The 72,089-nt window shown below is 34.7% G+C and overlaps 1 pseudogene; it reads right to left on the bottom strand.

Annotated features, from left to right (window-relative positions):
• Nucleotides 1–15,703: 15,703 nt before the first annotated feature.
• On the bottom strand, nucleotides 15,704–30,464 carry LOC149569880 (cytochrome P450 98A2 pseudogene; annotated as a pseudogene).
• Nucleotides 30,465–72,089: the final 41,625 nt, after the last annotated feature.

The following is a 72,089-nucleotide window of genomic DNA, read 5'->3' as shown; positions in this document are numbered from 1 at the left end:
TTTCTTTATCCTATACCAATTCTTGACAAAGTGATATTTTATAGTAATGTGCTTAGTTTTAGAATGCATCATTGGGTTCTTTGACATGTTAATTGTAGTAGTGTTATCACAAAATATGACAACTAGTTCTTTGATATCAACCTTCACACCTTCCAAAAATTGTTAAAACCAAACAATGTTAGAACAATTTACTACCGCTACTACATACTCTACTTCTACTATAGATTGGGATGTGCAAGTTTGCTTCTTGCTTTTCTAAGATACCAACCTTTTACCAAGAAAGAATGCTCCACCACTTGTGCTTTTTCTATCATCAAGATTTCCTGCCCAATCAACATTAATGAATACCTTTAGATCTAACTTTCCTCTAAGTTTGTACCATAAACCATAGTCTTTAGTAACTTTAGATATGTCAAGATTCTCTTGATTTCCATCATATGATTTTCTCTAGGTTTTTCCAAGAATCTTGCCACTATTCCAACTGCTAAGGCAATATCAGGCCTTGTGTGAACTACATACTATAATTTTCCAATCATTGATCTATATAAGGTTTGATCTACCTCTTTGGAGTTATCATCTTTTGTAAGCTTTAGTCTAGTACACATGGGGTTTCCAACTGATTTAGAATATTCCATACCAAACTTTTTGAGTATCTCCTTGATATACTTAGATTGAGTTATGTAGATACCATTCTTGTTCTATTGTATGTGCAATCCAACAAATAATTTTATTTCACCAAACATGGATATCTCAAAATCTTTGTTCATTTTTTCTAAAAATTCTTTGTATAGATCATCATTTCCTATAAATAGAGTGTCATCCAAAAATATCTTTGCCAATTCAATCTTGTTACTTGGTCCTTGCTTAATATACAAACTATTGTTATCATTAGTTCTCTAAAAACCAATCTATATAAGGCAGTTATGTAACCTTTCATACCATGCTCTGGAGATTGTTTCAGACCATGTCCCTTTTGTCTAGATCAATGAAACCTTTTGGTTGTTCAATGTAGACTTCTTCATCAAGAATACCATTGAGAAATGCATATTTAACATCCATCTGATAAACTTTGAATCCCTTGTATGCTACATATGCAAGTAGCGTTCTAACACCTTTTGATCTTGCAACAAGAGAAAAAGTCTTACCATAATCAATTCCTTCTTCTTGAGAATAGCCTTTGCACACTAGTCTAGCTTTGTTTCTAGATACTTGTCCATCTTCATTCAGCTTATTTCTAAATACCCATTTTGTTTCAATCACATTTTTATCATTAGGTCTAGGTACAAGGGTCCAAGCTTTGTTCTTCTCTATTTGTTCTATTTATTCATTCATAGCCTCAATCCAACTTTCATTTTGCAAGGCATCTTTAACACTTCTATATTCAAAATCAGCAAGTAAACATGTACGTTTCAATTTTCTTCTTGTCATAGTACCTTCTAATTTATCTCCAATAATTTGATCAGGTGCATGATGCCTACTAACATACTTGGCCAATACAGGTTCTTTGCCTTTTGAATCAATTGTACTATCTTCATTTTGAATCTCAACTTCTGGCTTGGGTCATTCAGACTTAGTAGGCATTGGCTTGGTATTTTTAGACTATAACGTGGGTCCCTGTGACTCAGTTTGAACTTCTTGCAACTCAGTAGCTGAGGAAAAATTGGGAGGTGAAGTCTCCTTATTGTTAGATGTTCCTAGGAATGTATTAGGTTTGAAGTAAACAAATCTTTTGTAATCTGTTGGTTCCCTTTTGCTTTCTTCTTCAGTCTTTTTTGCAAACTCATCAATTCTCACATCTGCACTTTCTATGATTTTATGAGTAGACAAATTCAATCATCTATATGCCTTACTTCTACAAGAATGTCCTAAGAATATACCTTCATCACCTTTCACATCAAAATTTCCTTTTCTAGATACTTTCAGGTAACTTACTTTGGGTTTGTAGCCATACCATAGTTCATAGGGAGTCTTGTGTGAATCCTTCTTCAACTGTACTTAGTTTAAAGTATGAACAATAGCGTTGATGGCTTCCTTCTAGTATTTGATAGCAACATTCTTTTCAATCATTAAAGTCCTTGCACAATCCATGATGGATCTGTTTCTTCTTTCAGCTATTGCATTATGCTCAAGAGTACTAGAGATTGATACCTGTCTTTAAATTCCTCTTTCAATGCAAAAGTTATTGAATTAATTGGAGATGAATTATCCACCTCTGCCTAATCTTAAGAATTTCAATCTTTTCGCTATTTCCTTCTCTACTCTTGCCAAATACAATTTAAATTTCTCAGATGCTTTTGACTTTTCTCTAAGATACATAAGAGTCATCATTCTAGAGTAGTTGTCAACAAAAAGAATAAATAATTTTTCTCCACCATAACTTTCTATTCCAATCGGTCCACATAGGTTAGTATGCAAAATTTCCAAGACATCTTTAGATTGATAGCTTTTGCTCTTAAAACTAGTCTTTCCCATTTTGCCAATCTAACAATTTTTGCATAAACCAACATCTAGTTTCTTCAAACTAGGGATACCTCTTACTTTTCTGAATTTTCTTATCTTGACCATATTATCAAAGTTTACATGAAATATTCTTATGTGCCATAACCAAATTTCTTCCATTTGGGCAATAAAACATGAGCAATCACCAAGATCAAGATAAAATAGGTTACCTCTTGTTTGTTTGCCTGATCCAATCATATCCATTTGTCATCCAATAGTCTTGCCTTTCCATGCATGAATTCTACCTTGAATCAAATGTTGATTAGCTATGTTACACTTAATAGATTATGTTTTAGTTCTTCAACCCAATAGGCATTGTCACATACAATTTCATTGGTTAAAGAGATTTAACCTTTCCCTTTTATGCAACAAGGTTCATTGTTTCCAAACCTTGCACTACCTCCATCATAATGTTCAAAGTGTTCAAACTTTGTTTTGTCTCTAGTCATATGATGTGAACATCCAGTATCTATGGTCCATGTTTCATTTTTACTAACATGAGAGATAAGTTTCATCTTATCTTCTTCTTCATTAGATTCATCTTTTACAACAATGTATACTATCTCTTTTTCACTATTATCATAATCTTTATCCATGAAACAAGTCTTCTTACCATTTTCCTTGTATGATTTGTGATTTTTGAAATCCTTTTTGCCTTTGTACTTGTGACTCTTCTTCTCATCCTTGCTCTCTTTATTTGGGAACTTCGCAGCAATATGACAAATCTCTTTACATGAAAATAGATTAAAGGAACTTTACCTTCATACTTTCTTCTACCTCTAGAATATTTTGTTGCAAGTAAAGCTTCAAAAACTTCAAGATCATTGTCAGAACTTTCCTCTGTTTCCTCTTCACTTTCTGACTGAATGTCCTTTATCTTTTTGCCTTTTTCTTTGAGTGAAAGTTTAGCTTCAAATACAGACTCAACATTTTTGGAAGCTGGAACATAATTCTCAAAGTTGTCTAGCTCAAAGCTATCAATCTTCCTACTAATGCATCCAAACTTAACTTTTGATTTGGGTCACATCTCTTTTCTTGAATAGTAGATACTCTAATTGCATATATAGCAAGCAATGCTTTGAGAACTTTACTTACAACAGTTTCTTCCTTGATTTCTCCTCTAGAAGCTCTAATTGCATTGACACTAGCTTTGATTATTTCCACATATTTGGTAACATTTTCATATTCTCTCTGTTGGTGTTTTAAGAAGTGCTAAAACTACTAAGCGACAAAATGCTTAATACCAAAATGACAGTACATACACAATCTAAAGACTAGCCTATTCTTATTAACAATTGCATATGTAAGGTATTTGGACCCAACTTCAACAAAACCACAGATGGCTTTCTACTCTTTTGGCTCTGCAAAACCAAGGTGGGTGTACCCAGGGAAGGTTCAAAATTGAAACAAATGTATGAGGATTGTTCTTAGTTTCATTTTGATTCTCATTTCAAGATCCTTGAACATATACATAATTCTTACTAACTTGATAAAACACATCCCATAAACAGATATGGCCAAGAATTTTTCTATAGATCTGTAGATGTTTTCAACAACAATGGCTAACTGAAGTAAAAACATTCCATGTAGACAAGTGCTGGCCAACTTTGAAGATCTATAGGGAATAAAAGTAAAATTTGATTTGATTATGCATTTGAAAAACCATTTGTAAGATATTTCTCCTTCAACTGAAATAACTTGATCAGTGCCTAATCCATTGGGGTTCAGAGTCTATAGAAAATTCTTAGATCTAATTTGTTGCCTTACAACAAATTCTATCAGCAATTCTTATTAGAACTTATCATATAAAAATCCTTTTCAATACTTAAGGAATCTTATCAAATTCATCAAAGCCTTTATTTGATCCATTGAATTAACAACAATGATAAATGGATATACAACTTAATTTGATTGCATTCAATTTCACAATCTTTTACTCATACAACATCAAGGTAGCTAAGTATTTAAAAGGAGACAAAATTCAAAAAGAACTGATATGGGGACAGTTCATAATTTGTATTCATTTCCTTTGAAAATAGTATATCCTTTATAGTAGACTGGGAATGGCCTTCAGAAAGAAACACAGGTCATTCTATATTCATGTATTCTCAGAGAATTTGACAGCAAAATACATTACAAACTTGCTTTCAAAATTTGGACCAAAAACTAGACTAAGCAAAATACTTAGAAGAAATAGAATTCGGACCATTATTTAGCCTTGGAATCTCACTGAAATAATATGAGATGCAACAAGATTTGGGCTAAAGAGAGTGACATGTGTCCCCTTGAAAGATACTGATGAATGTCTGTAGTAAAAGACAAAAATAAATAACAGAAAAGCTAACACATCAAACCATCCTGGGTGGGTCCCTTTTTGTTATACTTCTCATTTGTTTTAACAAGAAGATAAGATCTGATTCTCCAATTATTCTTCATCCTTAGAGTAAGTATCCATGAGGTTTGAAAGTGATGTATCATCTTCAGTTACCTGTAAATTTACTTCAACCTAGGGATTTTCCATGTCCTCATTATTAACTTCAGGGGTGACTTTTACTTTTACATTTTCCTCCTCATCATCTTCTGAAATTTTTTCTAGAAACTAATTTTTCCATTTATTAAAAGCATCATCATCTAGCCAATAAAATCTTAGAGCTTCTCTTTGTATCATTATTAAAGAATTTGCATTTTCTTCTAAAACATCAAATTCTTTCCTCATAGTAGTATAAAACAACTGTATTTTTACTAGCTCTTCATTTGTCTTTGCCCAGAACCAGTGGCTAGTTTCACTTATGATGTTTATTATTCTTTCATTTAATAACTCATCCATCTCCCTTTTCAACTTTTCTTTTTCTTTTATTGTATCAACAGATTCTAAAGCATAGGGAAATAGGGTGAAATTTTCAGCAATGTATTGGAAAAAATAGAGTGTTAATCTTCTCTATAAAGAATCTCTTTCATCATCAAAATTCTCTAGCTTATTTAATAAATCAAAAATCTTCTCAACTTGATGATAAGGCATTTGGATTGTAGATATACATATGATTGTAATATCATTATTTCTCTCCCTCCATTTCTCTGCAAGAAGAGTCAGTTTATCCTTATCCCTATTCAACTCATCCATGCGGGCTGCAATTCTTGTCAATTGATCAAAAAAAGTTGACCATTAAATTTTATCCCTTAGATATATTACACCTTTCTTTAATTTTTCTTCATATTGATTTCTCAATTCTATCTGCAACTCATGCAATTTTGTTTTTTCTTCTTCAAATTCCTTTGCAGTATAGAATTGGGGCCTTTTAGGGGTGTCAGGTATTTCAATAATAGGGGTTGATCCAAATCCAACCAATGGCTGTGAAGGGTATGCAATTGTAGGTGCACTAGATTCTCCCATTTTTCTTTTCCCCAGTATCCTCTCCATTTGAGACATTTTGTTTTCCAATGATTGTATCCGTATACCCCTTTCCTCATATGCCTTTAAAAATTCTTCAAACCTAGCATTGAGTTGGGTAAACTTATCTTCTTCTTGTCCAAATACAACACCACCCAGTTTTAGCATTTCTGAAGCCATTCTCATTACTTGTTTACTACTTACCTCACCAGCCCTATATACTGTCAATGTACCAGTATGTTCTGCAGTGGGAAACTCATGCATCCTGGTACTTTCTCTCTTATCTATGGACCACAAAACAAGGACTTGGTGGTCATCACTAAATTTGATCCCTCTATGAGCCTGTAAGACTTCTTCAGCAATTGTCAATTGAACATCCTTCTGCTTCCTTACTAAATCAAAAATAATAGCATTCGCTATATCCAATTCTAGTAGAAGGAGGACTCCTGATTGTCTAACTATTTGCCTTCCAGCTTTAGGAGTGAATTGGGAAAAATCATTCAAAAACTTTGATTTTACCTCTTCCTTAATAACCGAGTCAGATTTATTTGGTTGCTCAGCCTTGATCTTCTCACAAGCTTTCTCAAAATTATTTATATTTAATCTCCATAAAAACTGAACAAAAGCCCTAGATCTTACAAAATTTTCATCATTAATAAATCTTTCAGAAGCCTGGGCAACAATTGGGTCAATTTCCTTACCTTGGTAATCAGCAATGGTCAGGTCCAAGGAAGGTGTAGGAGGTTCTTGTGGCTCTCCAATATTTAGGTCTATAGAAGTGACAATCACATCCCCATCTCCTCCTATTTGTCTAAGCTATTCCTTTAGAGATGCCTCATCATCTATTTGGATTGGAGACTGGCTTGGGGAGTATTGTTCTTTTTGAGAAGAAGAAGACCCCTGCTCCAATTTTTGTCTTTTTGGAGAGCTGGCTACAGATGGACTTCTTGGCCTTGGCTTCTCATGAGTGGGTACCTATTGCACACTCTGAACCATGACATAACCTGCCCTTTTTTGCAATGTATATTGGCCAGGAGTTACTACATTTCTACCACTCATTCTTCTTTGTATTTCTACTGCCTTGTCTAGGTGTACCTTAATAAATATATCTTTCTTTTCATTCATAGTCTGAATTATTATAGCAAAATTATTCATTAATGCCTATATTTTATCTCCCTAGTATTTCTTATCTTTCAATGGGTCGTACTGGGGGTCAAAAGCATTAATGAATTCCAAGTTTTTACTAAAAACTATCCATTTCTCTTTCCTTAATTCTTGCTCTTGCAATGTGAAAATATTTTTGATTATATCCTCTGGATAGTAAACCCTATGTACCATATGGGAAGCTCTCACCCTTTCTCTTAATAGATCATAGAATCCTTCAGGGTCAATGAATTTGGTGTGAGATTCTGCCATGTTATATTTATTCAAAAACAAATTTAAATGCTTCCACCCCTTTTTAACAAAAACAAATTCATGCACTACAGTAACCATTGGAAAGAAAGTGCCCTTCTTGACCAATTCCCTCTCATCTATAGTACCTATCTGCCACAAGAGCTTGGCTATCCCTATCTTCAAAGGTACATGAAAAGGTAACACATGAGGTTTTCCTAAGAAACCATAAACTCTTATTACTATTGAAACATTGTAGGGAATTATATCCCCCCAGTTGTGACTGACAAGTAACCCTTTAGCGTGGTCCTTGGGTCTGATTAATTCTAATAATGCTTGTGGGATTCTAGGGCTATCTCCTCTTAAAAGAAGTCTAAGCTTTGATGCAAAATACCTGTCAAATCTTACATAACTAGCATCAGTGGCCTCTGAAGTCATATCCACACTCCATAATTGCACTGGATTTCTTTCTCCATCCTTTGTGGTTTCTAACTCTATACCTTTGGAGAAGAAAGAATATCCTTTATATAAACATACATGCATCACCAATGAATACCAACAGAATGGTTTGTTTACTTTCCCCTTTGCTATTCCAACCAACCCATTGTGAATCTCTTTTGGTAGGAAAGTGGCAAAATCCAGAATGGTACTCATTCCAAATTGAAGGGTTTGAGCAATTATAAGGACCACAGAACCTAGAATTTGATCACCCTCATCTATCCCCAAGATCTTGCAAAGAGAAAAATATAGTGCTTGATCTCTTAGATTGAAATGTCTTCTTAACAATGGCTTTGGAGTATTGGTTGTGATCACAGGCAAATTTCCAACCCTAGCAGCATGCTCCTGTAGTGGCCCTGTTCTCAAGTACACTCATTGTGCATCATATCTAGCTTGCAAATCATCCAGATCAATGATTTCATGCACAATGTGGTTAGGGTTCAGGTTGAAAACCTCACTGAACAATTCAGGGCAAACCCTAAAAAGGTTGACCCCTAAATGATTTTTTACCCACCTTGTGATAGGATCATACCTCTTTGCTAGGTCCATCAATAAATCACTATCAAAGAAAACACTGGGGACTACTAATTTTCCAATGTCAAATTCCCATACATTGCTCATAGGAGTGTCCAGTTTTCACTCTAAAAACCATTTCTTAAACAACTCAAAACCTCCCATGGAAACCTTGGCATCCCTTATCCAATTAGCTTTGCCATAAAATCCTTTTGCCACAACCAATCTAGGGTTTTTTGGAATGAGCTCCCTTCCCTTTGTTATTTCATGCACTAATAAAGGGAATTGTTCGAGAAAATCATCATGCACTAAATGTTTTAGATAATATTTTTGTCCAGTAAACTCTTTTCGAGGTGGCATTTCTAATAAAACTTTGGAAAATTAATAACAGCAGATGCTTCAAACTTTACTCAAAAAGTCACAGAGCACTTACCCACCAGAAATCAAACTTCTGCACTATATGATGTCTTCTGCAATTTTATTGGAATATTAATCGAGAAATTTTGTGCCTTAGCTCTGAAATCTTGAACGCCCTTTCCTTTCTATACTTTGGTGATTCATTAATGGTGAAATTGTGGGCTCTTTTTATGAATTAAAACTGCATGCACCAGGTCTGGATCACATTTACTCTCAGTAACTATTGCCTACAATTTGCACTCAAATTTGAATCCCATCCGTAGATTTTATTAGATTGCACGGTCCTGATTTAAAATAACAAGGCTTTACGGTTTTTTTTGAAAAATGCTACGTGTCATTATTGCGCTTCCCTGCATTACTTAATAACCTGCATCTTTATTATGCAGGGATACGTCAACCATCAATCAAGACAAGATTGACGATCGAAATAATCCATTTCGTATTAACGACCAGCTAGCTGTACTGACCAACAGGAAATTGCCATATTATCTTATACTTTCTGACAACACTTCACACCAGTGGATACCATATCTTCTTTTGAGCAAGCAAGTGTTTGACGTCATTATGAACACGTGTCATCATTGCGCTTCCTCGCATTACTTAATAACCTGCATCTTTGTTATGCAAGGATGCATCAACCGTTGATCAAGATAGGATCAACGGTGATACGGCTTGGTAAGTAATCTTCATAGCTCTGCCAATGAATCCAACAATGATATCATGGAAAAACAAAATGTGTGCAAACGTATTGACAAATCTGACATATAGGAGCTTTTGCAGCATACTGGATCTCACAAAACATCAGGGGCTATGTGTCATCATCGCGCCTCCCTGCATTATTTTAAAAATGTACAACTCTATAATGTGGGGATGCACTGACCCTTGATCTCCGATAGATCAATAGTGATTGAAAAACACTTCAACTTGGCATCCTTTCAAATGGAATATCGCAATTAAAGGTACACAAAGGGTTTTCAAAAGGCATTCTAATGTAAATAAAATATTTAAGATAAAAACCCCGCCAGAATATTTGAAGAAAATACCTCTTTTTAAAAAAAAGAAAACGAGGGCATCACAAAACAAAGATATAACTGATTTTTCACCCAAGTACCAAAATTTTTTCCTTTACTATGAAAAATCACACCAACACTCTCATTCTCATCTGATCAAACTATCCTCTAAGGCTTTCTACTTTGGCTCTCCTTACATTGTCATCACCACCATAGATGCCCTTTAGCTTGTTCCACGTATCAAAAGTAGTTTTGCAGCCTTTGGTCTCATCAAATTTATCATAGCTAAGATTAGATACAATATCAATCATCATGATGTTATGGTTCTTCTTCTCAACAAGATCTCCAACATATAATGTACTAGTAGGAGTTTTGTATTCTTCATCAAGGTATTTGAAGCCTGAATCACTAATGGTGGCCAAATGAAGTCTCATGAGTCCCTACCATGCTGGAAAGTTGTCTCTGTTTAGCTTTGGAATCTCTCTTTTGTAAGACATCCTAATCTTTAGCTTAGGTCCTTGAAAATTTTTCTACAAGCAACAAAAGCTCTGATACCAATTGTTGGAAATATAGGAGTAATTGAGAGGGGGGTGAATTAGTTACCACTAAAATAAATCCCAAATCCCTTAGATATTAACAATAAAATTTAGACTGAGAAAATTGATTGCTACTATTACTCGGTAAATGCATAGAAAATGTTGTAACTTGGTAAATGCTAAATGTGAATTACTTTTAGCAAATCTTAAAATATTGACAGTAATTAATTGTAAGCATAAGAGAGATAACATGAACACATGAGACACCAGGATTTAATGTGGAAACCTAACATGGGAAAAACTACCAATGTAACTTTTGAAGTGAGCCCTATTAGGAGCCAACCCTATAAAAGGTTACAAAACACATTGTTAGGTGTGACCCTATTAGAGGATTTAATCACACTATTATGAGTAGCCTTACAAGAGGTCTTAAAACAATTCAATGGAACTATCACCATGTTAGAGGATTTACAACTAGCAATTAAACCAACTCTCTTAAGAGATTTTAGATCACTGCTATAATGGTTAGAGAGTAACAACAAAATGACCTAATTGTGATGCAATTGAATTGTTGATTATAGATCTCTATTCTACTTTATACTTGATCCTTCTTAATCAAATAACACTTTTCTACTCCACAAGGATATCGGCTTATCCTTCAAGTTTGCTCCCACTCTTTCCTTCTTAATTCAATCAACGCATTTGCACACACACTAGAAATCTCAACTTCACCTTTTATTTATATCATCCAAATTGTCAAGTTGGCTCAATACAAATTAGAATAAACAAGAATCATTACCATAGTTAGCTAGAATCAATACTTAGGATAATTAAGCTTCTCATGCCAAAACAAAAAAATCCTTTATTAGCTGACCCTACTTAGTAAACATTGGTTCTGAGATGATTTCTTGTGTTAACCAACAAAAGCTCGATTAACACTGTGAACTTGCAAAAATCCTTAGGCAACTGAGTGAACTCAGTTGGCACTAACTCTATCCAACTTTACTTTGTTAACGATGTGAACTTAGTTAACACTACTTTCTACCATAATTTCCTATGATGCCAGAGTGATCTCAGTAGACACTATCTTCACAAAGTAAACTTCAAGAATGCTTGGTAGACAAGTAAAATCATGTTGCTAACCAAGTGAGCTCAGTAAGAACTGATTGAAAATAGATATTACATTTGTGTAACATCAAAAAAAATACACAATTAGACAATTGTATCCAACAGTTCTTGTTCTAATTACCTTTCCATATCTATCTCTAATTATGCATGTCTTTTCATTGAACTATAACTAATAACCTTTATCCACTAGTTGTCCAACACTCAAAAGATTGTGTTTCAAACCATCAAAAAAATATGCATCCTCAGTATTAGTCTTACCATCAAGAGCTGTACATCCAACATCTTTAACATGGCAAGCTTCATTATATCCAACTCTAACAATGCCTCCATCATGGCTTTTGAAGTCAAAAAACTTATTCATATCACCACAAATAATGTGAACAACCACTATCAATTATCTTGTTAGATTTCTTTTCAACCTATGATACCAAATCCATCTTCTCTTGAATTTCTTAGTTAATAGCTACAAATACTATTTCATCATCACTAGAACTTACTACTTGTTCATCAAAATCATCTTCTTCATTTGCATACAAACATTCTCTTTCTATTCTAGGTTTGAACTTTCCCTAAATACCTTTTCTCTCCTTTAGGACACTTAGATGCATAATGACCAAACTCATTACAAGTCCAACATTAAAAAAAATTCTTACCATCTTTTTCTCTTCTTACCAAAAGTGCTGCTCCTTTTTATATTCTTTTCTCATAATTAGATCTACTATTACTAGCAAAGTCTCTCTTCTATCACTTGTACTCCTTAATAGGTTAGGTTGAATATTTAGGGCATTGAAAGCTATTTCTATTTTGGTCATTTCTCCTGACTATTTAAGCTCATTCTCAACTACTTCAAGTCTCCCAAGTAATGTTTCCTTTGTGAAATCTTTGGTAAAAGAGATCAACAACTATATCATTTTAACTACTTTCTTAAATGGTGGCTTTAAGCTCTTCAATATCTTTCAGATGACCTCATCATCTTTCTTGGTTCCTCCTTAACATTTGATACATGTAGTAATTTATAATTTTGTCAAGATCCAATATACTAGACCCATACACAGTGGGTGTGTCTTCATCTTTTCCTTCCAGCTATCATAATTTGTTCCATCAAACTTTAGACTATCCTTTGTGAATATGTTTTCCATGGATCTCCCAAAATTGTCAAACTTTATCTTCAAGGACTTGATGCTCTAATACCAATTGCTAGAAATAATATGGGGAGGAGGGGGGCAGGGTGGGGGTTAATACCAATTGCTAGAAATAATAGTCCACCAATATAACATGGTGGGGGTGGGGTGGTTGAATCACTTATCTAATAATTATCGACCTTAAATAATCTAAACTATTCAATCAAAGTAAATAACATCCATAGAAAGATGCACATACACAATTACACCAAATATGTTATCTAGGGAAATGCTTGACCAGAGGGAAAACCTTGGTGGGAATCATGCCCACAAGATGATGTACCAATATAAATATCCCTTGTTAGAGCATGGACTCTATTAGGAATCTATTACAACATTTAGTTCATATGAGTCCCTATTAGGAGACTTTATGTTGGTGTTTTGAAACACTACAAGTTTCAAATTACCCCGATGAGTACAAGAAACATCTAGGGGCAACTAACTCCCATCCTCAACATGTCATTTTAGATAATAGGCCAAATTTAAGGCTATACCATTCTTCTACTTCAAGCTCTACAAAACCTAGGTGGGTGGACCTTAAATTCAATAAATATGGTACCAGTGCAAAAACATAGTCCTAAATCTATTAAGTAGATTTAACCCTTATGTCTCCTTATACTTATGCAATAACACAGATCTATAGTAGAAAATTGCAAATCTATTAAATTCATAAGCTGAGTGAGGGCATCCTTTTCATCTCTTCAACATGAAAAGGGAAAAAGCATTTGATTAATAATGTTGAGTTCAACACAAATCCAAATATGGAGCAATAAGAACAACTGATCCTATAGGTGATCAATTCCTTATCTATTGGGAAATTCCATGAATCTAATGCATGCATCTATGGTATCAATGACATATTTCATACACCAAGACATTAGATCTATCATATCACTTTGTGAATCATACATTGATGTTCATCAAGACCTCATTCTCATGTAATATCCTTCTCCAATAACCCACAACCTTGTCAAACACATCAACCATTTACTTGGTCCTTTTTTCCAACAAAAAAAACATATCTAACATAAAACCTTAAAGGGATGCAAATGGATCTTAGCTCTTTGTTCCTAGAACACATAAGACTATAGATTACTAAGATAGGAGATTAGAATCAGAATGAAAATAAGGAGATTTTTCCTCATTTGTGTTCATTTCTTTGAAACAATACATTCAAATGCATGAAATCAAAACATGAAAACTCCTAATAGATCAGAACTAGCTGTATTATCTTTCCTATTGCTATTCATAAAAGAGAATTATGTTGAAGAATTTTGTGTCACAGTAATGGGAACACATCAAGACTGGAACCCTAGTTTGATATATTTGAGTAAAATCTAGATTGGAACATAGATGATATCACAACAATAAGCCATTTTTTCTCCAAAACTAGAACCCTTACGATGGATGAAAAAGAAGAATATATAGACAAGGAGTGAATTCCTAGATCTAATCTAAAGATGACATGTGTCCACTTGAAATTCCCTCCTTTGCAATGAAAAGAATCTCTCTAATCTCTCTCTCCTTTGATCTGATTTGGTTTTCATTAATCTTTTGTAATTGACTTGAAACATCTCATGTTCAATGGTGAAAACCATTTTCTTTGCTCAAATCTAAAAACCTCATGAAATGATGGTAAAAATTTGGGTTTAAGCTAAATAAAGGTGATCAAAAGTGACCCCAACTACATTTTTACCATGTTTTACCAATCTTATAAGCGTGTTTTCAATTTTAGCCCATTTCACTGAGAAGGCCCCAAAATTACAAATTTGCCTGTAACTCAAATTAGTGAATTCTTGTGCAAAAACAAACTCCATAATCAGAAAGTTTGTCTTCTCTCAATTTTGATGATATATAATATGCCTATATTCACCTCTTAATAACCCCCTAAAAGTTGATTTGAAAAAATACCCAATGCTATAGATGTCGAGTCTATACTTTGAATTTCAAAAATTTAAACAATTCTAAAGTTTAAACTTTAGAAAATGACCCTTTTTTGATTTAAAAGTCCTTGAATGTGCCATTTTGTGAGTAAAATTAATTAAAAATTATTATTTTTTAAATATTTCACTTTCTGACTTTTCCCCATGTCTACTTGGGCCATGACAAGTGCCACATGGCATGCTATCATTGCCCACTCAATTGCTTTGTCATTACTTGCCTGCTCTAACTAGATCGCAACCTCACCATGTGTCCCAAGCCCAAGTTTACTTAGATCATGATGAGTGCCACATGGCATGCTATCATACGCTATCCAACTGCTCCATCACCACCTGCCTACTTTAACTAGATCACCACCTCACCATGAGTCTTGGGCCTATTTCCATGTGGTGTCTGGGTGCTTTCCTAAATTGTTTAAGTTTCAAGAAACTTTCCCAAGTGGGGAAGCACCCACCATAAGATGTGCCACATGGTGTAATCCTGTGCCTCTGGTACTAAACTCGCCACATCAACAAATGTCACCTCTAGCTCAAAATTTTACTATGGTCATAGTCTAGTCGGCTGGGTCCCATCATGAAACTTGCCTCTCAAAAGGCGACGTCTTTTAGACATTAAGAAATGTGAGTAAAATATTACTTAAACATTATAAAAACTCCCCATTTCATAAATGTGGGATAATGGTTTTCTCTCAACTTTTGTGGTTGCTTCCATCGTGAGCATTCCTTTCTCTTTCTCTGCACGTGGGCTTTTTTTGATAAAATTCTGCCTCCATGCTCTTGGGCAAGAGGACTCCTTATCTCCATTTTTTACATTCTCTTACCTTATTTTGTCCTTGTGGGAATGCTTGCACTATTGACACAAGATGACACAACCCTTTCATTTGGCTCCTTTTCTTAATATTGTAGGTTGCTCAAATCTTTGCATGGGGTTAAAGAATATGTAGCGAGTTCCTCTCTTGCATGTTTTTTCCCCTAGCACTTTCTACTTGATTTTGACAAGATTTCTCATTTCTTATTTAAGTTATGTGCAATTAAATTCTTGTCCCTCCTCATATTATGCCCTAAAATGTGCAAGTTCTAGGTCTCTCCTTTGACTACCTACATTTCCTACTTTCATGCATTGCAACTTTGGCCTTCTTAGGATCGACACCTTTCCCTTTTAACTGCTAGAGTAGGTCATGTCTTTATTGTCATCTTCTTTTCAAACAATTTTAATCACTATATTGTGCTGCTCTCCACATGTGATGGCTTGCTTTTCTCTATGCCTTCCAAATGCACCTTCTTCCAAAGGGAACATCCATCAGAGATAGGGAATGTGTTTGACCATAGTGACTAAAGCTCCTAGTTTCAATCCTATTCCAACAATTTCCTTGAACTCCACTCCTTGTGGATACATTTTACCTTCTTCACTTACAAACCATTTACCAAAAGCAACCTTGGTGATGTTGTTGAATGCTAGAACTGATAGATATTTCTTAACAACCAAAGCCTTTCCTAGACCTTAATCGTTAAAGAAAGATTCCACCATTATAACAACTTTTTCTTCCCTCACAGCCCTGAGGGACTCTAGCCTCTTCGGGTGAAAAGCTCTAGAGTGCATACCTTCTGCACCTTGATAGAATGGGTTCTATAATTTTCCCAAATCAAGTCCTAGCCATTTCTACTAAATTCTTTAGCTGATCTAGATTTGGATCTATCAACTAGCTTCTGATCATGCTCCTTAAGAATCTCCTTTGCTAGCTCTATGCTACTCACAATCACATTCAATGTTGATCCAAACCACATAGAAATGATAGGACCATATTGCTTGGACCAATCTCAAAAACACCTAAACCTAACTACCCCAATGTCTAGTATATTCCCCACTACAAGAAGTGGCCTGGGCCTTGGAGGAAGCTTGAATCTCTTCTATTGCACCAATTTGTACACTACCAACATCAACAATAATGCCCCAATCCAACCCCCTAGAAATCAATCTCCATGCTTAAGAATAATATCTAAATTCAACCCAAAGCTCTCCGATATAACTTACAAGAGATTTCACACACCAATCTCTTGGAGGATCCTTGATGCCTATTCATTCACATACTTAGCATCATTGCAAGCATATTTAGCAACATTAACATTTCCAACTTAGAGAACTTTGCACCATCATAAAGATCCTTGAAAATATCCTACCCATTTTATAAACTAATCAAACATTAGGCAAGAGACTTCTAACACAACATTAGCATGAGATTTAGATATTGATGGATGGTGAAGTAGGAGCCTCAACTTCCTGATTTTAGTGACTTCAAATTGCTTACTTGATTTCAGAAACATTTGGCAATTTTATTGTCTTACTAATCAAATGACATGTTTTTCTCTTTAATATGGATACAACTTCATATATTTAATTTCCCTCAGAAATGATACATCCCCACTTACACTTGATCCCCATGTTACTTCTTTATAAACCAATATCACTTTAAAGCTAAAGACATCTTTAGGATCTAGGGACATTTCATTCATTTGAATGGAATTAGTCGAGCCCTAGATGGGTCCGGCTAAAAAAAATTTCATTTTTAAACAACTGAATCCTCAAATTGATCTACTAAGATCTTCAAACTGACTGAAATCAAAATTGAGCATTGAATTATCCTTAAAAACACATTTTTACCCTTTACTACTAGCTGTCATTTTAATGCCAGAATGTTCTTTGACTAGCCCTAAAAATTGATTTGAACCTCTGACTGGGCTCTGAAATCAACAATATTGATTCTCTACTCTGTATACTCCTACCCTATCAAATCTCATCTCATGAAAAAAATTTAGTCAAAAGATATTAACTGTCAAAGATTCCCTCTTAGAATCCCCTGCAAGTAAATATGTCAAAAAACACTAATTTGAGTTCAAATTTGGCTTTGAAAACTAGGTAAATAGATACTTGGGAGGATGAAAATAGGGACATTAGTTCACTATCATGAGGAGAGTATATATATATGATTTTGGATCATGATGAATAATAGGACACACATGGAAAGTAGTCAAAGTGAGCTACTCAAATTTTTTAAATTGAAACAATGGCAAAAAAGCATTTTTTGCAAATGGAATTAACTTGGGAAAGTGTGTAGATGGATTTTTCAACACCTCAAAATTGGCACACATAAAGTATTTTTAGACTACAATACAATGGTACAATCCATTTGATCTCACCTATCATAGATTTCAAGCTATGACATCATGAATAGGGGTACTGACGAATTTGCACTTCTTGACACCAATAAAACATTACAAATTACATTTTATATTGCATTTGAAAACTAATCAAACAAATTCATCATAAGCTCAAACTTGAAACATAACAAGTCTTTGACCTCTAAAATGAAATAAAAAATTAATTTCATCATTTTGGTCAGCTAGGTCAAAAATATAACAAGTCAAATAGGACCTTCCAGAATTCTGAATGTTTTGCATCAGCATGACAACAATAAATGACTAAATTTGAGGGATTCAAAACCTAGTCAAACGGATTCAAAATGACTTGAAATCTGTAAAATAGGCTCTCTGGTATGGACACTGAACACTTCCAAAGTGAAAATTCATGAAACATTATTGGGTATGAGATATTCAGTTGCAAATAGAGCCTCTTGTCACTGTTTGACACTCAGGTGAAAATGCAGATTTGATAATTGCTCAATATTGGACTTCATGAAATGGGTCAGAATAATGATTTAACTTCATGGAAAAGTAGGCATACTGAATGGAAGGTTTGAGAAACATTAAACACCTCTTATGCTTCAAATGGGCAATCAACTACATATGCATTAAAGAGCACTTATAAGGCTTAATTTTTTCAACAGTACTCAAAATCAAGGCTTCAATTTTGAGTCCCAACAGTGGCTCTATCTAGGGATGCATGTCCCTTGTGGGAATGGAAAGGATTTATATCACTAGAAGAAGAAAACCACATGCCTAATAGAAAAAAGCTTCTCTCAAACAACTTTATTGAAATCAAGAAACAACTACTCCTACTATATACAAATGATGACCACGAGCCATCAGACTTCAACAACATTTTGTACCTTTGTCATAAATCTAATTCTCATATGAATTCTTATGAGGTAAGCTAGAAATATTATTCATATCAGTCTATTATTTATATCAGTCTCACCAATTAGATCAACATCTTGAAACACACCACTTAGCCAAACTGAATCTACATCTTCACTTTCATAAAGCATATAGAAACTAGCTTCACTTTCAACCATTTTCTCATTATGAAAGTTCTGATCAGAATGCTTACAAATATTAGACTCAAACTGAAAATATTCTTCAACAAATGAATCATGCATGCTATCGGTTTCAAATATGAATGCCTCATACTCAACTTGGCGGAAGGGATCACACATACCTTGAAAATGTGCATCCTTTTGCATAACCGAAGAGTATTCATATGAATAATAAGATTTTGACTCACACATGTCCTCAATTTTAGAATTTGACAATAATCTAGGATCCTCCAATGGTTCTTTAAAATCAACAAATGGATTAACCATCACATTAGAGTATTCATCATAAAACTAAGTACAAGGTGCATGCTGATTTTCACTAACACCTTCATCAAACACCTTGTCATCCATATTATGAGATGCAACATCATTATCAATTTCATTGTCATACCCAAAAGAAGAATAATCTGATTTATCACAGCAGTATGACAATTCATCATCATTTATATCCAACTCAACTAAATCTGAAAGCTTGAAGTTCTCCTCAAATAGTGGATTGATAACTCCATGCAATGGTCCTCTTTGGAAATTATGATAGAAAAGGGGCTAAAAATCATCAACATCATCATCATATGAAATGGTATCAAACACCTTGAAGCCATTACCCAATGTATTGTCACAAAAACTTGCAGCACATGATGAAAACTCAAAATCATATGAAGATTTGCTTTCTTCTTCATCTACCACATATATAGTATCAATGATTCCATCACCTTCATTACCATGTTTAGGATGACCTCTATGGATAGAGCATGAATCATCACTAAAACCATTACCATATGCTGCAACCTCATTATCTAACATAAAACTTTTTAATAATCTTTCACTCAAAACTCCATGTTCAAACCCATTAGCATCAAATTGATCTACCATTTCTTTATCTTCAAACTTTGAGGACAAATCACTCTCAAGCTCTTCATATCTAAACCAATTTGTATAACATAAAAATTGAGATGAATTATCATTTTTAGACTTAGAACATGAAATCATATTGTTACTTGCATAAGAGCACTCACTTTCATCATTGCTCTCTTCTTCCCAATCAGCATCAGACTCGTATGAAGATGAACATGTAATATCATTTTCCTCACTTTGATTTGAGTAACCAATCTCATCATCTAAAATGTCCCTTTTCTGATTTTGTATGATATTTCCAACCTCTAATCAGATTTTTAAGATCAAAAAACTAATATCAAAAAGATCCACCAAATTCACCAAGAAACCCCAAATCGGGTATGCCAGAAATTGTGCCAAAAGCTTCACGGCTTCACCTATTATTAATAAATATGAAAGTGGACATTTTTACAGAAATTTCAGTAGCATAACAGCCTAAAAAATGACATTTTCAGATCCGTATAACCTTTACACAACAGTTCTCAAATGTAGGACAAAAACTATGCTCATCGGGCTCCCAAAATTAACACAAAAATACCCGGAAACACCACAAAAACACTAATAATCTATCTCAAAAGTTTAATCACATCCCAATACATATATTCAGCTCTATTTTAACACATTAAATTCTGAAATACAGCAGCAAACCAAATTGATATGAAATACTCAACTGAAAACACCAAACTCATACAAAAAACACACCCGAAAACCCACAAATCTGCACTGTTCAACACAAAGGCAAACTCTGTATGAGCATGCACATGGAATGGCTTCAAACTCCCATCCTTAGCCTTTCTGGAAACCTGCAAAATCCCATTCTTGGGTCTCCCTGGAAACCTGTAAACTCCCGTTCTTGGGTCTCCTTCTCCACAGGTTTGGCAGCCTCTGAAGAATAACAAAGAAATGAGCAAAATCAAGTTCTGGAATCAGCCCAAAATGCCTCCAAACCCCTTAAAAGAGGGCATAACTGTAACTCACATCCAAGAGAGGTTAATGAAACATATTTTAATAATAATTTTCATTTATTAGTCCAACAGTTTCCAAAGATTAACCCCCTTTTTCCAAAACTTCAGTTTCTTGGGCCTGCCCGCCTTAGCAAAGATTATTATTTTTCAATTATTTGAAAAGGGGACATGACAAGTCCTCCCCTCCCAAACATTGCTTGTCCTCAAGCAATGGCTGAACAATAAGCCAATCAATCCACCTGGATCCCAAATGTAGTCATGAACTATACTACTACCAATTAACACAAGCTCCTGCAATATCCTTTGCAATATGACCAAGAGGAATCCATAATCAAACTAACAATTACAGCTCAACCAAACTCCAAAATCACAACTTCCACAGTTAGAAACCCATGAGACACAAACTCTTAGAACATCAAAACCCAAGTAAAGTGGACTACCAACACAGTAAATACTATCAATGCATTCCACTAGCCTACACGAAATGTACAATCCAACTCTGCAACAATGGTGAATGCTCCCGAATGAAACTGTACCAAGTATGGATAATCCACACACTATACAATGCCTGTAGTCAACACAACTCTGTAGATCACCGACCACTATCTCATAACCATAACTACCATGCACCCCTAATGGTGAAAAGCCATCACAAGATAAAAAAACAAGAATTGGAACCCAAACCAAATTTGCCTGCCATCAAGTTCTCAACACAATGATCAAATGCTAATTGATGTACATACCTTGCAATATAATGTTGATAAAGAAAACCAACCTCAGTCAACAAATCACCATGAACAAGTGATACAACCCACTGTGACTGATCACCAGCTAAGTCAAGAGATGTCATAGCCAAAGGAGTAGAATCAATAACAACACCCGCTGAAGCATCACTCCAAAACTCCTGCTCTAAGTCATGTATTATCAAGTTGTAAACTGTAGAACCTATCACCATGTCATGCCCATCATGACTCTCATCCCAAGGTGTCAAACTATCCCATAACTGATGATAAGCACTAGGAACTAAAGTACATCTCTGTATCATCATCTCATCAACATGGTCATCAAAGGTAAATTGATGAGCATACCTCACAATGTAATGCTGATAGAATGCGCCAATCTCGGTCAATGGCTCAGAGTGCAATCTAGATGTAACTAACTGCAATCGATCACTAACCAAGTTGGAACTGACTACTACCTCTGAAGTCATCACCAAGGGAGTAGTATTACTAGCAAGAACCATGCCAACTATCGGCTCACCAACATCACACGTGGTCTTTGATACAACATCTCTAGTCTTCGTGCTATTAGTGCTAGAGGTCACCACCATGTCAGGCATATCACAAAAATCTGCTACAACACCCAACTCAATTGAACCTGACTCTAATGGGAATGAACCTGATATGCCAATGTTAGTATCAAGGATGGATGCATCCCCATTTCCACTGTCTTTGACAATCTCGGCCATGGACATCCTCAGATCACCAAACACCACAGCTTGTGACTGTATAGAATCAGGTAAAGACTATAGTTGCTCTAACTCCATGGTCACCTTAGCCAAATGAAACTGTGACTCCTTGAAAGCCAACTGTGTACTCTCAAGAATCTCAGAAGTCACCTCAAGCTGCTCAGTAAGCTCACTCACCTCATCTTCCTTGGCCAAAAATGCATCATATGCTGTACTACCCCACTCCATAAGATAATCTCTATCGGCTACCAACTGCATATAATTCTGTCTCAAAATCCGAATAGCCTCCCATAAAGAGTGGATCTCTGTCAAGGAAAGATAATTTCCTTCCTTCTCATCACTAGTAGGAGAACCCCATCCATAAACTACTAACAACTGACGAGCAGCATCAAAATGGTGGCAAGTGATAGCAATGTCTCGATCACTAACTCTCAACTGATTAGACACATGATGACACTGGCTTGACTGTCTCCTACAAACCTCCTCTGATGCACTGTCTAAAGGAGTATCCTCAAAGTTACTAGTCTCTAGAGTATTACCATCCATATCCTATGAATCAAATCTAAAGCTCATATCAAGATACAAAGTATCAAAAACATTAGCACTTCTGTCCAACTCCTTTGTACCCAAGGAAACTAAGTCTTCAAAACTGCCCATTGCATCCTCCTGGATGTCATCAATGCCAATATGATCCTGGGACTCATCTGTACACACTACCAAATATGAAATATCATCAACACATTCCATCAAGTATGGTCGACTGGATATATAAACAAAGCCCAACACTAGTGTATAAAAAATAATACCAACATCGGATAAGCTCCTAGCACAAGAAAAGACAACATCGTGCAATCTGCTAATCAAATCCATGATAGCACCCAAACAATCACTGCTACCAAAAAGTATTAAATATTTTCAGTCAACTGAATCCCAAATGCCAATATAACAATCTTGAGTCCATATCCGTAAACTATAATCAACTGGTAACTCAAGCAAACTCCTCACCTGAGTAATATGACCAATACCAACTAACTCCACATACCTGTCATGATGAGATAATGAAGTCACAATACTATCTTTGTTCACCTTCAGCTGGCTGGACAAATCATGTGAAGTACTACCAGCCTCAACCTTATGTGATGAAACATCTAACTGTGCCTTGTACTCTTTCTCAGCAAAATCATGAATGCTCAATGTCTGCTCATCTCTACCAGGTATCTCACCATCCTACACAACAACATCCTCATAATCATCATCTGAACCCACTACACTATAGTCACTACCTGTTGTAACTATACCATCCTAAATACCTGTGGCATCACCCTTTGACAACCTGTAAACAATTGTCTCAATTTGAGTATCAAGTTGATCGTTACTATCAATCTGTGTAATATCCTTTCCCACCACCTGCTGTGGTAGAGTAGAATCTGAGACCTCTACCTGGCTATTAGCTAGTTTCTCAAACTCCTCATGCAAGTTCTTGGGAATTGTGTCATCTGTCCTGTGAGAAAATCTGCCAAATAGAAATCTAGTCAACTTATCCACCTTATCTGGGTCAGACAACATGTCATTCATTATACGGTTGTGCTCAATCAACTGTTCAGACATGTCATGGCTTATTTTCATAAGTTTATCTCGAATGTCTAAATAACCATCCTTTCTACTATTTTGACTTTAGATATCAATTGTCCAAGATCGTGTCCTCTGAGACTTTGTACTATACCTATCCATTCTGAATAAATTAGAGTGTAACCCCAATAGGATATAACTTCTTCAAACACCAAGAACTAACATGCAAATGATTAGAAGTAGCATGCAACCATAGATTTTGACATGCAACTGATTAGAAGCAACATGCAACCACCAAGTTCACCAAGAACTAACATGCAAATGATTGGAAGTAGCATGCAACCATAAATTTTGACATGCAGCTGATTAGAAGCAACATGCAATCATAAATTATGACATGCAAGATCTGGGTAGTTGTCAAAACTAACATGCAAGATCTGGTTAGTTGTCAAAACTGTCATGCAAACTTCTACAACCACCAAATTCACTAAGAACTAACATGAAAATGATTAGAAGTAGCATGAAACCATAAATCTTGACATGCAGTTGATTAGAAGAAACATGCAATTATAAATTATGACATGCAAGATCTGGGTAGTCGTCAAAACTGACATGCAAGATCTAGGTAGTTGTCAAAACTGACATGCAAGCTTCTACAAACCCTCAGGCTGGCAAGATCATGGCTCTGATACCACTGAAATGTACCTTTTCTGATTTTGTATGATATTTCCAACCTCTAATCAGATTTATAAGATCAAACAACTAATATCACAAAGATCCACCAAATTCACCAAGAAACCCCAAATCGGGTATGCCAGAAATTGTGCCAAAAGCTTCACAGCTTCACCTATTATTAATAAATCTGAAAGTGGACATTTTTAAAGAAATTTCAGCAGCATAACATCCTACAAAATGAAATTTCTAGATCCGTATAACCTTTACACAACAGTTCTCAAATGTAGGACAAAAACTATGCTCATCGGGCTCTCGAAATTAACACAAAAATGCCCGAAAACACCACAAAAACACTAATAATCTATCTCAAAAGTTTAATCACGTCCCAATAAATATATTCAGCTCTATTTTAACACCTTAAAGTCTGAAATATAGCAGCAACCCAAACTGATATGAAATACTCAACTAAAAACACCAAACTCATACAAAAAACACACCCGAAAACTCACAAATCTGCACTGTTCAGCACAAAGGAAAACTCTGTATGAGCATGCACATGGAATGGATTCAAACTTCCATCCTTAGCCTTCCTAGAAATCTACAAAATCCCATTCTTGGGTCTCCCTGGAAACCTGTAAACTCCCGTTCTTGGGTCTCCTTCTCCACAGGTTTGGCAGCCTCTGAAGAATAACAAAGAAATGAGCAAAATCAAGTTCTGGAATCAGCCCAAAATGCCTCCAAACACCTTAAAAGAGGGCATAACCGTAACTCACATCCAAGAGAGGTTAATGAAACATATTTTAATAATAATTTTCATTTATTAGCCCAACGGTTTCCAAAGATTAACCCCCTTTTTCCGAAACTTTAGTTTCTTGGGCCTGCCTGCCTTAGCAAAGATTATTATTTTTCAATTATTTGAAAAGGGGACATGACATCATCTACTTCATATGATACCTCTTAATTATATACTACATCACCAACATTATTCACATCACTTGAAACACAATTTTTAGCTTCTTCATCCATATAAAACTAAGATGAATGCCTTGCAACTTCATGATTAATTACATTCTTAACACAAAGAAAATCATCAATTAGGGAAGGGACAACTAAAATTAAATTTTCTACATATAAATTATCAAGTGAATCAACCTTAACATCTACTACTAAAGTAGTGCAAACATATGTACTCTGTTTGGCCACAACAAGATCATCTCTCCTTTGAGACAAAGAGACTTTAACTTTGACATGACATTTTTTCTATTCTGAATTTTCAACAAAATCATCTACCATAGTAGGGGTACTTATTTACTGATCTGAATTTTCCACTTGATTAAAACTTACAGCAAGGGTATTGATAAGTTGTTTTGAAATTGAAGCATCAATATCACATTAATCCTTTCTTTCACATACATTATACTGGCACACATTTCTAGCAAAATGACTTCTACGTAATCCATTTTTTAGATTGTTTTCAATTTCTATAGAAATCATAAAAGCCTGATATAATGTGGTAGGTTCTTTATCGTTCAATAGATAACTCATTTTCTTGTCGAATTCATCAAGGTAAACCACTAAACAAATTTGATCATCCAACCTATAATTCTTAAGGATATCATTCAATTTTTTTGCAAATATGATATTAAATTGAGGCACAAGTTCATCACAATTAACATGAATCTTCAAGAACATATCCTAAGAATAAGATATTCTTACTCTTTCTCCAAATTACTCCATGAAGGTAGAATGGAACTCACCCCAAGATGAAATAGAACATGTTGGTAGAAAAGAAAACTAGTCTCTAGCATCACCTTCCAAAGTTTGAACAAATAATTTCATGTGCACATCCTCATGAGCAATCTCATAGTCACCTTTCAAATCACTAGAAACTTGAACATGATGATTAGCTGAAACAAGATGGTTCCCATTAAACTTAGGCAATTTATTTCTAACATCATTAGGAATGACATTTGGAAAACCATGAATGCCATTAAAATTTAATGACATATACCGCTTGGTAGAAATAGATCTAGAAATTTCACTGACAGGTTGCATACTAGATGAAAGGAAACTTGACATTCTTAAAAATTTGAAACTCATTCACCCATAATAATTCTTAGGTTCACAATTTTTAGTAGATCTATATAACCTTCTACCAATAACTCTATTCCAATACACTTCACAAACTTAAATACAACAAGCTAAAACTCAATCCAATGAAGTGTATGAAACTTGTCAAACTATTCTCCTCCTCTTAGTGCTAAAACTCATTTGATGGAGAACACTGCCTTTTAACAATCAATTTTCATGGAAAGATAATACATGAAAATAAAAATACCTCAAGATCTGGATGGATGAAAGTTCTATGTCCACTATTTACAACAGTAGACCGAAAATCTCATCAATTCTTTACTGAACTATTTGAACTAGCACATCAAAAATCTTACCAACCATTTGAATGTTTCAACCTCTGCAAATCTACTCTTCTCTTGTAGCAACTAATCAAAATTCATGTATAGAACTACATTGGTATAGAGATAACTTAAATTTTCCATTCACATTAAGTGAGACATGAATTGCATTAGTCTTAAAGATACCACAAACTAATTTGAAACAATAGCAGATAGAAGACACCTCTAAGATTTACCTTGAATTTGAAACCTCTATACAAAGCTGAAATATATCTTTCTTAACTATGAAATTACAATAGCAGCTCACACCAAATTGAACTAATTGAAGGCATACTCATTTCTCACCACAATTTACATCCAATTTAAAAACTACTATTGTAAGAGAATAAAGCTTACTGGGGAAGACAAAAATATAGCAAGGAAGTGGACTAAACACATCAACTTACTATTGTATAAAAACTTTCTCCATGTTGTTCCTCCTATTGTGTTGAATTCCTTTAAATTATCAAGGTTTTTCTATCATGATTCTCAACAAAATTCCCTAGCAAAGTCACCATTTTGTTGGTGTTTTGAAATGCTACAGGTTTCAAATTACCTCGATGAGAACGAGACACATCTAGGGGTAGCTAATCCCATCTTCAACATGTCATTTTAGACACTAGGACAACTATAAGGCTAGACCCTTCTTCTACTTTGAAGGCTCTTCAAAACCTAGGTGGGTGGACCTCAAATTCAATTAATATGGTACTAGTGCAAAAACATACTCCTAAATCTATTAAGTAGATTTAACCTTTATATCTCATAATACTTATGTAATAACAAAGATCTATAGTAGCAAATTGCAAATCTAGGAAATTCACAAGCTAAGTGAGGGCATCCTTTTTAGCTCTTCAACATGAAAAGGGAAAAATATTAATAATGTTGAGTTTAGCACAAATCGAAATATGCAGCAGTAAGAAAAAATGATCCTGTAGATGATCGGTGCCTTATCTATTGGGTAATTCCATTAATCTAATGCACGCATCTATGATATCAATGACATATTTCATACACCAAGACATCAGATCTATCTTGTTACTTTATGAATTAGACATCGATGTTCATCAAGACCTCATTCTCATGAGATATGCTTCTCCAATAACCCGCAACGCTATCAACCACATCAAGCATTTACTTGGCCCTTTGTTCCAACAACAAAACATATCTGACATACAACCTTAAAGGGATGCAAATGGATCTCAACTATTTTTTCCTAGACCACATAAGACTATATATTATTGAGACATGAGATGAGAATCAAAATGAAACTAAAGAGATTTTTGCTCATTTGTATTCATTTCTTTGAAACAATACATTGAAATGCATGAAATCAAAACATGAAAACAACTAATAGATCAAAATTAGTTGTATTATCTTTCCTATTGATGTTCATACAAGAGAGTTATCCTAAATAATGTGGTGTCACAGTAATGCGAATACATCAAGACTAAGACCCTAGTTTCAAAGATCAAAGTAAACTCCAATTTGGAACACAGATGGTATCACAACAATGAGTCATTTTATCTCCAAAACTAGAACCCTTACAATGGATGAGAAAGAAGAAGATATAGACAAGTAATGAATTCCTAGATTTGATTGAAAGATGACATGTGTCCACTTGAAATTCCCTCCTTTGCAGTGAAAAGAATCTCTCTAATCTCTCTCCCCTTTGATCTGATTTGGTTTTCATTAAACTTTTGTAACTGACTTGAAACATCTCATGTTCAATGATGAAAACTATTATGTTTGCCCAAAATTTGAAAATCTCATGAAATGTTGGTATAAATTTGGGTTTAAATTGAATAAATGTGATCTAAAGTAACCCCAATTGCATTTTTACCATGTTTTACCAATCCTATAACCATGTTTTCAATTTTAGCCCATATCACTAAGAAGGCCCATAAATTACAAATCTGCCTATAACTTGAATCAATGAATTCCTGTTTGAAAACAAACTCCATAATTGGAAAGTTCATCTTCTCCCAGTTTTGACAATATATAATATGCCTATATTCACCTCTCAGAAACCCCCTTAAAGTCGATTTGAAAAAATACCCCTTGCTATAGGTGTCTAGTCTCCACTTTGAATTTAAAAAAATTAAACAATTCTAAAGTTCAAACTTTAGAAAATGACAGTTTTTTAATTTAAAAGTCTTTGAACGAGCCATTTTGTGAGAAAAAATAATTTTAAATAATAATTTTTAAATATTTCACTTTTTGACTTTTCCCCAAGTCTGGTTAGGCCCTAATGACTGCCATGTGGTATGCTATCATTGGTCGCCCAACTACTCCATCATCACCTACCTGCTCTGACTAGATCAACACCTCACCATGTGTCTTGAGCCCTAATGAGTACCATGTGGCATGCTATCATTGGCTACCCAACTACTTCATCACCACTTGCCTGCTCTAACTAGATTGCCACCTCACCATGTGTCCTAGGCCCATTGCCACATGCTGCCTGGGCACATTCCTACAATATTTAAGTTTTGAAAAAATTTCCCAAGTAGGGAAGTTCCCACCATAGGATGCACCACATGGCATAATCTTGTGCCTCCACTTCTAAACTCACCGCATCAACAAACGTCACCTCCAGCTCAAAATTTTGCAATGGTCATAGTCTAATCAGCTGGATCCCATAATGCAACTTGCCTTCCAAAATGTGACATCTTTTAGACATCAAGTAATCTAAGTATAATATTTCTTAAACATTATAAAAGCTCCCCATTTCATAAATGTGTGATAATGGTTTCCTCTCAACTCTTGCGGTTCCTTCCATTATGGGCATTCCTTTCCATTTCTCTATGCATGGGCTATCTTTTTTGATGGAATTATACCTCCATGCTCCTGGGCAAGGGGACTCCTTGTCTCCATTTGTTTCATTCTCTTACCTTATGTGTTCCTCGTGGGAATGCTTGCACTATTAATGCAAGATGATACAACCCTTTCATTCATCTCCTCTGCTTAAAATTACGGGCTACTTGGATCTTTGTGTGGAGTTAAAGATTATGCAACAATTTCCTCTCTTATGTGGTCTTCCCCCTTGCATTTTCTCCTTTCTTTTGACAATATTTCTTTTTTCTTATTTAAGTTATGTAACATCAAATTCTCATCCGTACTCATATCATGCCCTGAAACATGTAAGCTGTGGGTCTCTCCTTTGACTACCTACATTTTTAGTTTTCTTGCATTACAACTTTGGCCTTCTTAGCATGGATTCCTTTCCCTTTTAACTACTAAAGTAGCTCCTATCTTTATTTTCTTCTTCTTTTCAAATAGCACTAATCATTGTACTATGGTTCCCTCCACATGTGATGGCTTTCTTTGCTCTATGCTTGGCAAATGCATCTTCTTCCAAAGGGAACATCCATCGAAGATAGGAAATGTGTTTGGCCATAGTGAGGGAAGCTCCTAGTTTCAATCCTATTCCAACAATTTCCTTGAACTCCACTCCTTGTGGATCCATTTTACCTTCTTCATTTACAAAAAATTTACCAAAGGAAATCTTGTTGATGTTGTTGAATGCTACAGATGATAAATATTTCTTAACAACCAAAGCCTTGCCCAAACCTTGATCCTTAAAGAGAGATTCCACCATTGTAACAACCTCATCTTCCCTCACATCCCTGAGGGACTCCAGCCTCTTGGGGAGAAAAGCTCCAGAGTGCATACCTTCTACACCTTGAAAGAATGGGCACCATAATCTACCCAAATCAAGTCTTGACTATTTCTATTGAATTCTTTAACTGATCTGGATTTGGGTCTATTAGCCAACTTTTGATCATGCTCCTTGAGAACCTCCTTTGGTAGCTCAATGTTTCTAACAATCGCATTCAATGTCAATCCAAACCACATAGAAATGATAGGACCATATTGCTTGGAACAATCCCAGAAAAACCTAAACCTAACTGCCCCAATGTCTAGCAGATTCCCCACTATAGGTAATGGCCTAGGCCTTGGAGGAAGCTAGAATCTCTTCCATTGCACCCCAATAGAAATAAAAATGCCTCGATTCAACCCCCTAGAAATCAATCTCTGAGCTTCAGAAAAATATCTACCTTCAATCCAAAACTCTCCAATATCACTTACAAGAGATTTCACATGCCAATCTCTTGGAGGATCCTTGAAAACATTAACATTTCCAACCCATAGATTTTCCTAAACACTTTGCATCATTACAAAGATCCTTGCAAACATCCTACTCATTTTAAAAACTAATCAAACATTAGGTAGGAGGCTTCTAACACAACGTTAGCATGAGATTTAGATATTGATGGATGGTGAAGTAGGAGCCTTAACTTCCTGATTGTAGTGACTTCAAATTGCTCACTTGATTTCAGAAACCTTTGGCATTTTTATTATCTTACTAATCAAATGACATGTTTTTCTCTTTAATATGGATACAACTTCACATATTTAATTTCCCTCAGAAATGATACTTCCCCACGTACACTTGATCCCCATGTTACTTCTTTATAAATCAACATCACTTTAAAGCTCATGACATCTTTAGGATCCAGGGACATTTCATTAATTTGAATGGAATTAGTCAGGCCCTAGATAGGTCCATCTAAAATATTTTCATCTCCAAACAACTGAATCCTCAAATTGATCTATTGAAATCTTCAAATTGTCTAAAATCAAAATTGAGCATTGAATTATCCTTATAAACTCATTTTTACCCTTTACTGCCAACTGTCATTTTAATGCTAGAACATCCTTTGGCTGGCCTTAAAAACTAATCTGAATGTCCAACTAGGCTTTGAAATCAACAATATTTTTTCTCTACTCCACATACTCCTACATTTTTGAATCTCATCTCATGACAAATCCTCAATCAAAAGATATTGACTACCAATGTTTTCCTCTCAAAATCACCTACAAGTAAGCATGTCAAAAAACATTAAATTGCATTTTGATTTGGCTTGGAAAATTGGGTAAACAGATACTTGGGAGAATGAAAACTGGGACATTAGTTCACTGTCATGAGTAGAGTATAAATCTATGATTTGGGCTCATGATGAATAACAAGATGCAAATGGAAAGTGGTCAAATTGAACTACTCAAATTTTGTAGACTGACACAATGGCAGAAATACATTGTTAGCAAATGGAATTGACCTTGAAAAGTGTGCAGGTGGATTCATCAAGACTTGAAAATTGGTAGACATAAAGAATTTTTAGAGTATAACATAGTGGTAAAATCCATTCAATCTCACATATCACTAATTTTAGGCTAGGACATCATGAACAAGATGTACTGACAAATCTACACTTCTTCACACTAGTAAAACATTACAAATTGCATTTGGAACCGCATTTGAGAACTGATCAAATGGATTCATCATAAGTTGAAACTTGAAACATAACAAGTCTACTTATGCTGATCAAATTGATCAACCATTTCTTTATTTTGAAACTTTGAGGACAAATACCTCTCAAGCTCTTCATATCTAAACTGATTTGTATAACATAAAAACTAAGATGCATATCATTTTTAGACTTAGAACAAGAAATCATATTGTTACTTGCATAAGAGAACTTACTTCCATCATTGCTCTCTTCTTTTCAATCAGCATCATACTTGTATGAAGATGAACATGTAATATCATTTTCCTCACTTTGATTTGAGTAACCACTATCATCATCTACTTCATATTATGCCTCTTGATTATATACCAGATCAAGAACATTATTCACATCACTTGAAACATAATTTTCAGCTTCTTCATCCATATAAAACTAAGATGAATGCCTTGCAACTTCATGATTAATTACATTCTCAACACAAAGAAAATCATGAATCTAAGAAGTGACAATTGAAATTAAATCTTCTATATATAACTTATCAAATGAATCATACTTAACATCTACTGCTGAAGTACAACAAACATATGTACTATGTTCGGCCAGAATAAGATCATCTCTCCTTTAAGACAAAGAGACTTCAACTTCAACACGACTTGTTTTTTATTCTGAATTTTCAACAAAATCATCTACCATAGCAAGGGTACTTACTTGCTGATTTGAATTTTCCACTTGATTAAAACTTACAACAAGGGTAGTGATAAGTTTTTTTGAAATTGAAGCATCAATACCACATTCATCCTTTCTTTCACATACATTATACCGGCACACATTTCTAGTAAAATGACTTCTATTCTATCCAAATTTTAGATTGTTTTCAATTTCTATAACAGTCATAAAATCCTAATATAATGTCCTAGGTTCTTTATCCCTCAATAGATAACTCATTTTCTTGTTAAATTCATCAAGGTAAACTGCTAAATAGATTTGATCATCTGGTTTATAATTCTCAGGGATATTATTCAAAAAATTTGCAAATCTGATATTGAATTGAGGCACAAGTTCATCACACTTAACATGAACCTTCAAGAACTTATCATAAGAATTAGATATGCTTACTCTTTCTCCAAATTATTCCATGAAGGTAGAATAAAACTCACCCCAAGATGAAATAGAACATGCTAGTAGAAAAGAAAACTAGTCTCTAGCATCACCTTCCAAAGTTTGAACAAATAATTTTATGTGCACATCCTCATGAGCAATCTCATTGTCACTCATCAAATCATTGAAAACTTAAACATGATGACTAGTCGAAATAAGATGGTTCCAACTAAGCTTAGGCAATTTATTTCTAACATCATTAGGAATGACATTTGGGAAACCATGAATGCCATTGAAATTTAACGGCATATACCACTTGGTAGAAATAGATCTAGAAAATTCACTAACAGGCTACATACTAAACGAAAGGAAACTTGACATTCTTTAAAATTTGAAACTCACTCACCCACAATAAATCTTAGATTCACAATTTACAGCAGATCTATAAAGCCTTCTACCAAATAAATCTCTTCCAATACACTTAACAAACTTAAATACAACAAGCTGAAACTCAATCCAATTAAGTGTATGACACTTATCAAACTATTCTCCTCCTCTTAGTGCTAAAACTCACTTGATGGAGAATACGACCTTTTAACACTCTACAATTGGATAAAAAACTTTTCTCCATCTCTTTGAAATTCCAATTTCATTTCTTTGGAGAAGAAAGTGACACCTTTTTACAAATATATGTACATTAACAAGGAATACCAATAGAAGGGTTTATCAACTTTAGCCTTTTCTATACATACTAACCCATTATAAATCTCTTCTACTAAGTATGTGGCAAAATAAAAGACTAAGCTCATACCATAATAAAGTGTTTGAGAAATGATAAGAACAAGGGACCCTTGTATATGATCATGTTCAATGATTCCAAAAAGTGTGCAAAGAGAAAAATATAATGCTTGAGCCCTATGATTGAAAAATTTCTTTAGCAATCGCTCTAGAATGGAAGCAGTTACTAATGGTAATGGGCCTATCTTGAAAAAATATTATTGTAATGGTCCTCCCCTCAAATATACCCTCTGTGTATCATACCTAGCTTGTAAACCTTCCATATTTATCTTCTCATGCACTGCATGGGTAGCGTTTAATTTGAAAACCTCCCTAATCAATTTCAATGAAACCCTAAAAAGATTATCACTAGAATGATTTTTCACTATCCTAGTTATGGATCATATTTCTTTGACGTTAGTGTAATTCATCATCAAAGAAAACCCCTAGTACAATGGATCATATTTCTTTGGCATTAGTGTAAGTCATCATCGAAGAAAACCCCTAGTATGATCAATTTTCCTATGTCTAATTCCTATATATTGCTTGAAGGGGTATCAAGTTTTCTTTCTAAAAACCATTTTTGGAATAACTCTAAACCTCCAATTGATGTTTGAGCATCCCTTAACCAATTTTCCTTATCATAGAAACCCTCACTAACAAATAACCTAGGGTTTTTAGATATCAATTCCTTCCCCCCTAAAGAGTTCATTTATCGAATGTGGTAGTTACTTTAAGAAATTTTCATGTACAACCCTTTGCTGGTAATCTACCTTTCCTAAGAAGTCTCTTTGTGGAGGCATACTAAAAATATTATTTTACTATAGCTATGGTTTTTTAATTAACTAGAAGTTTCGGTGCTCACCTAATTTTCTTGTTTATTCCATAGAATAAATCATTAGCAACAACTCAAAGTCCTTGAAAAATGCACCTTAAGCTTTGGATATTTCTAATCTATGAAAATTTTGTAATCTTGGTGTTCAATAATAAAAAATTAAAAACCTTAGTGCAAATTTGATCTCACATGAAACAATATTGATCAAAATTAATTTTCCAATAGTCATATTTCATGTTGCACCATAGAATTTATAATCTAGTTGTTGATCTTTATAAATTGGATGACTTAGCTTTAAAACGAAATGACTGGTTACCCTTTTGTGAAAGTAGCCACCTCTTAAAATGTTACTTCCCTACATTCTCTAAAATTTGAGCAGTTTCATAAAGTGGGGCAGCAAAGATAGCCAATCACCAAATGAACGATGATCATGAAAAACCTTAGTTATTATTGCACTTGCATTTAATATTTCTTTCCCATTGAATAATTAGCCTCTAACTCATCATATATATAATACTCCTCGTAAATCATCATAAAGCATTTGGAATACACTCCACCTCAACACCTCTTGACAACCTCTAGAAAAGATGACCCCACATGGCTACATGTAAAATTTTCACTTTTCCACATTCTCTAAAACTTGTGCACTTCCATATAGCTAGAAATTGATGTCTATCAATCTTCAGATGGTCAGTGATATAATAGATCCTCTTTAATTTAGTCTAGTCAACAATTACATCCATTGAAAGAATAATAAATTACCATTTTGTTCTTATAATTTCCTAACAACTGCTCGACTATTCTGATAGGTCTACATTCTATGACCCACAAAGGAGATGACATCACAAAATCCATGTGCCAACTTGTCACTTCCCCACTTTCCCTAAAGGTTGAGTAGTTTCAAATCGTGGGAAAGTGACAATCGTGGATCTTCTCATGATTAATGGTTAAGACTTAAAACATAAAAGGTTAAAAAATTTCAAATGAAAACTATGCAGGTTGACTCACAATTAAAATTAAAGTTACATAAAAGGTAGTTGGTTTAAATCTTTCTAGGAAATGATTTTTAAAATACTTACACAAAGATATTAAAATTGTAAGAATTTACCTTAGGACAAAATTCACTCAAGACCAAGGAACTAAAGCACAAGCACAATAGTAGACCAAAAGAGTATTGGCAGAATAACAACATATTATTCAATTCAATATATTGATTTAAATTGATATGAAATGTACACTAGATGTCCCTATATATAAAGGCATTTATGATGCATCTATAATACCTAGGAGTTAGCAACATTATAAGTCATCTAACTAGGTGCATGTCCACCAGGTGTGGGTTATCCTCTATTAAGCACAAGAGTAAGTGTGATGATGAGAGGATAAGCCTACAAAGGTGTAGCACACAAAATTATGTTGTAGACACCATGTGGTAAAATGGGAGTGTGAATAATTATGTTGTCTAAATATCAACTTAGTTAATTATGCAAACTCTAGTGTTGTATACATGACAACTCATAAGAGTACGTAAAATCCTAAGTGTCTCACCTAAGAAATAATAAAATAATGCATTGACCTAAGTAAAATTAAGTAAAGTGTAATAAGTAAATACGTATTTACACCAACACCCCCCCTAAAGTGCAACTTATGGGAATGCACTTAACCTCACAAAAACTAAGATGAAATGCATAATGGGTCCTAGCTACTAAGCCATGTTAGATACTCATGTATATAATGGAATGCAATCTCTCATAAAGTGTAGAAAGAGGGAAAACCTCATGGGAAAAACCCTACCCCAAAAAGAGAGATGGAAAGACAAGATGCATGGATGGATGGAGTAATCAAGACCCCCCCCCCCCCCCCTCCTCCCCCATTACACATTATATCAAGTATATACAAAAGAGAAGAAGGATAAAACCCCATAAAAGGAAAAAGTCCCCCCAATAGAAGAAAAGACGAAGGAGACAAGATAGCCCCCACCTCCCCCCCCCCCCCCTCCCCCCCCAAATGTAGAGCGCCAATCAGTGATAGTTGTTCTAATGTAGAAGTTGATCCAATTCTATTGAATAATGTTCCTCCCCTTTGGAAGAAACAATGGTAGAGGTACAAATGAGATGCTTCCCCTATGTGTAGAAAGAATCCAGATGATCAATGATGCCTTTGAAACCTGCTCAATTATCCCTATGTCAATACTGATTGTCACCCCTTCTAATGCTATTGAAAAGAATAATGTTAAATTTAACAAGGATGGATGTAGAACCTATCCCAAAGAACCTATTGTCTCCTCAAATGATAAAGAGACTTCCTACAACTTTTGTACATAAGGATCCACAATCATATCAACCTATGAAGATTGATCATGTAAAGAATGGATAGGAGGGTTAGAGTGAGCCTTCATAACAATTGAAGAAGATTTTGCTTCATCAAAGAGAAGATGTAAATATTTAAAGATATCTCCCAAATCTAGTATGTGTGACTCGAAAAGCAAACCTAAAATGTCTCTCAAGAAGTCATCCACTGATGTTGGAGTTGGAAGACTAGGTGTACCCTACTGTGCTAAAGTACATAAACCTATCACTATGGCAATGGATGAAGTATTCACCTCAACAAAGAGAAGATGAATATCATCAATGATGTCTCCTACATCTTCAATGTGAAACTCCATGGACAAACCTACAATATCTAAAAGGAAGTCATCCCATGAAGCTAAAGTAGGAAGACATAGTGTTTCTCATTGCACTAAATTAGAAGCATCTATGGCTAGAATTGGATTAGTGGTAGGAATAGGAGCATCAAGATGTGTGATCTCATTTGGAGGTAAAGGAACCATTGCTGAAGCAACTAAAGAGAGAATGTCATATGGAAAATAGAGGAACTATTGGATCTCTATATTCTTTCCAAAGATCCATCCACATATCATAAGGGAAAATGAGTTTTTTTATGATAAGCCAACAATTTGAACTGATATTCAATATAATGATATCCAAAAGTCTATTAATAGGTGGCTATTCTCTAGTTTCTAAGATTAGTTCATTGGAACATAAATAAGGAAATACTTCCTTATGCTCACTTCTTAGATGATCAATGATTAAAGCACTCCATTTATGATAGTTACTTTTTGTCAACGGGGGTCTAATTCATTGACATGTGTGACAAAACTCCTTAATGAGATTAGTGAATGTATGTAAACCCAAAAATGTAAGAGAAAATCAAAGAAACCCCCCCTAATGGATGATTCAAGCACTTTATAATCACTTGACAATTTAGGGCTTATTTCTAAAAGTACTATTTATGTCCACACAAGCCTATAATCTAATTGCAAATTTGGAAAGTAGACAAAAAATTATGCACTTTCAAAAAAATAGGGTCCAATTATGTGTTCAGATGAGCTCGTACTAAGCATTTGAGGTGGTGAAAATTGGGATCACCTCTATTATTATTTTTCCTGAATCACCACCATCACGCCTCCAAAAATCAATTGACTCTAGATTTCACCTTAGATGTCTAATTTTGATGAAGCAAAAGTATATTTGGGTTTTTTTTGACCTTTTGAATATTATACCAATATCTAATTAGCACCAGGAAGTTCCAATCTTTGCCTGCAAAAAATATCTGCTATTGGTCTGATGGCCAAAACATTTCAAAAAAATAATGTAGATCTAAAAAAAATAGCAAAGATTCAAATGATAAAATATGCAGATCTAAAATTTAAATTTAGAGATCTGAAATGATCATACCAATTCTACAAATTAGGCCTCCAAGTGCTAGTCTACAAAAAATAATTCCCTCAAATTCCATTATGGCTCAATATAGGCAAATTTATACCAGATTTTCATCAAATTGACATTTTGGACACAATGATGTGGTCTGTTTTGGCTCAAGACATTTTTGGATTTGGGTCGAGGTGTTGAAGAAAGAATGGTCTTGAATGATTATGTGAAGAGAATGTCCCCAAGCTCTAATAGCATGTAAGAATTTTCCTTAGGGAAAAATTCACCCAAGATGAAGGAACTCAAGCACAAGCACAATAGTAGACCAAAAGAGTATGATCAGAATAATAATATATTATTCAATTCAATGTATTCATTTAAATTGATATGAAATGTGCACTAGAGGTGCCTATATATAAAGGCCTCAATGATGCATCTAGAATGCCTAAGAGTTAGCAATATGATAAGTTATACAACTAGGCATACATCAACCAAGTGTGGGTTATCCTCCATTAAGAATAGGAGTAAGTGTGATGATGAGAGGATAAGCCTACAAAGGTGTAGCACACAAAATTATTTTGTAGATACCATGTGCTAAAATGGGACTGGGAATAATTGTGTTGTCTACATGAAAACTTAGTTAATTATGAAAACTCTAATGTTGTAGATATGACAACTCATAACAGTACGTAAACTCCTAAGTGTCTCACCTAAGAAACAATAAAATAATGCATTGACCTAAGTAAACTTAAGTAAAGTATAATAAGTAAATACTTATTTACAGCAACAAAAATAAATATTTTCTAAGGGCAAGAACTTCCCATGTATTTTTTAAAAGCAAAGCAATGCAAACCTATTTTTGAAAACCTAAGGCACAAATAATATTGGGCTAACATGAAATTAGAGGTTTTTATTTAGGGTAAACAAAATTGAAGTACATGACCCTTAATTTAAATGAATCAACTGGATTTTCACTATAAAATGCAATAATTTTTTGGATGTGAAAAAATAGGCCAACATGTGCAAAGTTACAAATGTGATAAGTACATTATGTTATTTGTTGAGGATTATTCTAGGATGGTGACAATTATTTTTGTGAAATAGAAATCTAATGCTTTCCAAATTTTTAAGTGGTACTTCAGAAGTGTTGAGAAGGAAACAAGTAAATTTCTGAAATATTTGAGATCTAACGGAGGAGGAGAATTTATATCAAATGAGTTTGAGATGTTTTCTAATTATAGAGGAATCAAAAGATAGAAATCTTTCCCTAGAATGCCTCCAAAAATGGAATTGTTGAAAGGAGGAACAAATCTATAATGGACTATTCTAGGACACTCATGATGGAGAAAATGTTGCTTTGAAATATTGGAGAGAAGCTGTAAGTATAGCTATTTATACCTTGAACCATGTACAAGTCAAGAAATGTACTCACTCAACACTTTCTGAACTATAGTATGTATACTCACCTAATGTAAAATATTTTAATGTATTTGGAAGCTAGTGTTATATTCTCAAATATTTTACAAATAGTAAATTAGATGCAAAAGTGAAGAAGGTATATTCGTTGGCTATTCCACAAGAAGTAAATCTTATAAGAGTTAAATTTACTAAAACAGCAAAGTTAGGTAAAGTTAAAATATGAAATTTAATGAATATATAGAAGTAGATGAGGCTAAAACTATTAAGGAGCCAAAGGAATACAAATCATTTGTATACTTTTATGAAGGTATGCCCATTGATGAAGATTTTGTAAATCAATTTGCAAATCAACAACAAGTTTTAGTGACTACTGAGTTACATACTGTGAATGTTGATTTGCATTTAGGAATTGAGCTACAATCAAGTCCCAAGTTATAGAATGAAGTTGAGGCACATTCTAATTTTGAGATTAGTGTACATGAAAGAGATTTTTAATTACTTAATAGAGAGGTACATAGTGATTCTAAAGTTGATAGACCAAATGAGGAGAATAGAGAAGGACCAAGATTGTCTAAGTATGTCAAGGGATATCACCCTACTACACTAATTATTGGAGATAAAGATGTAAGACCAATGACAAGGAACAATTTGAGAGGTGATTCATTTTTCCTTAACATGCATGAACCTAAAATAGTGAAAGATGCTTTAGAAGATGTGGACTAGAGTAAAGACATGAAAGAAGAAATTGAATAGATTGAGAAAAATAAGACATGGACTCTAGTTCCTAGACCAAAAGATAAAATTATGATTTCCACCAAGTGGGTGCATAGAAACAAGCTAGATGAAAATGGTGAAGTCACAAGAAATCAAGAAATATTAGTTTGTAAATGATATGCACAAGAAGAAGGGATAGACTATGGAGAAACATTCACTTACATCACAAGATTGGAAGGAGTAAGGACTCTACCTGCTTACTCTATATACAAAGGTTTCAAAGTTTATCAAATGGATGTTAAATCTATATTTTTGAATGGAATATTGGATGAAGAGGTCCATATAGAACAACGAGAAGGATTTTTTCATGCTAACAGTACAAAAATGGCATGTAGACTACACAAATATTTATATGGTTTGAAACAAGCACCAAGAGCATGGTATAAAAGGCTTTACAATTATATTCTAAAAATTGAATTTGTGAGGATTTTGTACTTGAAGATAGGAAAATGAAAAGGTATTTTACTATCTAAAATTTTTGTTGATGATATCATATTTGGAGGTTAAGATACTTTATGTAAAGCTTTTGCAAATGAAATGAAGAATTAATTTTAGATGTCTATGTTTGGAGAGATCAAGTTATTTGTGGGTTTGCAAGTACATCAGATGAAATATGGTATAGACATCACTTAGTTAAAATATGTAAAGAAGATACTAAAAACTTTTGGATTGGAAGATTCCAAGCCAGTAAGCACACCTATGGTGATAGGACAAAAATTTTCAAAGAGTGATGATTCAACTGAGGTGAATCAAACATTGTGCAGATCTATGATTGGAAAATTATAATAGGTAGTACATACCAAACCTAATATTGCATTATATGTTGGGATAGTTACAAAATTCTCTACTAATCCTAGAAAGAATCATTTGATGGTTGTTAATAGAATAATAAGATATCTAAAAGGAATAGAATACTAGAAATTTGAATTGAGAGCCTATGCTAATGTCGATTGGGCTAGAAATATTGATGATAGAAAGAGCCTAGTGGATGATCATTTTTCTTATGAAAAAGGTTGGTTACATGGACTATCAAGAAACAAAATTACATATTTCAATATACTACTAAAGTTGAATATCTTTTTGTTGCAGTAAATTATATGAACATTGTATGGATCAAACAAGTACTCAAAGGTATGAAGGAGGAAATCACTAAACATGTGATACTTTATTGTGATAATAAAATTTCTATAAATATATCAAAGAATAATGTGATACATACAAAGACTAAGCACATTGCAATAAACTATTATTACTTGAGAGAATTAGTTCAAGATAAAGATGTGAAGATGGAATATATTAATACAAAAGAGAAAATAGTTGATATCTTCACAAAAGAATTACCTAAGGATGCTCATGAGTATCTAAGAGGTAAACTAGGAGTGATACCCTTATCGAAGGCTATTTAGGAAGCATGAGAAGTTCCCTAAATCAAACAATATGATTGACATATGCTACACATTGATGTAGCTGATCTTACTTTAGGAGCTACCTAAAGTAATCAAAGAGCTAGAGCTACAAATTAGTCACATGCTAGTGACAAAGGGAGAAACTAGAAATGTTCATATTTTCATATTAAGATGACAAGCCTTTGAAATTGTTCTCAAAGATGGAGAAAGACAAAGAAAGGGATAAATATAGGAAAAAATCTAGAGATTATAGAAGATACAGGGAGAAAGAAATCTAAGGGAGATAGAGGACACATGTGATATCTACTCAAAGGGAGATAGTAATGAGGGAGATCATAAACTTCTTGATAAAAGCTTTAAGGGATATATACATGTGATTCTTCCCCAAATCTAGCATAGCTCGAGTCATAAGGATGAGTTGATTGTCGTTTTATCATAATAAAATTTTGTAACCTATACAGTAGATGAAAGTTGCTGCTAGAGGGAGAAAGTTCAATACAAGGAATTATTTTCTTTTTCGTATTATTGTTGGTTGTACTAATTAAGTTTGGTTTGAAATTAATGTTAGAGAGGGAGATTATTTAAAATAGATTAATACAAGTATGAGAATGTGTTTCAATCATTGTTTTGTCACTAATGTCAAACTTACTACTTGTTAGTAAGGAAATTGCTTAAATAATTTGAGTACTATTATTTGTTTGATCAATGATAAGGTTTTGATCCAATGAGGAAAAAATAGAACCTAGAGGAAAGGTTGAGTTATCATATAGAACATGAGTACAAAGATTAATTAAGACAGTGATATTATAATGCATTGATTATCTACTTAAGGTTGCAAAGAATGGATACACTAATTAGGTTCAGAAAAACATGTAAAATAAATTAAGTTTGCTAGCTTAACAATTTGCATAGTAGGTGCCAAGAAATGTTAGTGCAAGACAAGAAAAAAATTAGTTGGAGCAAAGAAAAGTTAAATTTTAGTATATGTTGGGTGATATAGTGAAAGCTTAGTAAAGTTTAGTTGATGCCAAGCACCAATACACTTTAGTTCATTTTGAGTGATTTGATAGTAGATGCTAAGAAATGCATTATGTGTAGAGCATCAAAAGCAAGTTAATGTCAAGTGAAAACATTATAAGAAAGATTGTGAAATTGGTGAATCTGAGCTAGCAAATTTGATTTGTTGGATTGTGTGAACCGTGTGGAAGATAAGCTTGATGAGCTAGTGGCTCAAAATTCAAGATGAACCATTTTGAGACAAATTCAAAGAGGATTTAATTGGGAGTTTCAAGAAGGGAATAAAATGAAAAAATGGGTAGATTCATTGAATCTCTACTTAATCCTACCTAACCCTAAAATGAGTAATAAAGGATGAATGAAAAAAGATCTTAACTTTGTATGTATAGAGATGGTTGGTCAGAAGCAAAGGTTGTCATTTGCAAGAACCTAAGAAAGACAAGGAGTCTAGGGTATTTATTCATTTAGTGACCAAAGAGAAGAGACTACTAGTGGTAAGAAAAGAAAGAAGGCTTAAGGGTATGGATGCTTGAAGGGTGAACACACTATTAGATCGAAAGTGTATGAAAGCCAAGAAAAATGGAGCACTGAAATAGAGATTTCTAATTTGCAAGTGTGTTATAAGTTGTTATCAGATCAAGGCTTACTATTACTTTCTCATTGCTATATTAGTCTAGGGTAAATCCTTTGGATTAAGGTTGACCTAACAATAATTTGTAAATCCTTTAATCAGGTGACATTCCAAGTGAATGATCTAAAGTCCCATAATAAGGTTCACTCTTAACTAGTTGATTGAAATCCTCTAACTAGGTCACATTTAATAGTGTGTATTGTAACCTTTAATAGGGTTGTCCTTTCACATGGTATCACTTCAAAAGAGTGAGAATGAGAAGCATGTTATTGGTGGTTTTTCCCAAATTAGATTTCTACATAAAATCAATGTGTCAAATGTGTTATTAAATCTATTATGTTTCATGCTTACTTTTCTACAAAGTTGATTTGATAGTAACCTAAAAGTTTAAGTGATTGTATGATCTAATGGATCCATGCATGATGAATATGTTTTATGGATATGGGTTCACTAAGCTGTACAAATTTTTATTTGTATATATGGACCTTGGATAACTAATTCACCCACCTCTCAATTATTCTAAATAATTCCAAAAAGACTATATCCAACACAATAGGAATGCCAATAAATTTCAAACAAGGATCCTCTTGAGAATCACTTATGCAATTCAAGGCAGGAGAATCCCCAAAGGAGATGTCTTAGTCCCCAACAAATAACCATAGAATGGAAGGTCAACAACAATGCAAGATGTGAAGCCAAGTCACAATAATTAATTCATATATATAATTGATTACATGCAATGTGCCAGTCTAAAAGGCTTTCCTGGTTATAGTCAAATACAAAGGAAGTAATAGTTGTACAAGATCCCTCAAAATCCAATCTAAACGCTAGCTAGTCTAGATCCACACTCTAGTAGAAACCTCGAATAAATAACCAACTGGTACTCACAAGCCCACTATGAAATCTCCTTATTTTCCAAGCCTTAGCTACTAGCCTTCTCAAAATTTTGTTCCGTTACCACCTCCTCTTCTCCAAGATCGATGAATAATCCAAATCTTGCTATAAACTACCTCACATTCGATGCTCTGCCCATAGACTTAATAAAAAAAATTTCTTCATCTACTCTCTGCACTCACTCCTCCTCCTCTGAATGAATTAATAATGATAAGACAAGGCCTTCTACTTATACCAAACCAAGCCACAAGTAGGCCACTAGAAATTTACATTAAATAAACCCTATAGCCAAAAATCACATTTAATAATGCTAGCTATTAAATGCCTTTACCCTATTTTCTCCATTTTTTATTTATTTAAATTTATTTTCTTGTAATTTTTGTCACTTTCTCTCTCCTCCACTTTTTTTTTTAAATTTAATTTTTTTCTCATTAAAAAAAAAACAAAAAAATTTATTTCTACCCTTTATTTTCTAATGCAAGATGCTCTTGCATCAGACTCCCTAGGTAGATAGAAAATTGTGTCCCAAACTTTGATGCCAAAAGAAATATCTACAACCATCTTCATCTTCACTAAAGGCTTCCAATCCAATAGAGACAATAAAACCAACATGCAAATCATCCACATCTACATCACTCTATCAAACACTAGAAGTTTTACCATCAAATCAACATGCTCACTCCTAGGAACAAATTAAACATTATGATTCATTAGAAAACCTTTATCCACATCAGTAACTAGTGAATCCACAATAGTAGCAATAAACTCCATATCAGCAGCAATATGTACGTGTCCATCAACACATTCCAATCTCACAATACGAGTAGTCTCATTGCTCACAACAAGATGCTCTGCAACATACAAGTCACCAAAAACAACAACTAGATCATGTATGAATGAGTGCTCTACAATATTGATGTCAGACTCAACCAACTGATCATGAAAACCAATGTCCATCCCAACATCAAAAAGATTAGGAATATCCTCAGTAACAACATCTAGTTTCTTTGCAAGTTTTGTATCAGACTCCACAAACTGATTGACAAAACCAATGTCTTCCACCTTGACCTTGTTATGTAATCTACTCTCTTGAACAAGTCTCTTAACTAGCTATAAAAATCTCTTTCAGATTAGTAGACTTCAACTCCAATAGCATAGAACTTCCTTCTATTTCTCAATTCTTTTAAAATAAGTAGCATCCACAAAAACATCCACCTAAGCTATCATCTCATTAATCCTTGTCTCCACTATATTATGAATATTCAAAATCATCCTAGGGTCCAATCCTCTTAGAGCCATCTTCCAAGATCTTTTCCAACCCTCTAAAATAAATTACCAATGGATCAATCTTCTTGAAAAAGATCAACTTTCTATCTTCGTAACCATAGATCCATCTACATTTCCTCCCAAGGTCTTGGTGCAAATTGCCTCAACTTTGGCAATTTGTCTATATGCTCAAGAACAACATTTTCTCTAATACCACTTGATGCAATCCAAGGTATGAGAATCCCCAAAGGAGATGTCCTAGCCCCTAGAAAATAAACACACAATGGAAGATAAATAACAATGCAAGATGTGAAGCCAAGTCCCAATAAGTTATTCATAGATATAATTGTAAGGAAACTTAGGTGCGGAAACAACTTCCTACACTAATCTCATAAGGAAAGTATGGTGCAAATCCTTTTAAAATCTTCTACACTTATAGATTCAATATCATGTAAACACCAATATAGCAGCCAACCATGCATACAGAAAATAGATAGAGAAAGAAACACACAACACAAAGATTTTTTGGTGTGGAAAAACCTTTCAGTAAAACAACCCCACCCCTCCAGAACCTGCACAATTTACTATCTTCAACACAAGATTATAATACACTTGCAATGCAAGTTCAATAGCACCAATAGAAGACTCTAGCAGCACCTCAGTACCTGTAAACTTCCCTCTATCACACTATTGCATTACAACATGCAATACTTATTTTATGAACATCTTAAGACCCAACAAAATGCCCACAAAGGAGTTGGGAATTTTTCATGGCTCAACCACCAAGAAACATGCACACTGCCACATGTACATCCGATACCAAGAAAATGGCATCCATCCCTTGAATAGGCAATGACAGCTTGTCATAGAATCTACCAAAAATAGCGATCACAAGAGAAGTGTAAGGGAATCCGTCATACCAACCTATTTTGGCATATTCTCTTACACACACCAACCACTCATTCTTGGGCACCCAAATAGGCCTCATGTCATAAGATGCTCTTACACCTGTCATAGATTATTCATTAAATAGCTCTTACGCATCATAGGAATCTGTCATAACCATTTCAGCCATGATCTCCTTCATACACTTCAAGATGCCGACACATGTAAGTGATCAACATGCCAACTAGACATGTACACTCACATTTACATATTATTTGCAAAAATACATTTTACAAAACAAATAATAATAAGAATAGGAATTATAAAAGGTTGAGACACCTTATTCCTAACATTCTCCCACTTGTTGAACACCTTGTAAGAGCAATAGGAACATAACAGGAACTAACCGTTATAGGCCAAAAGGCCCATAGACTTTGAACACCATCTAAACTTCTCAGTGCCCACTGGTTTTGTTAATGCATCTGAAACATTCTTCATAGTATCTACCTTCTCCAAATTTACCTTTCCATCTTCCACCATATCTCTCACAAAGTGAAACTGCACATCAATGTGCTTCGTTCTGGCATGGAAAGTTGGATTCTTCGCAAGGCAAATAGCACTCTGACTATCACACCAAATAGTAATCTATTATGCATCAACACCAACATCAGAACACAATCTCTTAAGCCAAATGGCTTCCTTACAAGCATGAGTAGTAGCCATGTACTCAGCTTCTGTAGTGGACAAAGCAACCACAGGTTGTCTCTTACTCATCCAATTGATGACACCACCAAACATAGTGAACACATAACCACTACTGGATCTCTTGCAATCAATATCACTTGCACAATCTAAATCCACAAACCCATGAATACAAATTGAATGCAGAGATCCAGAAGATTTACCATGATAACATATGGAGTAATCTGATGTACCCCTCAAATATCTGAATACTCACTTAACTGCATCCCAATGTATCCATCCAAGATTAGCCATAAATCAACTCAGGACTCCCACTACTTGGGCAATGTCTGGTCTAGTATAGACCATAGCATACATAAGATTGCCAACTACACTAGCATATGGTACTCTACTCATGTCCTCCACCTCACTAGAAGATTTTGGACAATCATCTATAGATAACTTTGTTCCCATAGAAATAGGAACACATAGTGGTCTACAATTTCCCATGCTGAACCTGTCCAACACAGACTTCACATACTTACTCTAACTCAACCAAAGTTTTCTATTAGACCTATTTCTACTGATTTCCATACCCAAGATGTACCTAGCTGCCCCAAGATCTTTCATCTCAAATTGTGCTGACAACTAAGATTTAAAATCAGAAATCATACCCTTACCCTTCCCAAACAACAACATATCATCAACATATAATGCAACAATAAGAAGGTGATCATTTTCAACTTTGAAATAAACACGATGATCTAATTTTGATCTTACAAATCCAATTGACAACACAAAGGCATCAAACTTAAGGTACCACATCCTAGGAGATTGCTTCAAACCATATAGAGATTTCTTCAATCTGCAAATAAAGGATTCTTTACCTTTAACAATGTAGTGCTCAGGCTGTGACATATAAATCTCTTCCTCCAAATCACCATGAAGGAAAGCTATCTTCACATCCATCTATTCTATCTCTAAATCATATGATGCAGCAAGAGATAACAAAAATCTAATGGATGTCAACTTTGCAACAGGAGAGAATATTTCACCATAATCTATTCCCTCTACCTATGAATACCCCTTTGCAACCAATCTAGCTTTGTACCTTTCAACACTACCATTTGCACAAGATTTCTTCTTGAACACCCATTTATAGCCAATAGGTTTTCTCCCTTTAGGAAAAGGTACAAGGTCCCAAGTTTTGTTTTTCTCTAATGAAGCCATCTCATCATCCATAGCCTCAATCTAGGAACCTGCATCTTCCATGCCCAAAACCTCTTTCACAGATCTAAGCTCATCAGTGTTAGTAATCAAAGAAAAAGAACAACTGGAATCTAACATAGAATAACCAAACCTTTTTGGTTGCTTTCTTTCTCGCGTGGATCTCCTCAAGGGTAGAGGTTGAGGTTGTTCTTCCTCTTCTTCTGAACTGTCAGAGATGCTATAGCTCTCCTCATCATTATACCCAGCATGGTCTCTCTGTTCAGTCTTCTAAGGAGTAGGAGGCAACTGAACAACATCTTTTTTCTTTTCTTTTTCATTTGGTTGTAGCACAATAGGAGAAGATGTTAGCTCTCTAAAAATAACATTTTTTCTATACAACACCTTACTAGTCACAGGATCCCAAAGCTTGTATCCTTTCACACCAGCACTGTACCTGATGAAAATACATTTAATAGCTTTGTTTTCCAACTTAGATCTTTTCTCCTTTGGAACATATGCATAAGCTTCACAACCAAAAACATGAAGATGTCTAATTGAATGCTTCTTACCAGAGCACACCTCCATGGGTGTCTTACCAAAAAGGGCTAATGTAGGAGATCTGTTAACTAGATAGCAAGTATTGGCCACAGCTTGAGCCCAAAACCTTTGTTCTAAACTAGCTCCACTAAGCATACTCCTAGCCTTCTCCATCAGTGTCCTATTCATTCTCTCTGCAACTCCATTTTTCTCTAGGGTATAAGGAGTTTTCTTATGCCTCTCGATACCTTGTTCTTTACAGAACCATTCAAACTCTGCTAAGCAAAACTCACCACCATTGTCAGTTCTCACACACTTAATCTTCTTACTAGTTTGATTCTCTACAAGGGCTTTAAATTCCTTGAATTGACTAAAGACTTGTGTCTTACTTTTAAGGAAATAAATCCATGTCCTTCTACTATAATCATCTATGAAAGATACAAAAAATACAGACTTAGAGATTGAAGGAACTTTTATAGGACCAAATACATTAGAATGAATAAGATCCAAAACATCAGAAGATTTGTGAGAACTAGAGTAAAACTAAACACAATTTTGTTCACCATATACATAGTGTTCATAGAAGTCGAACTCGAGATTGCAATCATCTAACCCCTCAATGAGATTTTTGTTTTTTAGGGTTCTGAGACCCTTCTCACCAATGTGGCCAAATCTCATATGCCACAACATTGTCTTTTTTTTAGGAAGCTTTCCTTCCAAAGTGTTTGCATTTCCATTGGAACCAATAACCACAAAATTCTTCACTGCTCATTCAGATGGCGAGGATGAAGAACTGTTACATAGAGGAATACATGCATCTAGCTAAAACAAAGTACCTCTCCTAGTACCCTTAGCAAGCACCATCAATCCTCTAATCATCTTACATCCTTCTTTCGAAAAAACAACTTGCACACCTATATCATTTAGCATACTTACAGATAATAGGTTTCATGCTAGACCTAGAATGTGCATAACTCCATTGATTCCCTTTACTCATCCATCAAGAAATTTGATAGTGACCCTTCCGTGTCCAACTATCTTCAGGTGAGAATCATCACCCAAGTACACCTTTCCACCATCAAACTCTTCATATCTTGAGAACTAGTTTCGATGAGAGGTCATGTGAAAATATGCACTCGAGTCAACCAACCACACATCATCAGATGGATGGGCTGCCAAAGCTACGATGAATGCATTGCCATCTTCTTGATATTTTTCATAACAAGAATTTGAGGCTTTCTTCTTCTTCTTAGGCTCTTTATAGTCTTTATGAAAGTGCCCAGTCTTATCACAATTCCAACATTTTTCCTTGGACTTATTGGAAGTCTTTGACTTCCCACGGGATTTGGATCTACCCTTATTGTCAGACTTATTGTCATTTTTCTTTCCTCTTTCTGTGGATCTCCCATGAATAGCAAGGGCTTCTTTTTCTGAAACGAAAGCCTTTCTTTGCATCTCCTCTGATAGTAGTGAAGACACCACATCATCCATTTTGAAAGTGACTAATGTGCTTCCGAGAGCCATCACAAGATGGTCCCATGAATCTGGTAAAGAACACAAAAGTGTGTAGCAACAATCCTCCTCCTTTAAATTGACACTAGCAGATGTCAACTGTGCAGCCAGTAGATTAAATGCATTTAAATGATCTATTAAGGATCCACCTTCCTCCATTTACATAGAATAGAACTTCTTCCTTAGGAACAACTTGTTCACCAGAGATTTGGCTTGATACATGACCTCAAGTCTTTCCCACAAACTATATGTAGTTTTCTCATTTAGAACATTCAGAAGGACTGCATCAGTTAAACGAAGTCTTATGAGACCCTTAGATTTATGGTCTTTGATATCCTAATCTGCTTGAGTTATAGCTGTTGGTCTTGTAGCACTTGTAGTTGCTTCCCATAGGTCATGATCTTCCAACATGTCTTCCATCTTGAGTTTCCAAAACTCAAAATTAGTGCCATTAAATTTCTCCACCTCCATTCTTCTATATGATGAACTTTCCATCTCAATCTACAAATAAGATTTAGGATGCTCTACAAAAGACTCCCACTCAACTTGAGATTAGCTCAAAAAACCCTACCCAACAACTAGGATCAAAAGTGGATCAAGCTTTGATACTACTTGTAAGGAAAATCAGGTGCAGAAACAACTTCCTACACTAATCTCATAAGGAAAGTATGGTGCAAATCCTTTTAAAATCTTCTACACTTATAGATTCAATATCATGTAAACACCAATATAGCAGCCAACCATGCATACAAAAAATAGACAGAGAAAGAAACACACAACACAAAGATTTGCCGGTGGGGAAAAACCTTTCGGTAAAACAACCCCACCCCTCCAGAACCTGCACAATGTATTATATTCAACACAAGATTAAAATACACTTGTAATGCAAGTTCAATAACACCAATAGAAGACTACAGCAGCACCTCAGTACCTGCAAACTTTCCTCTATCACACTATTGCATTACAACATGCGATACTTATTTTATGAACATCTTAAGACCCAACAAAATGCCCACAAAGGAGTTGGGAATTTTTCATGGCTCAACCACCAAGAAACATGCACACTGCCACATGTACATCCAATACCAAGAAAAGGGAGTCCATCCCTTGAATAGGCAATGACAACTTGTCATAGAATCTACCAAAAATAGTGGTCACAAGAGAAGTGTAAGGGAATCTATCATACCAAACTATTTTTGGCATATTCTCTTACACACACCAACCACTCATTCTTGGGCACCCAAATAGGCCTCATGTCATAAGATGCTCTTACACCTGTCATAGCTTATTCCTTAAATAGCTCTTATGTGTCATAGGAATCTGTCATAACCATTTCAGCCATGATCTCCTTCACACACTTCAAGATGTTGACACATGTAAGTGAGCAACATGCCAACTAGACATGTAAACTCACATTTACATATTATTTGAAAAAATACATTTTACAAAACAAATAATAATAAGAATAGGAATTATACAAGGTTGAGACACCTTATTCCTAACAATAACTAATTACATGCATTGTGTTGGCCTATAAGACCTTCCTAGTGTTAGAATTTTGGTATATTTGTCATTAGTGCAAACACTTATTCAATTTTGAATAATTATCTAGCCCATCACTTAGTCTATAGTGTATACTAAGCATTCAGTGGTTACCTTATAAGTTCTGCAGGTAAACAATTCTCACCGAGCATTCCAAAGGATATCAAGTGAATGAGAAGTTTAGCAGTATTTACCAAGTGAAAAAGGTAAACAAAGGACTCAGTGTTTACTGAGTGAAAAAGGTAAACAAAGGACTATGTGTTTACCGAGTGAAAAAGGTAAATAAAGGACTTAGTGTTCATCGAGCAAAGCAAGGTAAACAAAGAAGTTAGCTTCTACCAAGTGACACTATATCTACCGAGTCACCAATGGTTACCAAGTTCCAAGAAAAGTTGTGTGGCTAGTATGAACTAAGCCTCTAGTTCTACTAAGTGCATGATGATGTCAAGTAACATAGTGGATGCTGAGTATCAGAAGGTCACCAAGTCAGCTTGAGGAACTCAAGTTTTCTACTATCTTGCCAACTCAGTAATGTTTTTTTTCACTTGTGTGTTGGCCGACCTTGTAATTGTAAATATTGGAATGGTATATATGTAATATATGATATCATTTTTAGTATGGGAATATATGAAAATATTTGAAGAGATTGATGTTCGCATCTAAAGAAGGTATTGCAAATTAGCAGCAGAGTAAAAGGGATTCAACAAGGTCAGCATAGGAGCAGAAAAGTTATATTTATCACATCAGGTGATCAATGTAAAATGGATCTTATCAGTAAATAGTTGTAAGAAGATCCACTGCTTCATCCTAATAGGTGAATCAATTTATAAATCCTTTAACAGGGTAGACTTAACAGTCTTTTTTTAAATCTCCTAACAAAGTGCATACTTCACTGTATGTTTGGAAATCCTCTAACAAGGTGGATCTAGCAGTCCTACTTGCTCCTAATAGGGAAGATCACCAAAAGTGATCATTGTAAGCCTTAACAGGTCAACTTTATACTATAGTATTAAATTTTTTTGGGCATCATCCCCACCCCAGTTTTACTTTCTATTTGGAAGGTTTTTGGGTCATCAAATCTCTGTGTACATGTGTAATGAATGTTTGTTCTTTCAGTTATGTAGTAGATTAGATGAATGAATGGTGAATGGTTAAAATGTTGAATTATTTAAAATTTTTATAAGTTACTGATTCACCCCTCCCTTCTTAGTAACCCAACTTATCCTAAATATTTCCAAAAATTGGTATCAGAGCTTTGTTGTTGTTAGGATAAAGTTTGATAGCTTGAGCAAAGATCAAGGACAATGGAGATATTAAGACTTGACAAATCTATTGAAAATGAAAAGCTAGATCTATAAATGGCCATGGCTCAACTCAAGGAAGCAAAGGAGCATCTTTCTCAATCTCTAAAAAGAAGGAAGGAACTTGCAAGACAAATGAATGATCACCAATATGTTGAAGAAAAGATTGAAGACCTTTTACCATCAAGCAGTTCAAATGAAGCTAATGAAGCAATCAAGGAACTCCTAGCAAAGAATGGTTCTCTAAAAGAAGAATTAAGAAAGCTTAAAAGAGAACAAGAAATCCAATCCATCAGGCTATGTGAAGTTTTGGAATAGAGAAACAAGGCAAATGAAGACTTAGAGGCAAGAAATATTCAATACCTTCAGCATGAAGATCTTGTAGGTCAACTATCTAATGCAAATGAAGAAATTATGAATCTAAGATCTGAGAATGAAAGTTTGAGAAATGATTTAATCACTAAAAGAAAAATCAATGCAAGCTTACAAAGTGATCTGAAATCTGAAAGACAAATCAATGAAAGTTTGGAAAATGAATTGATCACTAAAAGGCAAGTCAATGAAAGAATGATGAAATCTCAAATAACATGAACCAATTGAATCAACAAAATGAGCAAAATTTTCATAGACAAAAGGGTAAAAATGGTTTTGGTTACAAGGAAGAAGGTGAAACCTCCAAACAAGGTGCCCAAAGGAATCAAAGACCCACTTCCAATCATTGTGGCAAGATAGGTCATACATCAAACAAATGTTGGAGTAATGGAAAGGCAAAATTCAATGGTAAATGATTCAACTGCAATCAGCATGGTCACAAAGCTAATGAATGCAAGGATAAGCCAAAATTTGAAGGAAATTGTCACAAATGCAAGAACATGGTCACAAGGCATTCCAATGTAGATCCAAATCATGCAATCCAATTGAACAACTTGTTAAAGAAATCTTTGGATGGGACTACAATACCTGGTGTAGATGTCACTATTGTGGAGAATATGGACACATTGGGATAAACTGTGCAAGACATCACCTAAGAAAGAGGTATACAACCATAAGATGTTACACATGCACTGAACTTGTTCATATAGCCGAGAATTGCATGAATACTAGAAGAATTGAAGATGAAAAGAAAGCTAAAGTTGATAACATTCAAAAACAAATGAGGCAATAGCGGATTCAAAAATCTATCGAGAAAGATAGTTCAAGTGATGGCAATGTCAATCAAGAAATGGGTGACTCCATCATTTCCAATTAGATTTAAGAAGAATATAAAATTGCATCTTCTAGCCATATCTTAAGTAGTTCTAGAGTGAAAGAGTGAAAATGATCAAATCAGTATTTTAGATCCAAGGATCAAAGAAAAGTTATCATTCACTGTGTTGCATCTATCGAGCAAGGTTGGTTAAAGACCTTACCGAGCTAGCTCGAGAGTATCAAAGATTTTGTTTGACCAATAAGTTGCAAGGTTTTACCAAGTAAATAAATGATAGACTAGAAAGCACTATGTCATCTCATCTACCTTGTATCAAGCATTAATGACAGTATTTCTATCAAAAGGGAAAAATTCAATTTCATTTTTCATTGCAACTTAAGAATACTCAAAGCTAAAAGATTTCCAGTTGCATGCTAGTGATTCCAAGAAATTTGAAACAAATTTCCTACAAAGAATTTGTTTGAATAATTTATCATCCATTGAGCAGCAATGGTATCCACAAGCACCAGTAGTAGCAAGGCAAAGAGGGGTTTTGAAATGCTCATGAAAGGAGTCGAATGGAAAGCCCCAAAATTCAAACTTCTGCCCACAATTGCTGAATCACTTGATCCACTTGGAGCTCAATCACAAATTCCACCTAAGGTACTCCCTATTAATGATATTCGAGCTGATTTCAAATGCACTATTCAAGAAATTGGTACATTAGATATGGACAATGCCCTAGGTCAATTATGTGTTGATGAAGTCCTAAAACCTGAGCATAAGCACTTAGAAGAAAAAGGCTTGACCCACATTACGCACCTACCAAGGAACTTCCAAGTGAAATGGGTGAGATATGTTCTAAGCCATGTACACAATGGTTAGTTTTGTTGGAACAACATGCATTGATAACCAAGAAGATGATTCATAAAATCATGGGTTTTCCTATGCTTAGCAAAGCCAAAACTACTAAAACCCTAGGTCGGGATGAGTTGCAGAAGAAAACCCTAGCAAAATGGGATAGAAAAGGACTGAAGCTTAACAATATATCTGACATGGAACTCAGATTTGGCATTTATGTTATTGCATATAAACTATACAGTTCCAATAGATTGAATAGTGTACCATGTGAGGCTGTGGATTTAGCATTTAAGGTAGTAAAGAAAAAATTGGAATATGACTTGGGAGACTTACTATTGAAATAGTTAAACAAGAATATGGAAAGTATAAGGACCTCAAGGAATAGCCCTTGTAAATTTGGCTCATTGTTAATTTTCTTATTCTTCTATGAACAAAAATTCTTTCCATCAAAAGGAACAGTAGTATGGAGAAAAGATATTTCAATTCTATATCAGATTAATGAGTTTATAGCAGAAATGGGTGAAAATTTTGACAAAGTCATGGATAACTATTTTGAAGACTTCAAGGAAAGGATGAATAACATGTTTATAATTCCTCCTAAGCTTGTTGAGGATTATAAAGATGATGTATGCTTCATGGTTGACTGTGATAAAGTGTACATATAGGCAGTCATACCCCGAGTGGCATGGGTAAAACCATTGCCTTATAAATTAAATATTGATGAAGTAAGAGACATCATTGAGGCACTGGTGAATGAACCAGCTATTCCTAACACCCCTGCCTTTGGAACTTATGAGGAAGCTAAGGCCAGAATTGAGCTTGAAATCAAGCTACCATAGGCCATAAGAAAAGGCAAGAGGAAGATAGCTAAATTAAAAACTACAACTGGTCCTCTCATGCTAACAAAAGGTAAAGGTGACGATGAGGAAGATAATGAAGAAGAAGGAGAAGAACAAAAATAAGAAGAACAAAAATCTAAAGAAGAACCTCCAAAGAAGAAAGATAAGGCAATAATTATCAAACCTAAGAAGAAGCCTACTGCAGTATTCACAAGAAGAACCATAAAAGGTAAGTAGGAGCCTATACTGGTCAGGCCTGCACCCACATTCGAGGAAAGGCTCAAACAATTGGAAGAAGGAGAAGGCATCACAAATTTCAAGGCATTGAAATTTGAAACTAGAAAAAATGCTAAAAAAATGTAGATTGAGGAACTAGTACTCTCCGAGATGGGTAAATGGAAATACTCCCTGGACTAGCTTGCTTACCAAATCTCAAAAGAAATACTAGAAAGATTGCAACAGAGATGGGAGTCAGCCACCCAAATGGTAAAAGACATGTATGAGCAATCCCTAAAGAATCTCAGACCAAGTCTCATTGGAGTAGAAATAAAGACTAAAATAAAAAACCATGAAGGTAAAATGATGATTATATTTCACACCTATTTGATTTTAATCAAAGACATTGAGCATGTTGTAAATGATGAAACAAATATGTAGAAAAACATCTCTCATCTGCATAAGCCTAGTGAAGACCCAGTACAAATCAAGGATGATGACAGCAGTGATGATGATGAATTTGATAGAACTCCATTCATTATAGTCTCACCAAGAGAGCTACATGCATTAATGGAAGAAGACAAGGAGGAAGAAGCTAAAGAGGAAGATAAGGAGGAAGATGATCCAGTAAAAATTGTAGCAGTAGTAATTGCATCCCTTCCTCACTTTCCACCAAAAATTATTTCATCCACTAAGGAGATAGCTTCTACAAGTGAGATTGTGAGCACAATTGCCACATCAATTGCTCAATCTTTAGTGGCCTCCTCCTAGCTCTAGGTATTTGAGACAAATGTGCCAAGCACTTCATCTACTGAGCTGACTGTTACTTCTTCAGCTATTGAGCTAGCCTCCATAGCTCCATCATCTTCAGTCAGTATAGCAGTAAGTTCCACAATTTTGTTAGTTCTAATTTGTTCTACAATTTTGTTAGCATTATTTGGATCTACTTCAAATCAGTTAGTTCAGATATTGCATTACCAAGTGTATCATCATTTTTGGGAAGTATTCTAGTTTTTGATCTGATAAATACTTGTATTGGCATTCAAACCTCAAGTCTTATCCCAGTATTTACTGCTAGTCCTTTCATCTCCACTATTGTGTCTATTCCTCAGGTCAAACCAGTCATTACTGAAGTCAAACAAAATCATCCATTAAGACTTCTTATCACTAGAAAGGAAATTCCAGAAGATATTGACTTAGACATAGAGATAGTGATTCCAAATATTGACTATGAAATGCTACCATTGAAGAGATGAGGTATGCTAGTCAACTAATAGAGATGAAATCTATGCAAAAGCAGTTAAGGTCTGAAAGGGATAAGGAATATAGGATAATTGAGAATGCCAAAAATATAATTATAGATGCTATAGGTGTCGAAGTAGATTCTACTCAACACATTTTGATTTAGTTAGAAGAGACTGTAAATAAATTCAATGAGGACACCTCTCGTAAAGAAAAATTGATTGAAAAGGCTGAAAGAAAATTTGATAATAATGTACTTAAGCACATTGCTTAGCACATTGCAATAAAACAAGTATATTTGTCCACAATTTTGGTCAATCTTGAAAATTCTTTTAATAATGTAACTTCACTTTTTGCCAAACTTTGTGATGTTACCGAGTCCACCAAGGAGGTCAAAGAAAAATTGAATAAAATTGATGAGGATATGAAGTTCAGTGCCGAAATGTTGCAACTTGACCCCATTCAAGTTCATCCCATCATCTTAGAATCAGATTTTTGTCAAAAAAGTAGGCAAAATTGTTGAGAGAGGAAGCAAGGATTAGGTCTACCTTGATTAACATTCAGAATATGATACTTCCTATCATGGACACAATGTAGAAACACATCATCTACTCTAAAGCATTGATCCATGACAACAATTTTTTAGTTGCAGATCATATGATTGAACTTTCAGCTGAAGTTCAAATAGCACTCTCCACCTGCAAAATTTTGCAAGAAAATTGGGATAAGACTTTGGCTCTTATTCTCAAGGTACATTATAAGTTTATCTCTCATTTTGGTGTCTCTATGTAAATACATATTGTGTAATTTGGAATTATTGTAAAAAAGGGGGAGATATATGTAAATAAGGAAGCCATGTGTAAAGATAGAGATACTTGTAAATACTCTATGCATATTGTATGGGGGAGATATATGTAAATCAGCATGACAAATTTTGCACATAAGTTTTGGCTCATAAGTGTTTTTGTCACTAATTCCAAAGGGGGAGATTGTTAGAATTTTGGTATATTTGTCATTAGTGCAAACACTTATTCAATTTTGAATGCTTATCTAGCTCATCACTTAGTCTATAGTGTAAATTGAGCATTCAATAGGTACCTTATAAGTTCAGCAGGTAAATAGTTCTCACCGAGCATTCTAGAGGATGCCGAGTGAATGAGAAGTTCAACAGTATTTACTGAGTGCAAAAGGCAAACAAAGGACTCAGTGTTTACTAAGTGAAAAAGGTAAATAAAGGACTCAATGTTTATTGAGTGAAAAAGGTAAACAAAGGACTCCGTGTTTACCGAGTGAAAAAGGTAAATGAAGGACTCATTTTTCACCGAGCAAAGCAAGGTAAACAAAGAAGTTAGTTTCTATCGAGTGACACTATATCTATCGAGTCACCAATGGTTACTGAGTTTCAAGCAATGTTGTGTGGCTAGTATGAACTGAGCCTCTACTTCTATTGAGTGCATGACAATGTTGAGTAACATAGTGAATGCCAAGTATTAGAAGGTCACCGAGTCAGCTTGAGGAACCCAAGTTTACTACTATCTAGCCGACTTAGTAATGTTTTGTTCATTTGTGTTTTGGTTGACCTTGTAATTGTAAATATTAGAATGGTATATATGTAATGTATGATATCATTTGTAGTATGGGAATATATGAAAATATTTGAAGAGATTGATGTTCGCATGTAAAGAAGGTATTGCAAATCAGTAGTAGAGTAAAAGGGGTTCAACAAGGTCAACATAGGAGCAGAAAAGTTATATCTATCATATCAGGTGATCAATGCAAAATGAATCTTATCAGCAAACAGTTGTAAGAAGATCCACTGCTTCATCCTAATAGCTGAATTAGTTTATAAATCCTTTAATAGGGTAGACTTAATAGTCTTTTTGTAAATCTCCTAACAGAGTGCATACTTCATTGTATATTTGGAAATCCTCTAACAAGGTGGATCTAGCAGTCCTACTTGCTCCTAATAGGGAAGATCACTAGAAGTGATCATTGCAAGCCTTAATAGGCCAATTTTATACTACAATATTGATGTTTTGTGGGCATCATCCCCACCCCAGTTTTACTTTCTATTTGGAAGGTTTATGGGTCATCAAATCTCTATGTACATGTGTAATGAATGTTTGTTCTTTCAGTTATGCAGTAGATTAGATGAATGAATGGTGAATGGTTAAAATGTTGAATTGTTTAAAAAATTTATAAGTTATTGATTCACCCCTCCCCTCTCAGTAACCTATCTTATCCTGAATATTTCCAACACCTAGTTAGCAGTAATAGTTATGCAAGATCCCTCCAATCTAAAACCTAGCTAGTCCATTTGCACACTCTGGTAAAAACATCCAAGGAAGAACCAACTAGTACTCACAATCCCACTAAGCAATCTCCATTTTTTCCAAGCCTTAGCTACTAGCCTTCTCAAAATTTCATTCCTCTACCACCTCCTCTTCTCTAATATGGATGAATAATCCTAATCTTTCTATAAACTACCTCAGTGCTCTATCCATAGACTTAGGAAAAACTTAATCTTCAGCTACTCTCCACACTCACTCCTCCTCCAAATGAATGAATGAATAATGACAAGACAAGGGCTTCTACATAAACCAAACCAAGCCACAAGTTAGCCACTAGCAAGTTACATTAAGTAAACCCTCAAGTCGCAAGTTGGCTTAGCAAGTTACAATAAATAAACCCTCTGGCCACAAGTTAAATTTAATAATGCCACCTATTAAATTCCTTTTCTCTATTTTCTCCATTTTTAAATTTATTTTATTTTATTTTCTTGTAATTTTTGTAACTTTCTCCCTCCTCCAATTTTTTTCTTTTTAAATTTTTAAATTTTTCTTTCCTTTTTTTTTTGAAAAAAAAAAAAAAACAAAAATATTACCCCCCTTTATTTTCTAATGCGAAATGCTCCTACATCAATCAAAATATTTGATGCTAGGTGTAAGTGTCAATTGTGATGAAAGCATATTAAGTAAATAAATTTTAATGTCAATAGTTTCATATTCATCATTAACATCATTGCTATCATCAAGAGTATCTTCTTCATCTAAATTAATCAAAATATGATCTAAGATATCAATGGAATAATCATAATCATGGATCTTAACATCATTATTAGTAATAACTTCTTCTAAGAGATCATGCATAGTTGTATCCAAAGAAGATAAAGAGTTTTGAAGAACAAAATTATGAGCTCTAGCTTGACCATGATGCTTCTTATGACATTCATTAGCAGATCTATTATGTTTTGTCTTTTTTTAAATGTGTTGAGAACTAAAAGGAGCAATTATTGGATCCTTCACAAGTTGTATAGGAGGATAAATAGGACTATCCTCAAAAAAAAAGCAATCGAAGGAGCTTGAATAACATATGTAGAAGCCATAGATAAAGGAGGTATGGAAGGTGTATCCAAAATAACATGATTAAAATCCATAGGAAGTAAGCTTAACTAAAAAATACTATGATGCTTATAGGCTTGATATGAGTGGAAAAGATGATGATGCCTAAAAGGACATAAATTAGGTAATGAAGGCCAAAGAAATTCAAGAGTAGCACAATTTTTTGGGCCTAGAAGGGTGATATAAACTATGATTAATTATCTTCACTTCTTCATCATGAACAAATTTAAGACATTTATGAATAGGTGAAGCAACAACATGCATGGTGTTAAGGATCTATGGAGTGTTCAGGGAAGGCTTTTTAGCGTATAGGGAAGGGTTTTGAGGGTATGAGCAGGAGCAAGGATTTTGAGCATAACAAGCCTCAAAAAATTGGTTCTGATCTAGTTTTCTAGGAGCCCTCTTCCATATTTTCATCCATGCCTTTTGTTCAACTAGCTTTGGATCATGATTTTAGTAAGATCTTCTCTGCTACACTAGTCATGTAGCTAGTCGATTCCAAATCAAATCCTTTTCCACTTTAGAGATGTTCTTTCAAAGATATTAATTCAAATAGGGTTTTAAACACTTCCCATAAGTCAATCTTCAAAGGGAAAGCAATTGTTCAACTTGCAAAACCATTTTTCCTTAACCCTAGGTTTTATGATTGTCGATCGCTGATGACATCTCAATATACATTGGCTGCTAAACCTGGGGCCTCTTTTGAAAAGGGTGAATCATCTCATCACTGTCAGCAGCCTCAAGTTTCAAACTCTTTTCAACAAGATTATCTATTGCCCAACAATCCTTCAATGGCTCATTCATTTCAGCAGCCTATTACGAAGGTGCATCATAAATCTACATTCACACAAAGGAATCATAATAGGATGAAGTTCAAAAAGTAGCCTATATTTGATATATGTCAAGGTGCCCCTCTTGGCCATTCTATTCAGATCCAAAATGGTTTGGTTTGACAGAAGCTAGATTCCACAACAGATAGAGCCTCCCTCATACCAAATAAGATCCAGAGGAAAAAAGATCAGGGTAAGATAGATCAAGGTCATCAACAAGTCGCACATAAATCTACATTATAGGATAATACTCAAGAGCAATTCTAGAATACTATGGATCAAAATTTGGATCAAGATCTACACTCATCCCAACAACAGGTGCATGTCACTTTTCCAAATCAAATGCTAGAAAATTCGGTCCACTCTTCAATAGAAAGCTCTCATAGGTAAGTTTTCCTCTGATTCGTTATCTTTTTAAGATATTTAAAATTGGGCTTTCAACCTTTGGTTTGGACTTATAGATTTTTTTATCATGATTCCAAATCCAATTTCTTTATTGCCATCTTTAATTCGAAAGAAGATAGAGATGTTGTAAATAGGCAAAAGGGTTGGTTTTTTTAGGGTTTGGGATTATACACCATGTTGTGGATACCAAATTTTAATCCCAAAGATATCAATATCCAATTTTTTCCATATTGGATTTCCTTTCGTTCTTTTTTGTTGGAGTACCGTGATCTTGAGATATTGGAAATCATAGCTAACAAGTTGGGAATTTTTTTGAAACATGATTTGATTCCCTATGAATGCCCTCACTTGGAAGTTAGGGTGTGTTTATTGAGTAGGAAGTAATTTCCTCAATATATAGCTCTCATATCCAAATGGGGAAAATGGATACAATCATTTAAGGTGCAAAATTCTTCTGTGGTTCTAAAATTCCAAGATAATCTTGGTCATTTTAGCTATATGTGCCAAACTAGTCAAGATAATGTGTTACAAGTTTATCCAGACCATTGTTCATATCCTAAGGCTTGTTCTATGAAAAGTTTAGTGAAGAATAACAACATCTTTGACATAGTTATCATGCAAAAGGATTCAGATTATCCAATAGATAACTCTATTAATGAAGAGAATACAATTGCAATTCGAGTTATGTCAGACTCGTTCCAAGTCTTCCTCAATCAATTTGTTTGGCTCTTTGCTTATCTCAAGAGTGTTTGTTGCAATAGTAAATTTCTCATGTTGGAATATGCTCCTTCTTCTCTATTGGATTCCTTTACAAGTGTGTAGTCAAATTTGCACCCACTGACAAATCCTCAACAATGTGTAGTTGCAAAGTCTTTCAGTTTGATCACCTTTTAGAATAGAAGTTTCCCACTGTCAATTTTAAAGAAGCCTATATGGTGTCTTTCCATTTATCCTTCTCCTATTATATTGACTTTTATTTGTGATCAAATTTTATCTGAGATTACTACCTCTATTATTTTTTATATTGCAAAAGAAGAAGGCTTGTAGGATGAGGATCACAAATCACCTATGATTGATAATCTGCTTCAAGAATTTTTAGTTTTGGAACAATTTGATTCCTAGTCAGATGTTTGACAAACCAACTTTATTAAACATTCTGATAATTAGACAGTTCTTAACAATTTTTCTTAGGATTCTGATGTAGGAATTATCAATTCAATTTCTGGAGATTCAATGAGATTAGGGACCAATAATTATCAACTAGTGCAAAAATCTATGGTTTTCTCTCCTCTACAATCTCACTCTCAAGATTCACCCATGCAAGATAATTTTAAATTCCAGCCTTTATCTATTTTTTAGACTCCATCTACAATAACTCCTCTTACTAAAATACCAAAGGCTAGAGGTAGACAGAAGGGCTCCAAAATTAAGAAAAACATTGTTGTAGTATTCAAACTACATTGGATGAAAATTTTACTATTGTTAGAAGATCGACAAGGAGAACTAGGTATTCTCCTTGTCATCAATGAATATCATCTCATGGAATGTCAGAGGCTTAAATGCCTCTAATAAAAGTCAAAGAATTAGATAAATAATTGATTCTTTGCGGGCAAACATTATTTTATTACAAGAAACCAAGTTGACTCAAAATAATTTTGATAAAATCATTGCATCTTGGAAAAAATGGAAAGCATATCATATGCAAGGTTTGGGTGCTTCTGGAGGCTTAGCAGTTTTTTGGAATCGTCTCACAGTTAACTCTTATCTTCTTTGACAAGAAAGTAATTGGAAGTTGATCCAAATAACTGCATTTGATATTTCTTTTATCCTGATTAATGTATATGGACCTGCATCAACCTTGGAGAAACCTTGTTTATGGGAGTCTATCACACTTTCCCTTCAATTGCAAGATCAGTAGCAAGTAGTTATTGGTGGGGATTTCAATTCTCTATTAGATCAATAAAAAAAAAATGGTGGAATTATCCCCCCATCTAAAACTCTTCACGATTTTAATGCTTTCATGGATAATAACAATCCGATGGATGTTAAACTAGATAATGGAGTTTTTTCCTAGACTAATAAGAGATTTGGCTTTGCAAATATTGCTGCTCATCTAGATAGATTTCTTTTATCTAAAGATTGGCAGCTGAGTTGTTTAGATATTTCATCAAACATCCCTACTTTACCAGGATCTAATCATTTTCCTATTTCTTTAAATCTCAATTGCAACAACAATTGTTTTGATCAACGCTTTCATTCTTCTTTCAAATTTGAAAGCATGTAGATCAGACATCCAAGTTTTTTACACAATATTCAATAATGGTCGAATGAAGTTCCATTAGAAGGATGGAAAATGCATTAGTTTGCAATGAAATTGAAATATATCAAATCTCGAATTCAAATTTGGAACCAAAAAGTTTTCAAAAATGTGTTTCATCAAAAGGTCATAGTTAAAGATCAGCTTGAAGATGTTTACAACTAGATTATCCAAGAGGGCATGAATGAAGAAACATATTCTCTTCAAAATAATTTGCAGGCACAATGGAAGGAATTGTGTTCTAGAGAAGAGATGTGCTGGAGACAAAAATCTCAAAAATTATGGCTTCAGGATGGGGATAGAAATACTAAGTTCTTTCACAATTCAGCCAAACAAAAAAGAACTAACAATACAATTTTTCATATCAAAGATGCCTCTGGCACCCTCTTGACTAATGAAAATCTTATCAAGAATGAAGGAGTTAATTTTTTCAAGAATCTTCTTGCTCCTAATGTTTTCCCTTCCCCTACTGCATCACAGGTTGATGAACTCCTTGATTCCATTCCAATAGTGGTTTCAAAATAGGATAATGATATTATGATGGCTCCCTTTACTATACGAGAAATTTGCAAAGTTGTCTTTTCTTTTCTGCCTGACAAAGCTCCTGGGCTAGATGGTTTTTCTGCACTATTTTATCAAAGTTGGAATATAATAGGTTGGGATCTATGGGCGACTGTGGAAGAATCTAGAAGGTCTAAATCCATGCTGAAATATTTTAATACCACAAATATTTCTATCATTCCAAAACTGAGGGATCCCCAAACTTTTGCTAATTTTAGACCAATCAACTTATACAACTTATCCTATAAGATTATTACCAAAGCCATATATCTTAGGATTCAACATCTTATTCCACATATTCTTTCCCTAGAGCAAGGTGGATTTTTTCTGGGAAGGGAAACCATGGAAGGGGCTCTTGTGGCTCATGAAGTTCTTCATTCTATTAATTCAAACAAGACTTCAAGTTTTGTCATAAAAATGGACATGATGAAAGCATATGATGGAGTCTGTTGGAAATTCTTACTACAAGTACTTGCCAAATTGGGTTTTTCAAAAAATTGATGCAAATGGATTAAGGCATGTATTTTGGGGGCCTGGTTTTCATTGATCATTAATGGGAAGCTTGAGGGTTTCTTTCCTTCTACTCAAGGGATTCGACAAGGGGACCCTTTATCTCCAGTTTTGTTTATTATTATGGCTGAAGCTTTCAGTAGGACCATCTCACATCAACACTTGCTTAATAAATGGAAAGGAGTTCTCATTTTAGGTACAAACATATCCATTACACATTCTCTTTTTGTAGATGATACTCTTTTGTTTTTCTTGTCAAATGTACAAGAAGCTTGGCAGATTTTCTATACACTTGACCTGTATTCAGCAGTGTCTAGTCATACTGGCACAAACTGCGCAAGGCATCACCTAAGAAAAAGGGATACCACTGTAAGATGTTATACATGTATAGAACTTGGTCATATATCTAAAAACTACATGAACATAAAGAAAGTCAACGATGAGAAGAAAATCAAAGTAGACAATATTTGGAAGCAAATGAAGTAGCAATGGATTCCTAAGTCTACCGAGCCAGATAATTCAAGTGATGGAATGGTCACTCAAGAAGTGAGTGACTCTACCATTTCCAATTAAGACTCATCAGGATAAGACCAGGACTGTATCTACAAAGCAATATCCTAAGCAGTCCTAGAATGAAAATATGATCAAATTAGTATTTCAGATACATCAGGATCATGGTCGGTACATGACCTTACCGAGCTCAGTCGGGTGCAATAAGGCTTCTTCCACCAAGTTGCACTTACCAAGCATGGTTGGTTCTTCTCTTACCGAGTTAAGGTCGGTTTAGCCTAATTTCTTTTGGTCACCGAGTTGCAAAGTTTAAGCCGAGCTAGTGGATGATAGTCTGTCGATCGCAGCTACCTCCGTACTGAACATTAATGGCAAATTTTTCATCAAAAGGCCAGAATTGAACTGGAAATCAAAATTCCACAGGCCATCAACAAAGGTAACAAGAAAGTGGCCAAACTGAAAACTGCAATTGGTCCTCTTATGCTCACCGAGGGAAAAGATGAAGATAAAGAAAGTGAAGAAGAAGAAGAAGGAGAAGAAGAATCAGAAGAAGAGCAACCGGAAAAGAAGAAAGGCAAGGTAATCATTACCAAGCCCAAGAAGTAGCCTACTATAGTATTTACTCGGAGGACAAGAAAAGGTATTCAGGAACCTATATTGGTCAAGCCTGCACCTACATTCGAGCAAAGGCTCAAATCATTGGAAGAAGGAGCTGGCATCAAAAATTTCAAGGCACTGAAATTTGAGACAAGGACTGATGCAGAGAAAATGCAGATTGAGGAATTGGTACTTAACAAAATGGGAAAATGGAAATACTCCCCAGACCAGATTACTCCTCATATCTCTAAAGAACTACTAGAGAGAGTACAGTCAAGATGGGAGTTAGCCACCAAGACAGTAAAAGATATATATGAGCAATCCCTGAAGAATCTTTGGCCTAGTCTCACTGGAGCAGAGGTAAAATCTGAATTGAAAACCTATGAAGGTAAAATGATGATCAGATTCCACACTTGTTTGATTTTGATCAAAGATATAGAGCATGTTATAAATGATGCTACAAACATGTGGAAAAACATCTATCATCTACATAAGCCTAGTGTAGACCCAGTAGAAATAAAGGATGATGACAGTAGTAGCAGAAGTGATGAATCAGATAGCGCTCCATCCATCACAATTACACCAAGAGAGTTGCATGCAATGATGGAAGAGAAAGAGGAAGAAGACAAAGAGGAAGAAGCTGAAGAGGAAGACAAGGAGGATGATCCGGTAAAAATTGCAGCAGCAGTTATTGCATCCCTTCCTCACTCCCCAGCTAAACCTGTGACATCATCAAAGTTGGAGTCAGCTTCAGCAGGTTCATCTACACCAGATTTACCATCTACACCTGCCATATCTCAGCTCCAGGTATCATCAGTGGAAGTGACTACCACTTCGTCTACCGAGCTGCACCCCTCTCCATCTACCGAGTTGGCCTCCTCGACTCCATCATCATCAGTTGGTATTGCTGTGAGTTCTCCAATTTTGACTACTCCAATTTGTTCTACAATTTTGTCGCCATCTACTTCAGGCACAGTGAGCTTAGATACTATATTACTGAGTGTATCACCATTTTTGGCCAGTACTCAAATTTTTGACCCTGTACATACTCCTATTGGCACTCAACCCTCAAGCATCCCAGTTTTTACTGCTAGTCCTTCTGTCTCTACTATTGTGTCTATTCCAAAGGTCAAACCAGTCATCTCAGAAGTCAAACAAAAGCAACCATTAAGACTTATGATCACTGGAAAGGAAAATCCTGAAGACATTGAATTGGACACAGAGATAGTAATTCCAAAGATTGACTTTGATAATGCTACCATTGAAGAAATGAGGTATGCTAGTCAACTTATTGAGAAAAAGGCTACTCAGATGCAGTCAAGATCGGAAAGGGATAAGGAATACAGGATAATTGAGGATGCTTGGAACATAATTACTGAGGCTATAGGTGTTGATGTTGATACTTCTCAACACATTTTGATTCAATTGGAAGAGGCAGTTAATAAATTCAATGAAGATGCCTCCAGAAAAGAAAAGCTGATTGAGTGTGCAGCAAAGAAATTTGATAATAAGGTGTTGGGGCACATTACCCAGAACATTGCAATAAATCAGGTTGCATTAACCTCAGTTTTGGGAGATATGGAAAATTCTTTTAATAATGTAACATCTTTTTTTGCTAAGCTTTGTGATGTTACCGAGTACACTAAGGGAATAAGAGAGAAACTAAATAAAATTGATAAGGATCTGAAGTTGAGTGCACAGAACTTGAAGCTTGACCCCAGTTCAAGCTCATCTCATCACCTCAGGATCAAATTTTTGTCAGAGAAGTAGGCAGAGCTATTGAGAGAAGAGGCAAGGATCCGATCTACATTGATAGATATCCAAAACATGATCCTTCCCATCATGGATTCAATGCAAAAGCACATTGCACATTCAAAGACATTAATCCATGATAATAACTTCTCCATTGCAGAACATGTGATTGAACTTTTGGCTGAAGGTCAAGTAGCTCTTTCCACCTGCAAAATTTTGCAAGAGAATTGGGGTAAGACTCTCCAGCTTATTCTTCAGGTACATTCAGAGTTCATCTCTCATTTTGGTGTTTCTATATAAGTATATATATTCTTTTATTCTTTGGCATTATTGTCAAAAAGGGGGAGATTATTGTTGGATATGTATACTATGGGTGAATAAGTGTTTTCGGAAAAATTGTACAAAGGAAGAGATATACAGCTCATGTAAATACTGTATGTACATTCTATGGGGGAGTTGTATATAACGAAGCTATGTATATTCAGAATCAGTCATCAGCATGTCAGATAAATTTTGTCTCATAAGTGTTTTTGTCACTAATGCCAAAGGGGGAGATTGTTGGCATTATGATACATTTTTGTCATTAGTTACAACACTTATTGGATTCTGAATGCTTACCGAGCTCTCACCAGAAATTCCTTTGTAAGCCAAGCTTTACCTAATTCTCAGTGTTTACCGAGTGATCGAGGTGAACAAAGAAGTCAATGTTTACCGAGTGATCAAGGTGAATAAAGCAGCCAATATTTACCGAGTGTTTGAGGTAAAGAAAGGAATCAGTTTTGACCAAGTGAAGATGTACTTAGTATTGACGAAGAACTTCGTGATAACTGAGCTCCTGAGGTTATCAAGGAAATTAATTTTACCGAGCTCAGACGGTTATCAAGGAAACTAACTATCACCGAGTCACAAGGTTCTATCGAGTGTTTCCTTTGATCAATGAGCTACAATTCAGATAGAAGTGTTCACCGAGTGACATCTCTTCTACCGAGTCTCCAGTGGTTACCGAGTTCAGAATTACTCGAAGTGTTTAGTATGGACCATGCCTTCACTTATATCGAGTGCATGACGATGCCGAGTAATGCAGTGGACATTGAGTATCAGAAGGACACCGAGTCAGTTCAGTGAACCCGAGTTTTTACCTTGGGCCAACTTTGTATAGAGATTTGCACTTGTTGTTTTGGACGACCTTGCATGTATTGTTTATTTGGATGGTATATATATGCAATGTATTGTATCATTCAAATGTAATGGTAATGAATGAAAATGTGAAAGTGTGAAAGAAATACATGCGTGCGAAAGTATGTGTGCTGAGTTGTGAAGGTATTTAGCAAGGTCAAGTTTTGGAGCAGAAAAGTTTTATCTATCACATCAAGGTGAATCAGAGCATAGCGGATCTTATCAGCAATCAGTTGTAATCAGATCCACTGTTTCATTCTAACAGGTGAATCAATTTTTGTAAATCCTTTAACAAGGTAGACTTAACAGTCTTTTGTAAATCTCCTAACAGAGTGCATACTTTATTGTATGTTTGTAAATCCTCTAACAAGGTGGATCTAGCAATCCTTTGTGCTCCTAACAGGGCAGATCACTAGAAGTGGTCATTGTAAGCCTTAACCGACCAACTTCATACTGTAGTAATGAAGCTTAGTGGGTTTCATTCCCACCCCAGTTTTACTTTCTATTTGGAAGGTTTCTGGGTCACCAAATCTGTGTGTTCAAGTGTTGCAAATGATTTTGTTTCATGCTTATAGTAGGTTACTTAGATGAATGGTGAATATATCAGTATGCAATTTTATTGTTTGAAATTTTAAAAGTTACTGATTCACCCCTCCCCTCTCAGTAACTTGTCATATCTTGAATATTTCCAACAATTGGTATCAGAGCAATAAGGTTCTCAAGATAAAAGTTTCACAGCTTGAGCAAAGATCAAGGACAATGGAGATATTCAGACTTGACAAAACTATTGAGAATGAAAAGCTAGATCTGAAAATGGCCATGGCTCAACTCAATGAAGCAAAAGAGCATCTTTCACAATCCTTGAAAAGAAGAAAAGAACTTGCAAGGCAAACGAATGACCATCAGTATGTTGAAGAAAAGATTGAAGATCTCTCACCATCAAGTAGTTCAGATGAAGCTGACAAAGCAATCAAAGAACTTTTAGAAAAGAATGGATATCTGCAGGAAGAAGTAAGAAAGCTCAAAAGGGAACAAGAAATCTAGTCCATCAGGCTATGTGAAATCTTGGAGCAAAGGAACAAGGCAGCTGAAGACTTAGAGGTAAGGAATAATCAATCCTCTCAGCTTGAAAATCTTGTAACTCAATTATCTAATGCAAATGAAGAAATTATGAATCTAAGATCTGAGAATGAGAATTTGAGAAATGACTTAATTACTGAAAGGCAAATCAATGCAAGCTTACAAAGTGATCTAATCTCTAAAAAACAAGTCAATGAGAGAATGGTAAAATCTCAAAAAGACATGGATCAATTGAATTTGCAAAATGAAGAAAACTTTCATAAACAAAATGGTAAAGCAGGCCTTGGAATCAAGGAAGAAGGTGAATCCTCCAAATAGGGTACTCAAAAGAATCAAAGACCTACTTGCAGCCACTATGGTAAGTTAGGTCATACATCTAATAGATGTTGGAGCAATGGAAAAGGCAAATTTAATGGAAAGTGCTACAATTGCAATCAGCATGGACACAAAGCCAATGAATGCAAAGAGAAACCAAAATTTGAAGGTAAATGTCACAAATGCCAAAAGCAAGGTCATAAGGCATCACAATGCAAGTCCAAATCATTTAATCCAGCTGAACAACTTGTCAAAGGAATATTTGGTTGGGACTACAACACTTGGTGCAGATGTCATTATTGTGGAGAATATGGTCATACTGGTATAAACTGTGCAAGGCATCACCTAAGAAAAAGGGATACCACTGTAAGATGTTATACATGTACAAAACTTGGTCATATATCTAAAAACTGCATGAACATAAAGAAATTCGAGGATGAGATGAAAATCAAAGTAGACAATATTCGGAAGCAAATGAAGCATCAATGGATTCCTAAGTCTATCGAGCTAGATAATTCAAGTGATGGAATGGTCACTCAAGAAGTGAGTGACTCTACCATTTCCAATTAAGACTCATTAGGATAAGACCAGGACTGTATCTATAAAGCAATATCCTAAGCAGTCCTAGAATGAAAATATGATCAAATTAGTATTTCAGATACATTAGGATCATGGTCGGTACATGACCTTACCA

The sequence above is a fragment of the Cupressus sempervirens genome, chromosome 3 (assembly GCF_028749045.1).
Source record: "Cupressus sempervirens isolate cs-2001-9-10 chromosome 3, ASM2874904v1, whole genome shotgun sequence".
NCBI classification, from domain to species: Eukaryota; Viridiplantae; Streptophyta; class Pinopsida; order Cupressales; family Cupressaceae; genus Cupressus; species Cupressus sempervirens.
This window is presented reverse-complemented; position numbering and strand designations above follow the sequence as displayed.